The 70959-nt window shown below is 50.9% G+C and overlaps 2 long non-coding RNA genes across 5 annotated transcripts; both read right to left on the reverse strand.

Moving 5' to 3' along the window:
* Nucleotides 1–12881: 12881 nt before the first annotated feature.
* Nucleotides 12882–31912, reverse strand: LOC103679028. The gene is made up of 4 exons (XR_005838022.1): nucleotides 31305–31912; nucleotides 18409–18538; nucleotides 15111–15220; nucleotides 12882–13167 (listed from the first exon to the last, which is right to left on the reverse strand). It is a non-coding gene; the product is annotated as an uncharacterized LOC103679028 (long non-coding RNA).
* A 9712-nt stretch (nucleotides 31913–41624) lies between these two features.
* On the reverse strand, nucleotides 41625–56477 carry LOC103679030. Of its 4 annotated transcripts, XR_572807.2 has the most exons (5): nucleotides 55867–56477; nucleotides 55244–55535; nucleotides 50466–50659; nucleotides 47949–48089; nucleotides 41625–41926 (listed from the first exon to the last, which is right to left on the reverse strand). It is a non-coding gene; the product is annotated as an uncharacterized LOC103679030 (long non-coding RNA). The 4 variants fall into 4 exon arrangements; XR_005838132.1 differs by lacking the exon at nucleotides 50466–50659; XR_005838131.1 differs by lacking the exon at nucleotides 50466–50659 and having other exon boundaries at nucleotides 55172–55535.
* Between the last annotated feature and the right edge of the window lie 14482 nt (nucleotides 56478–70959).

A 70959-nucleotide genomic window follows, 5' to 3' on the forward strand; every position in this document is an offset into this window, starting at 1 on the left:
ACTGTGAGTTCATAGCTGAGCTGTTTGCCTTCCAGAGCAGCAAAACGAGGACCACCTCTCATTCACCCACTCTTGCTTTCCACCCTTTCCCTGAGAGCACTGTGCACCGAATAGGCACATCCCTCAAAAAGGTAAGACAGATTGGGACTTGGCATAGGACTAGAAGAAAGTAGTGGGGGTGTCCAGGCAATTTTCTATTAATATTTATTTAACACCTCCCATGTGCCAAACCATGCTAGGTCCTGGGAGTGGACCAGTGGACCAGCAGGACCCAACCTCAGGCTGTTGTGGAGATTAAATGAGAGAACGTGAACATTAATAGATACTATCGAAGCTGGGAAATTGAACCAGATCACAGAAGGTTTGACTGTCATGCTACGGACTGTGTACTTTCATGAGCAATGATTAGTCATGAAGTGGTTTGGGACAAAAGAGTGGGATGAACTGGTTTTGTTTTTGAAATTTTTCATCATAAAAATAAATCACATCCATTGTAAAACAATGAGGTGTGTGAGAGTTCCTGTTTCCTCATATCCCAGAAAACCCTGTGCATTATAAATCTTGTTAATATTCGTAAACCTAATGGGTGAGCAGTGACTCACGAGCAGGGGGAAGGGGCAGAGGGATCATGACCTGAGCCGAAGGCAGATGCTTAACCGACTGATCCACCCAGGTGCCCCAACCCACGGTTATTTTACGTGTTTTTAATTATAAGTAAGCTTGAACATCTTTTCACGTGTTAATTTGTGTTTCATTGGCTTGTTCTCATTTGCTTGTTCGTATCCATTACCCAGTGATCTATCGGGTTGACTTTTTTTTTTTAATTATTGATTTGTAAGAGATCTTTTTATTTAAGAAAAAAGTTCGCCTTTTTTGAGGTACACGTTCCATAAACTAAAACTCGCACATTGTATTTTAAATACAGACAAGTCAAGCTGTTGACTTGACAAACGTGTATACCCATGTAAACATTATCTTCACAACCAGAATATAAAACATTTCCATCATCCCCAAAGCTTCCTGTACCCCTTTAAGGTCAATGTCTCCCCGCTCCTTACTCCAGGCAATCACTGATGTGGTTTCCATCACAGAGATGAGTTTAGTTTGCTTTAAAACTTTGTATGGAAGGAATAATGAAGTCTGTATTCTTTTGTATATGACTTCTTTTGCTCAGCATAAGATTCATCCATATCATTGTGTTTATTCCTTTTTATTGCTGGGTTGTGTCCCACTGCACAGAAATAGCACAACTTGTTTAATTACTCACCTGTTAATGGACAGTTGGGTTGTTTCCACTTTGGGACTACTACATATAAAGCTGCTATAAACATGGACATATTTGCATTTCTTTCAGGTAAACACCTTGTGGCAGAATGGCTGGTGCTTAGTTTTATAAGAAATTTGCCGAAGTGCTCTCCGAAGTGCTTGCACCGTTTCACCCTTCCCCCAACATCGCATGAGAATTTTGCCCTGTCCTTGCCAACACTTGGTATTGTCGGTCTTATTTTATCTTAGGCAGAGTACCATCTCCTGTGGTTTTCATCTGCATTTGCCATTACGAATGAAGCTGGGCATTTTGTTCACAGGCTTAATGAGCTTTCATACATCTTTGGTGAAGAGTCTCTTTGAATGTTTTGATCATTTTAAATTCAGTTTTCTTGGGGCACCTGGGTGGCTCAGTCAGTTAAGCACCTGACTCTTGATTTCAGCTCAGGTCATGGTCTTGGGGTTATGAGATCAAACCTGGCTTAAGATTCTCACTCTGCCCCTTCCCCCGTCCCTCGCTCAGAAATAAATAAATAAATAAATAAATAAATAAATAAATAAATAAAAATTGGTTTTCTTTTATTATTGAGCCATAAATGTTCTTACATTCCAAATGCAAGTTCTTTGTCATATATGCATATTGTGAATATTTTCTCCCATTTGAGGTTGCCCCTTTTCATTTTTTTTTTTAATGATGATTTTCTGAAAGCAGAAGTTTTAAATTTTGGTAAAGTCTACTTAATCAATTTTTTCCTTTATGGTTTGTGTTTTTGTGTCTTATCTAGTAAAACTTTGCTCACTCATATATAAGAAATCTTTGCAAGGTTGCAAAGTTTTCTTGGATATTTTCTTCTAGAATTCTATAGTTTTCACTCATATGTTGAGGTCTCTGACCCTTCTGTGTTGATGTTAGGTTTTGGTGTGACTTTTTTTTGTCTTTATACACGAATACAAGTTTTGGTGGGTATAAAATTTGGCGATTACTTCCCCCATTCTCAAACCCTGTAGATATTTTTATAATGCTTTCTGGCATACAATGTCTCTGTGAAGTATTTTGAAATCATCCTGATTTGACTTCTTATAAGTGATTTATATTTTCAGCCAGAATAGCCTTAAGATTCTTGTGTTATTCTTAATGGTTTGGTAACTTCACCGAGATGCGTCATCATATAATTTGTTCTTCATTTTCCCCCTTCAGTTTAGACTCATAATTTTTAATTTCAGGAAGGTTTTTCTTCTGATATTTTGTAAAGTATTTTTTTGAAATTTTTTCTGTTTTAAATTCTTTTTTCACTCGATTAATAAGGTTTTCGAAGAGCTTTTGTGATTCCCATACCTACTCTGCCATATTCCTCGGGAGACTAAGAAAATAATTTAGGAAAATAGTAAATCTTTCCCTGGAAGAAGGAAGTTCCCGAAGGAATGTGAGTTGGAAACTAAAGTACATTTGTGCTCTGTGCTCACACAAGCAGACACACATGCCCGGAATATATGCCCCGAGATGCTAAGCCGTTAGCTCATCTCTATGTGTTTTGCTTGTATGCATTTTTGTTTTCTTTTTGGTGTATTTCCATAGTTCTGTTTTGTCTAAAATGAGCATGCATTGCTTTTGTAATAACTCCCAACACTCCAGAGCAGAGTTCTGGGAGCAGAAAGCATGAACCTCATTCCATAGCTCGTTTAACCACAGAGTTCCTGAACACTGATTTCCCCTCAATCAGGAACTGAATGTGTTTCCTCCCATTCAGGCTGCAATAGTAATTCTAAAGTGAAAAAATAAGGCATGGGCACTTGGCTGCTGATGTAAACAATCTCTCCCAAATGGGGGAGGCATCTCTTCTGTCTCTGTCCTAGAGGCCTGGGGCCTGGGCACGCCCCTTGATAGACTGGGCAGACTGGCTGTCAGTGGGCCTGATGTGGCCTGCAGACTGTTTTGACTGACCGACACAGTGGTGATTATTTTTTTAAATTTCTGAGCCTTTAAAAGAGGTGTGTGTCCCCCAGCTTACCACAGTCTTCGCAGCCCATCACTAGGGCACCCCAGGCCGGCTCTACTCATTTACGTTCCCTGCCTCGACCGTACAGATGTTTGAGTCCGTGACTTTCCAGTGTGGGAGATGATAGACGGGAGTCGAACAGGTACCCTAACGAGCTCCTACTTACTTTATTTTCCTTTGTCTGTGTTTATTACTCACACCCTGTATTTATGACTCACACATCTCCCAGGAAAGGGAGATGGAGGTCGGTACACACGGCAGACATCATAACCTCGCTGGATGGAAGCAGCAGGTTTGGCCCGAGCTTCCAAGGGGCTAAACCGAAGAAGGCAACCCCGTCAGTGTTATCATTTACATTGTCAATAAGTCTAGAATGAAAACAGTTGCTCAAGAGAAAGAAGGCTTCACTTTGAAATCAAGCTCAAAAGATGAAAACTGCCGCAGCAGAAGCGGTCCAAATGGATTCAATACAAACTGTGTACGTGGCAAGCTGGGTAGCCACACAAGCTAACTGGGAGGAGAAAGGATTTTAAGCGGAGCATATAAGAACTTCGAGTATCTTCATTCCCGCATTGCTCTTTTCGAAGTTCAAACTGAAATATTGCGTCTGTACAAGTCTATACAAGTTAGCCCAGACTCTGTGTCCAAGGTCTAAAATAAATGAGATCGTGAATATTATTTTTAAGTAATTCATTCTACCTGGTTTATGTTTTTCCTGCGTACTATACTTGCACCATATAAATAGGGGTGGAGAGGTTGGGGTCATATTTAGTGACTGGGAACTGAGGGGAGGGTCAGGGAGGCTCTTCTAGTATCATCATTCTGAGGGTTTCTCAATCCTGGCTGCTGATCGGAAATACCTGGAAATCTTTAACAAGCACAGTGTTTCTGTGTCACCTTAGCCCCATCGGATCTGAATCCCTGAGGTACGGCCTAGCGAGTTATTTTCGTTCAAAAGGTCTTCTGGTGGTGCAGCTGGGACCGTAAGCTCTCATCTCTCTGGGCCGATGGTCCTCCATGTTGAGTGCCTGAGACGCACCTAGCAAGCCTGTTAAATGCAGGTTCCTGGGCCTCCCTCCGTCCCTGAGATTCTAATCTAGTAAGCTCCCAGAGCGAGGCCCATGTTGAGAAAAACTGAACGAGTCTTTCGTCCCATCTAACATCACAACGTATATGACGTGTCTTAAATATGGAAAGAAATGAAGACTAGAACAATCAGTAAAAGAGGAAACGTCATCTCAAACTAGAAGAAAGAGTAGGAGGAGGCCAAGACGACGTTCCTTCTAACCGAACCCAAGTTCGACTTTGCTTTCCCCGCAACCAGGACCTCTGTCTCCACTACCCTTCAGACGTCATTCTCACTATTGCACTTGGCCGGCCTCAAGCTTCCTCACTTGTCAAATAGGGCTGGCATCACTGAATGGAAGCTGTGGGCAGGGGGAGGGGGGAGTGGACCTTTCTCAAAGAGCCTGGGGCGTGCGTGGGACCCCCTGGCTCTAGTGAGGGCCATGGCGTCACACATAAGCCGTCACACCTGCCAGGCCAGGAGCTGCGCTTTCAGGGGAGACCTGCAAGTGGCCGCTTGCCAGCGCTCGACGGTCCATTTCACGTGGGAGGTTAAGGGACATTCCGCCTCCAGCAGGCATTTCCATCAACCAAGAGATGGGGCTGGGAGATGTCTGCTGCTGGTGCCTCTGGGTGTCTCAACAACGGAGACAGCTGGGGCGGCGGCGGTCCGGCTGGGGGGTGGGGGGAGCAGACGCACCAGTCCCTCCGCCTGTCCCGCCCGCCCCAGCCGCCCAAGGCCGAGCTGGAGGATGAATTTTCATGTGACGTCTGTGTCTTCACTCGGAGGGACCCGATAGGAGCTGCTGCAATATTTCACCAGCTCTTGTGTTTGTCGGCTCCACTAATCATCAGCCTCAATCACTGGGGCGATATTTTATGAATTAATAAAAATGATCACGGGCAGTCCGGGGGGACCCGGGGAAGAAATGCGTGCAGTAGAATTTTAATGAGCACCGTGGGGAATTTCAACCTTTTCTCTGCTTTTTTTTTTTTTTATCTTCCCTTCTCCCTTCCACACCCCCCTCCCTGAAATTGTTCTTCTTGCCCACCCCCTTTCCTTTAGCCACACCATAGCCCAAGCCGCTCTGTATCACTGTCACGCAAATTAGCTGTTTTCCCTCAGCCTGTTGTTTGGCCCACAACAGCGCCGTCCTGGGCCGCACGCGTGCCCCGCGCACCTGCTCTCCGTCCTAATTGAGCAGATGAGCTGCCGATTTGTCATGCTTAGCCCGGACCCCCTTCCTGGCACCCCTCCCCCGGCCCGCCAGCCTTGGCTTGCCTGGAACAGCGGGCAGATGTAAAGCTGAGTGTGTGTGCGCGTGTGTGTGCGTGCGTGTGTTATGACAGATCTTGTACTCATTATTGAATAATTCATTGTTGCGTTAATGTCTTCAGATACCATCTCTCCTTCTCCGCTCTTCTCTCTCATCTGGCTCGCTTGGGAAAACTTGATTATGCCTGCCGCTCTGACGACAGAGTATACAGATAAAAGATAATTGCTTGGCTTGACTCTTCCATTGATATGAAAATAAGATTTAAATTATTCACTCCGGTTTAAAGGTTAGTTGAAGGTTATTACAGGGGATGAAGGAAAAAAAATCACTCTTCATAACGTTGGGGGTTGAGATAAGACAGGTCTGAAAGGGCCTAATTTGCACTGTAGGCAGAGCGCCTTGGTGTGGATAAACTGAGAGCCCCTCCAGAGATTTTAATCGAGGAGAAGTCAATTATTTATAAGCAAATTACGGCCGGCTTCTCATATAGGTACAAGGCGCTGTGTCGTAAGTAAGGACGAGATGGGGTCTGTTTCCTTCTCAGCAGTGGGTGTTTTCTTGATCTCAAAGCCCTGGCCTTGCTTGCAAGGCGATCTCATGAGGCGCCCCGATTTGGAAGGTGGGCTGCCTTGGTGGGGGGCTCTTTGTAATAGGCAATAATGATAATAACATAATGATAATTTGGCTCTGGGGGGGTCTGCCTCTACGCTGGCGGGCAGGCTCGGGGTGGGGGGGAGAGGGGCCCCTGGCTGCACTGTTGGCCTGCACGTGGCCCCTCACCGCACCGAGCGCTCCCTTCCCAATGGGTTATGTCAGCTTTACAGAGAAAAACATCGCAGAGCCGCTCTGCCCACAGACGCAAATCTCCCACCCGAGCATCAATAATTAATGGACTTTCGTGTTTCTGGAAGTTGGGTGCTATTTCAGAAAGTAGCCAGTGGCCTCCTCCCTAACAGTGCTCCATGCATTAATCATGGGTGGCCATTTCTATCAAAATAAAGAACCGGGGAAGAAAAACCTCTTATCTCCCGTGGGGCCAGCAGCCAGGCCTGGGAACGCTCTTGAAGAGCCCCCCCGGGTGAGGGACCGCTTCTGGGCCTCACTCTCCCAGAACTTTCTCTTGCTGCGCCATCATTGGGAACCTTCACCCCTCTTTATCCTGCACGAGGACACCATCCACACCCACCCTACAGCCCTCTAGGATTGGTTCGGGAACATATGTGCCCCCAGATTGCAAAGCCGTTGGGTCTCCGTGAAGGGTCCCGGCCTGGAAACCCCCAGACGCGGTGGCTTCCCATGGTGATGAGGGCAGAGGTGCGGAGGCCGCTGCCAAGGGACGGGCCTGGCCAGGAGACGTCACCCTCTGTCTGGTGGCAGGGAGCACTCCATGGGTTGCTCCCTCTTCAAAAGATGGCAAAGCCTCCAGGCTCTCAGCCTGGGGTCGTTCTCTGCAAGGGTCCTAGTTGGAAAGGAGAGTGGCCCCCGTGAGGGCCCTTGCCTGCCAGATGTCAGGGAAGGTGTGCACCAGCCGGGGCTTACCACGGCACCTGGCCTGGCATCCGAGTGGGCTGACCTACCGGGCTCAGGGGCCGCGGGGGGGCGGAGAAGGCAGCTGGCTGCAGGTGGACTAGATGCCACTTCTGAGTAGCTGGGATGCGGGATGCTTGCAGATGACATTCTTCTGCCGTTACTCGGCCTGGAGCCGATGACTCCACGAAAGTTCTGCGGGCAGAGCAAGTGAGCTCTGTGCGTGTGTGTCTGTGCATGTGTGCGCATATGCAGGAATACGTATATTTACAAATAGTAAAAAAATGCACACTTTAGGCTACATTTTGCCCAGCTTCCTCCCTGAGGCCCAGAGAGGTCCAATGACTTGCCCAAAGTCACTCGAGCAAATAAGTGGAAAAGCTTCCATCCCAACCCACCTCCCGATACCCAGCTGATGCTTTCTTGTTTTTATTTTTTGAGATCCAGAGAAAACCTGAATGTTGCTTTGCCTGTTGCATTCTAACCACCCCCCCATGGCAGTGGGGGAAGGACAGGGCTCAGCCCCTCGTCTGGACAGGGTGCTCCTGGGTCCCTTTGAGCTCTAAATTCTTTGACTACAGATGTAGCCGAATACTCCTTGAGGGCGTATCCTGAAGTCATTACACAAAAAGTAACATTAGCTATGTATTTGCCCTGAACGTAGGCCCTGCCAGGGTGATGGGTGACAAGATTCACAAAGATCTCGTCCGCCTACAGGAATGAAATGTTCAGACGAGGAAATTAAAGTAAGACCAGCAATGACCCCCCCCAGCAGGTAGGAGTTTGTAAGAAGCTTCCAGAGACAGGCAGTTAGCACTGTAGGAGCCCCCAGGTATTGGGAAGGAGCAGCAGAAGATGGAGGCAAGAGGGAAGATGCCGGGACAGGTGGGGGGGGGGTGTACAGAAGGCTGGGGAACAGTCGGGAGCCAGGAAGCAGGGCAGCCAGGTCAGACAGAGAGAGAGAGAAAGCGAGCACGCCTGGAGGTGAGCAGGCTGGTGGGGAAGGAGGGGTGGCCCCTGGGACTCAGGCGCAAGTCCAGAGGGACGCAAGGCCACTTTGGGGGATTATGGAGGGCAGCGTGCTCCCCAGAGCCCCTGCTGGTTTTAGACAGAAGGATGGTGTCTGAGCGTTGCATCCAAGGGCAGATTTACTGGAACGAAGAGGCTCGAGGTAGGACGTTTAAGAGGAGGAGGCTGATAGAATCCAGGCCCAGACCCAGGTGCAGGGATGGATGACCTATTTTCAAAGACCAGATGATGGGATTTGCTGAAGACTTGTAAAGGGAAAGAAAGTACCAAATTGAGGACAGAAAGAAAAATGATGGCTGGGGAGAAGAGGGTGAGTTTTGGGTGAGGGAAATGTGAGGAACTGACTCTGGGACCCAAGGCATTTGACGGTGGGCAGTCAAATGACAGAGGATCAGAAATGAGCTGGGCCAGGCGGGTGTTCTGGTCCCCGGGTGCAGGGTTTGGGAGGGGACGGGGACCTGGTAACAAGGTCTCTGGGCTCTGGTGCTCCTTCCCCTGGGCCACGTGGCCTCATGGTAGCACCTCGTCTCCAGGGAGAGAGAAGGAAGCGGAATTCCGCCCCAGCGGCTTTGCCCCTCCTCTGTTTCCCACGAGGGGCAGGAAGGTGAGAGCTGTTTGCTCGGGCAAGGGCTGATGGATTAGCTGGGCTTCACTTGAGGGAAGCCGGTTGCACCATGCCACCTCAGATTGTAATTATTTCGAATCTCTGGGTCCTGGGAGGCCCCGTGAGAGGTCCGGAATGGAGGCCACTCCAGCACGAGAGATCGATTGTCAGAACAGGGACCGCTGGGTTAATGAGTCTGAGGTCGCTGGAGGAGATAGGTGTCCATCCGACCGGTGGATATTAAAACCTTCCTAATCATTTTTGCAAGCTGGCTCCCTAATGTGATCCGGTGATGCGCCTGGATTTAAGTTCTCATTATCCATTTCCACTCACAGGTAACGGGTCCTGCTCATTCGCCACGGGCAATTTCCTGCCCCATTACCTGTGAAAACCAGAGGGCAGCCAGGCCCTTCAGGAGAGCCAAGGAGCCGATTTTTTCCTTTCCTTAACATCATGGCAAAGTAACCCTTCCTGGAAGACTCTGGGCTTCTGCAAATCTGAGCACCAGGCGAGGGGGCAGCGCGCCAATGCCTGACATCGGATTGCCCCCCTCGAATATGGGCCAGCATGCTTGCATGCTGTCCCCTCGGTGGCAGGGCCCGGGCTCAGGCTCTCAGGCCGGTGACAGGCATCCCCCCTTCTTTTTACAAAAGTGTAAAACAGTGTCCTGCCACATCTGATCATGCTGAATCTTTCCTAGGGCCTCAGAAATCAGGGAGCGCCCACCTGGCTTACTTAGAATTCCCATCAGCCCCAGCGCAGGTTTTCCTTCTCAGAGGAGCCAGCAGGCTCAGGAAAAGGCTTGCTCACAGAAGTTGCTGAGCTGGGGTTAGAACTCAAGGCTGTTTTTTCCCAAGTTCAGGCCCTTTCTGCTCTACCAAGCTGCCTCCCATGAGTTGAAGGTTGATACTTCCCTCACAAGAACTCTGTGATGTAGGAAGGGTGGGTGATATTATGCCCATTTTAGAGATGAGGAAGTTGAGGCCCCGGGAATTTAGTGACTTTGCGGCAGCTGGTAGCAGGGCTGGCACTAGAATTCAGCACTGCTGTCTTCAAGTCTAATCAGTGCTCTACCCGCCAAAAATACCTCTCGGTGAAGTGTTCAGAGGCCTGCGTCTGCCTGGGGCTCTCTGCTACCGACAGGGGTGAGGCCGTGGGTTAGAGAGAGCTCCCAGGGAGGAGAAGCCACGTCCTTCCCTTGGCAGGGAGGCGGGTGGGGAGACTCATGGTAGCCTGGCTCTGTGGCAAGATGTGTGGATGGGGTGAGGCCCTCCCTGCCCTGAGCCATGGCCCCGATCCACAGTGACAGTAGCTAATGCGCCCTTTGTCCCCTTCCTACTGGTCACCCCCCATCCTCTCTCACCTCTCAGACTTCACATCCCTTGAAGCTCTGGGGACTATAATTATTCCCCAATAAAAACCCAACGGGTAAGTAAGGTGGCTGGTCTTGTGCCCGTTATATAGAGGAGAAGATTGAGGTCCTTTCCTTCCAGCCCTGTGCACTAAACTGTGCCAGTACCTTCCCCAAACCTACCTCCTCCCCCGCTCTCCCCCTTTCCCTAGTTGGTTTTTCTTCGGCCTGCTATCACCCCTGACACTCTACTTTTCTTATTAAGGCGTCCCCCTGCCCGGTCTCAAATGTTGATTCGGGAGGGCAGGGATGTGTGTCTGTTCTGTTTGTTGGCTGCGGTGTCCGACGCTTAGAAGGTCCTCACTGCACACTCACTGACTCTTCCTAAACACCCCGGGGGAGACACACGCCTTAATGCCATTTGCCAGGTAAGGAGACTGAGCCTCAGAAAGACCAAGGGGGGCGCCCAGGGTGGCTCCGTCAGTTAAGCGTCCGACTCTTGATTTCAGCTCAGGTCGAGATCTCAGGGTCGTGAGATTGCGGCCTGTGTAGGGCTCCATGCTCCGCGAGGAGTCTGCTTCTCTCCTTCTCTCTCTCCCTCTGCCTCTCCCCCTGCTTGCTCTCTTTCTCTAAAATAAATAAATCTTAAAAAAATAAAAATAAGAATAAATGACAAATAAAAAAGAAAGACCATGGAACTACATGAGGTTGGACAGCGAGGGAAAGATCTGGAGGCACGTGCCGCCTCTCCACCAGGCTGCCTGTCTGGAGTCACTGTGTGTGATTAGGAAAAAGAGAAGCCTTTCTCCACCTCACTCAAGGTGGGGGTGGGGATGGGGGTCAAGTAGTGCCTGCTGGCCTTGGGGGACATGGCCACACCTCCCCAGAATCTCTCTGCTTCTTCCACCCCATCTCCAGTTGCCCAGAAGATGATGGTTTCCATCAGTCATGCCCTAGGGACCCCACAGTCCAATCCCAGAACATCAGAGCGGGGAGGTCACAGAGTCCGTTCTTCCATTTTACAGATGGATAAACTAAGGCCAGGGGGGAGAAGAGGCTAGTCAGCGTGCTTCCGAAAACGCAGCATTTCAGATGACTGGGCAATTCTGCACCCGTTTCCCAGTTTCCCTGCTCTTCCTTAACACACAGGCATTAATTAGCCCCTCTTCGGAGCCCCAGGCCCGTTTTCCCTCCCAGCATGCTTTGCTTCCCCACACCCATTGTCGTGGGAACAAAATTCCCCGCTAGACCCACATCTCTGGGCCCTGTGCAACCCCTCGCTCTAACCGGCTGGCTGACCTCGGAAACCTCCACTTCCTTAGTGTAAAGGAAGGAAAGGTTGCACCAGAGAATTTATGGGTCTGAGATGCTGGACCCCGTGCAGACTGGAGCCCCCTCCTCCAGCCCCAGGCCCCCCGCCCCGGACCTTCTTGTTGGTAGAAAGCAGTACACCTGACCGTACCATCACGACCAGTCCGGAAAGGAGTCGTCCAGGGGAGAAAGGCCTGGGGCTGAGGCTGCAAACTCTCAATCCCCTTGGGATTTGCCGGTTCCCCCTGATATGGCAAATCCTCTCTGAAAAGCTGGGAGGGAAATGGAGCGGCTCCCGAGGCCTGACCTGGAGCAGGGCAGGGCAGGAGATCTGGGCCTCAGGACCCAAGCTGAGGCCAGGACCTCGGGCTTAGTCACAACTAAGCCTTGCTTTGGTGGACACGTCTTCTGGCGGGCACGCTCCATACTTTCTGTGCTCTAACTCCCGTCGCAACCCTCTAGGGGCATGCGGACATCTCCAGGGTACAGATGAGGCAACCCTGGCCCAGGGACATCAGGTGACTTGCCCTTCCAGGTGCCTCCCAGGTGGATTAGTACCAGAGTTAGCGGCCTCCCTTCTCCTTCCTGGAGGGGAGGATGCTCTCAGCTTTTCCCTCTTGGGTCCCTCAGCCCAGGGTCGTGGACAGGACAAACTGATGTGTGCGGGATTGCTGCATCCTGGGAGTGATGGGAGCGCACGACACACCTGCATTCAGGTATTCAGATAGACACTCAGGTGCACATGCATATTTGCCAGCGTGCACACACACACATACACACGTGCGTGCCTAGCTGCACGCTCCACCTGACACATACATGCATATATGTAAATACATGCACACATGTAAATACATGCACATGGGTGTAGGTCCTTGTCCTTGCTTATGCCCATGCATGCCAATGTGCACGCACGTGCACACGCACGTTCTCACCCCACATGCTCAATTCCATAAGGGTTTGTGTCTTAAGGGAGCCTCTAGCTGTTCCCTGGGAAAGCCCATTCTGCGGTTGCTAGGAAATACAGAGGAGGAGAGAAGTCTAGACCCCCTTCCCTTTCCCTCTTGGATACAAATCCCAACGCAGCCCCGGTGCCCTTCCCGTCTTTCTGCGAGTTTTCCATTTCTCTTAGTCACCACTGGGCTGCTCCTGTTGGCTTTGCATGGGGAGGAGGGGGGGTCACAGGGGTCTGGGGGCCCGCTCGGCTCTGCGACCTGCACGGGGCCGGGCTCCCGCGCCGCCCAGCAGTGTTCTGGTTGGAAACAGCTCCGTTTGACTGTTGCTATTGATTATGGCAAGATTGTGTGTGGCTAAGAGCTCCTCGGAGCCAACTGGTATATTAAGCAATCATTTCTATAGCGGATGACATAACTCCCCCGGCATCGGTTTGTCCTAATGGGCTTGGTATTACTCATGTGCTAATTGATTGGGCACGGAGGGAAGAAAAACTAAATTCACTTGTGAGGCGATTTTATGGCAGAGCTCATAACAGAGGTAATTTGCTGAAAATGTTCAGTCCCGCTTCGGTTATGTAAGATCATCTGTGTTCCTGTGTTTTATCTCCTCTGAAGCTGGCCTGGCTGGCTGAGTGCGGGGAGGTAGGCTCCCCCAGGACCCAGGTGCTGACAGCCCCTCGCTTCCTGCCGCCTTCCGGGGGGAACACGGGGCTGCCCTCGGGGAGCGCCGACAATTAGGGCCTTATGCATAACCTCGGGGGCCGCTTTCAAAATATCTCAGCTTCTCCTGTTAAAAAAAACCACTCTGTCTCAGGGCAAAATAGTTATTTTCGGATCAGCTATCTAGTGTTACAAAGCTCTTGTTCAGAAAGGAGAAGGGTGAAGGGGGGATTGTTATTATTATTATTTTCTAGAGAAAGAATATTCTGCCTGGAAGAGGGAGGGATGGGGAGGCTTAAAGGGCCTCCCCCCTCCATATTCCCCCCTCTACCTCCTCCTTTCCTATCCCTCCTCCCTTCTTTACCCCCTTTGTCCCCTCCTCCCCCTTTCCTCCCCTCCCTTCTCTCCCCCTCCTTCCCCCTCTCTCCCCCTCCTTCCCCCTCTCTCCCCCTCCTTCCCTCCCTCCTTTATGTTCCTCTTTTCTTCCCTCCTTCCTCCCTCCCCCTCCTCTGCTCACTCTCCCTCCCTCCCCCTTCCTCCCTCCTTTACTTTCCTCCTTTCCTCCCTCCCCCTCCCCTCTCTTTTCCTCCCCATCTCCTTCCTGCCCCATCCCTCCTCCCTCCCTGAAGCAGCCTGCCTGACCAGTGACCTCTGGAGGAGTCTGGGCCTCTGCCTGGCTTCTGTGCTCTGCACACCGGCCTTGAGCCACACTGCCAGCCCAGAGCGGCAGGACCAGCTTTTCCAGTCCTCTCCGCAGTAACTCCGGGTTGCCACTGCCACGGCTGCCTGCCAGATGTGTGCAGCTGGGTGGGCTCTGCAGGCCGCAGCTGCCCACCACGGCCGGCCTGATTGTGTGATCAAGGGGTGATTTGGCTCCCCCAGGGTGGAGAGGCCTTCTGAAGCAAAGCTGGGGGGCCTCCTCACAGCTTTGGGGTGTGTTTCCAAAAGGGAAGCAGGACTGTCCCCCCAGGGTGTCACAGGACGGCCAGGGAGACTCTGTGCTGGTCTTTCCAAACGGAAGAGATGGCTGACTGTCACTTCAACCTGGGGCCACGGTCGCACCTCTTCCTTTGGGCTGTGACCTCGGTGTCTCTCCAGTGACGTTAAAGCTCTCATGGGAGGGGCCAGGCTTCAGGGATCCAAGGAGAAAAGCAAGGCGCTGCACCCCTCGGCCCCATTTGAGGCTGGCCGTTTGGATCCTAGCAGTGCCTGCTGGTCCCCAGTCTGCTCAGGAGGCTTCACAGGGTCACTGGGTCTGGGACTCCACCGAAGTCCTAATGCTGGTGCTTGACGCCTCCCAGGCAGACGGGCCTCCGGCTTCAGGGACTCCTCCCGGCCCAGCTGTTTCCAGCATCCGCATGGCAGTCCGTTTCAAGTTCCTGGACAGACCCTGAGACTTCCGAGCCTCATCTCTCTGTTGCCTTGATGTGGGCTAAGTGGCCCCAGATCAGTTCTGTGCCCACCGCATCCTAGAGACAAGAAACAAGAGTCCCCGGGGGCAGGGAGCTTGCCCAGCCTGTGGATGGGGCCGGAGCGGAGCTCGGCTCTCCTAAGCTCATCCCACGCCAAGCGAGGCCAGAGCTCGTCCTCCGGCGTCCCAGCCTCTCAGCAGGCATCTCTGTTCTCCAGGCCCGCCTCGACTTCACAACCCACCCCTGCCACACCATCTTCTGGGGACTGCTGGCCCAGTGGCATTCTCATCCTTCCGGCCCGGCCTCTGCTCCAGGGAGGGCTCCTGGCTGGGCCGTGCTAAGCGTGAGCCGGGACAAGTCAATCAGCCTCTCGGAGCTCGTTTCTTTCCTCAATGAGAATGAGAAACAGTAGTCAACAGGTACTGAGTCCTGACTACAGCCCAGGAATAAGGTTTAGCACTTCATATGGTGTAACTCTTTTCTTTTAATCCTGATGACAACTCTGTGTGGTAGAGATCATTGTGATTCCATTTTTCAGAGAGGGAAACTGAGGTGACATGACAAGTAGCAGCCCTGGGGGCCAGGGGGACAGACAGTTCTGCTATGGGGGGCTGGTGCCCCCAACCACTTAGTAACACCTTTGTCCAGACATTCTTACCCCTTTGGGGTCCCGGGGCTCTTCGAGGATCTTCCAGAAGCTGTAGCGTCTTCTCAGATAAATGCAGATACAAACACATGTGAAAAATGTTGCCCACAATCTCCCAGGTCCTGAAACGATATGGACCATCCTTAGGAGCATGGATGTCTGGTTAAGGACCCTTATCCTATCCGGTGGTTTCCGTCATCTCCGTGGGGAGGTGGGAAGGGGGAGAAGCCCTCTGAACTTTGGGGGTGAGGAGCCAGGTCGTGGCTCCTTAAGGTGCCCCAGACTGCCGGGGTGGGTGGAAGGAGGCTTTCTATGGGAATTCCAACATGACTCGAGCAGCCGGGGCAGGCCTGAGCAGGGCTCCGCTCTCCTCTGGGCACTTTGGCACTGGCCTGGCTCAGTCTGGTGGGAGCCGCAGGGAGGGGATGACGGGGAGTCACAGCATATCCCAGGATTTCAGGGAGACCAGGGGGAGTGCGAGGGTAGGTGGGGGGAGGCGCTGATTTTATCTGTGCCTGGATTTCCCCATCCCTAATTATCCTGTGATAATTAATAGGTCTAGAACATTTGCCCTGGAGCCAAGCTGGGTAAACAGCGAACGGGGGAACAGAGGTGTCTGATTGCTTAACTTGGCAGGGAGGGGCCGGATTTATGGGAGCAGAAGAGACATTCTGCTGGATGGGGTGGTGATGGGACCTCTGCGACAGCCTTATTCCCAAATGACAATTCCCGGCTTCACCCCATCCACTTGAAATCCCACCACTGATACATTTTCTAGGTCCAGAAAGGCATTCACGATATGAAATGGAGAAAGTCCGAAGGCACATGTAGTGGGACTCATTGGCCACCACTAGAAGATAAAAGGAGCTCCCCCAGAAAGAAGGTCAGGAGGGAACAGGGAGACAGAGCAGCACCATGAGCGTGGGGGTCAGGCAGAGACAGGCTTTGGCCTTGACCTTGCTACTCTTCTGTTCTGTGACCTTGGGAAGTCCCCCTAACAAAGCTACACGGAAGGTGCCTGCCCCCCCCGCCAGAGTTGTCTGGGTGTCGGGAGGCTTAAATGAGCTGAGGTGTACAAGGGCTGAGCCCTGAGCCTGGCCTAGACGAAGCTCTCACTAAACGGTGACTGTCACAAATCGGGGCACAGGAGGGCTTAGGGGATGTCCAGGGACACAGGAAACCCACTTGGCTGACTTCACAAGTGGGTCAGCCCTCGGAGCCCACCCAGTCAGCTGGGCTGCTATGGGCAGAGGTCCTCCCTGAGCCCCGAGGCCGGCTGGCTCCTGCCTCCCCGGTTGGTTCCCTGTGGGAGAGAAAGTTCTGGGCAGAGACCTTGAGGAGATGGGGGCGTGGCGTGCAGAGAGCAAGGCCGGGATGGAGCAAGGGGAGACAAGTGTTACAGGCAAAGCTAATTTGGGGGCGGGCAGGAGGAGAGAAGGCAGGATAGGACCTTTAGCAAGGGCCTTCTAGATTCCCAAGGGTCTTCAGTGGGTTGTGGGCAGAAAGAAGAAGGAGATAGGAAATCGGTGGCCTGTGGGACTGAATGTACATAGTGGACAGAGACATGACCAGATAGAGTCTCCTTTCTAATTGCCACCCCTTCTGCCGAGAATTTAAGTTCCACAAGGGTCACCTTCCCCCCCACCCCACTACTATATTCCCAACACCTAGAAGCAGCTCTGGTACTAAGTGCTCGGTGACTATTTGCCGAGTGACTGTGTGTGTGCGTGTGTGTGTGTGCGCGCGTGTGTGTGTGTGTGTATGCACACACGTGCTCGAGGAGGGAGTCCCACTGCCAGCAGGGGACGCCCTCAGTGCACTCCTGGGCCCTTCTCCAGCCGCTGCGGCTACGACAAGTGCCCTGGGGCAGCAGGAAGGGCCCAGAAGGCCAGGGCCTGGTGTTTGCCCCGCTGGTGGGCAGGCAGGTGCTGCCAGGCTCATTTGAGGGGAGCACTCTGCCCTTCCCTCTCTCCTGCCTCTCTCCCCATGATTGCCCCCTGGGGTTTGAGGAGTGCTCCCACAACGCACTGCACCTTGACTGCACCTGGCCAGTGGAAGGCTCAGGGACCTCACCCTGGGCAGCCACAAGCAGCACTGTTTTGCACGGGTTCCGGCCCGCGTGAGGACAGCGGGTGAGGCACTATTTCCATCACCGCGTTGACACCCTGCTACTGCTGGCCTTTCTGGATCTCCTGACTCAGGGAGCTGCTGATTCCCCCGCCATGCCCTCTGAATGCAGCCAGGGTCAGGCCCTCCCGGATGGATGCATGGGTGGATGGGCGGATGGATGGGGCTCTCCGCTCTGGGTGGCGACTCTGAAATTGGAATCTGCCCCCAGCCTTGATGCCTGCCGGGCCCTGCTCCAGACCTGCAGCTCTACCTTCGGCAGGGGCTGTCACCGGTCATCTGTAAGAGGGTGGCTCAAACAGGGCAGGTTTAGGGCATTGAGGGCAAGTGACAGCTGTCTTTTGGGATCCTTCCCCAGCAGTGATGGAGGAGGGAAGCCCTGGGTTAGGAACCCAGGGACTGAGGTCCTGCCCTGATTCGTCCACTGACGTGACACCGGGCAGCTCTTTCCTTCCTGACCCTGTGGTTTTGAGGTGGTGCCTGCCAGGGAGAGGCCCCTCCTGGCTCCCTGTGACCAGCGTCTCACGCAGCAGATAAGGTTCAAGGACACCAGCCTTTGGCCCATGTAGGCTGAGACTTTGAGCAAATCCTCAAACATGCTTTCCCTAAAAGGATGCAATTGTAAGGGGTCTGGTGGCCTTTGGGTGAATGACAGGCCGCTGAAGGAAAGATGCTGCCGTCCCTGAATAGCAGGAGACAGAGGCCTGGGGAGAGCCTCTCGGCCCCTGGTGACCATGCAAAGGGACAGAGCGATGCACAGGGATCAAGTGCCTGGAGCACGCCAGGACTTGAAGGCAGGTGGCGCCTGGGGGTTCTGGAATCCTGGCCGGGCAGGGTGCTGCTGTTTGGACAGATTCCTGCTCTAGTCCCCTGAGAACCTAGAGTTAGCTCTTTCTCGCTCTTCCTGCCAACTTGGGCTTCTTCTCCTGCAGTTTCTCCATGGGGAATACCCTCCCCCACATCTCTCTAGGCATAGACGCTGCCCTCTTTCTCCACTTCCAAGAACCTTTCCCAATCCGCCAGCTGGAAGGAACCTCTCCCTCTTTCTCTGCACTCTTCTAGAGCTCCGCTCTGTCCTGGACTTGCTCTGTGCGCCAGCCTGGGAGCCCCCGGAGCCAGGGTCTCTGTCTCAGCTCCTGTCCCCTGAGTCCCCGGCTCGGCCTCGTGCACAGCCGGCACTTACCTGCTCAGATGCCCCAGTGACCGGATGTAACTGATGTGACAGTCACACAAGCAGAAGGTGTCCAGAACGGCTTCCTCGCTGGAGTTCCCTGGACGCTGCAGTTTTACTTGCCATCTTGAAGGCTCCAGAACTGGCCCCATGGGAGGAATGCAAAACATGGACAGCTGAGTTCTCATCATGACCGGAATGCCACCATGACCTGAGACGTAGTGGGGCAGCGGCAGGAGTTCCATTTTACAGATGGGGAGGCTGAGGCTGAGGCTGGTTAAGGACTTCTCCAGGACACCCCCTCCCCCCACCGACCTGTGGCAGAACTGGGCTGGAATCCAGGCTTTGACCTTTTCATGGTAGGGAACAGTATCAGGCCAATCCGTGAGCCCCAGGGCTTGGATAGGGCAGTGCTTCTGGACTTGGGGGTAGTTCTACGACAACATCTTTTTAAGGGCCTTTGTTGTTATTTTAACAAGGAAAAATAAAGACAAAACCCCAAAAATGATCCATAATTCATTACCCAGTTATATTGTTTTTTTAAGTAAAACATTAATTTCAGAAAGGTATAAAATAAAATGGTAGAGTCTCCTGGCTGGTACTCCAGTTTCTCTCCTATATAATCTCTGTCAACAAATTTTTTTCTGGGAAACTGAAATATGCATAACAGCGCTGATGTCTCCGTATATCTGTAACATACTATATTTACTTACATTAAGAGGGTCACACAATACCCACTGTGTTTAGCAGTGCAGTTCTCATATGTCCGTGTGTTTCTGTATGTTTGCTTATCCCTATTGATTCATGACCTGACATTCAGAGCTACGTTCTCTTGTTAATGGCTGTGTCGTGGCCCATCGTACGACGCTCCGTATGTTGTTTGACTAGCGCGCTGATGAGCAATTGTTTCCAGCTTCTCCTCTGTCAAATAAGGCAGCGAAAATATCCTAATACCTTTGTGCACGTTTCTTGGCACCCCTTTTTTTCAAGATTTTATTTATTTATTTATTTGAGAGAGAGAGAGAGAACGGGGGAGAGGCAAAGGGAAAGGGAGAGAGAGAATCCCAAGCAGACCCCATGCTGAGTGTGGAGCCCGATGTGGGGCTTGATCTCACAACCCCGAGATCATGACCTGAGCCGAAACCACGAGTTGGAGGCTTAACCGACTGAGCCACCCAGGTGCCCCTCTTGCATACTTTTGGGAAACTAAAGGGGCAAGCGTTAAAGTTAAGTTTTAACGTTCGATTGACCTTTTCGGGCCTGGAAACCTTTATTGAATGGTCTCCTTGATATAGAATAAAAATAGTATTAATATTAATCATAGGAATGCACGTAACACCTACTATGTGCTAGTCACCGTTTGGCCCTCACAAGTATAGCTCATTTAATTTTCACAGCAACCCTAGGAAGTAGGTTCCAGTATCATCTTCCTTTGACAGATAAGGAAACTGAGGCACGGAGACAGGGACAGCCTCCCCCACGGTCATGTGGCTAGTGTATTAATTGGCTCGGGCCACCATCACAAAGTAGCATGGACTAGGTGGCTTAAATTCTTACAGCTTTGCAGGCTGGGGGTCTGAGCTGAAGGTGTCGGCAGGGCTGTTTCTTTGGAGGCCTGTCCACTCCCTGTGTCTTCCCATGGCCTTCCTTCTGTGTGTGTTCTAATCTCCTCTTCTTAAAAGGACACCAGTGCTATAGGATTAGGGCCCACCCTTAGGACCTCACCTTACCTTACCACCTCTTAAATATGCCACCTCCCTATACCGTCACATTCTGAGCTATTGGGGGTTAGGGCTTTAACATATGAATTTGGGGAGCACAATTAGGCCATAACAGCTGGCAAGTGGCAGAGTCAGGATTCAAACCCTGCCATCTGTCCCAGGGTCGCACTCTAGACTAGTACACCGTGACATTAGCATGGCCAGGAAGGGGAGAGCTGGCTGGTGTGAGCGGCCCTGGTCCCAAGCAGAGGAGATCTCCCAGTGTGGGCGGGTGGGGGGTGCTCTCAGCTCTCAGAGTCCCGGAACAACAGCACTCCCCGTCTGGCCCCAGCTGGAGGAGGCTCCAGCCCGGGTAGCCAAGGATACCAGCGATGTGAATCAGGGAAACAGCGCACACGGGGCGGGGAGTGCAGGCTGGGGTGGGCAGAAGCAGGTGCGCCTAGGAGAAGGTGGCTGATCGAAGAATGGGAAAGCAGGTGATGGGTCTGTGTATGTGGGGAAAGGCCAGGGGAAAAGGCTGCCGTCAGCAGGGGCAAGCAAAGTGTCAGAGGCCTGGGGGACCAAGCAACGTGAATTGTCTTGATTGTTTCAAACAGCCTCAGCGAGATATAATTCACACGTCATCCAATTGACCCATTTTAAGAGTACGATTCAAGGGCCCTAGCATCATCACAGAGTTGTGCAAAACCATTGCCAAAATCAATTGTGGAACATTTCCATTGCCCCCCAAAGAAGCCCCATCCCCATTAGCAGTCACTCCCCATTCCTCACCAACCCCAGCTCCCCAACGATAGGCCACCGGAAATCTGCCTTCTGCCTGTATGCCTTTGCCTATTCTGGAGCTGGTTAGACACAGAAACATACACTATGTGGTCTTTTGGGACTGGCTTCTATGACTTAGCACCATGTTTTCATGTTCATCCACGTACCAGCACTTCACCTCTCACTGCTGAGTAGAATTCCAGGGTTCGGATATACCATATTTTATTCCCTTTCATCAGTTGATGGAAATTTGGGGTATTTCTCCTCTTTGGCTCTTAGGAATTACGCTACTCTGAACATTTACGACAAGCGTTCTGTTGTTATTTCTCTTGAACGTATGCTTAGGAGTGGAATTGCTGGCTTATATGGGGACACTACGGCTAACATTCTATGGAAGTGTCAGACTATTTTCCCAAAATGGCCCGGTGGCCGCGATTAAGGCTGCTGACAGTCCCCTGGATGGGGGAGGTGGGTGCTGAGGGACAGGGAAGGAATTGAGTTTGGGCCAGAATTTTCCAAAACAAGCACTGTAAGTAAAATGTAAGATCATGCAAATAAAGAGACGTCCTCTTAATTAAAGGAGACAAAAGAAGCGAAGCGTCAAATACCAGGGAGGCAGACTTAAGACCCCCCCCCCCCAAATGTTTCCTATCCTTTGTCTCCAACACAGGATCCCATAGTCTTGTGTATTTATTAAAGGTACAGGCTCAGGGCTGGTGCTGAACAGACAGGAGAAGACAGTGCCCTACATGGTATGATATTAGGGGGACAGGGGAGACATCCGCACACCCTAAAATGCTTTTGGTCAGCCCCTGAAATCTCATCTCCAGGGTCCCAGCCTTTCAAGCCATGATTAGAATGAAGGTTTAAGGTGCAGACCCCCGGGGGAAGTGAGCCCGTGCACGCGAGGCAGTGAAGGAACACTAGGACCAGGCTTCCTGTGGGTGTGTATGGGAGAGGTGGGAGGGGCTGGGAGGGCTAGGGGGGGATCGGAGGTCGGGGGTAGGAGGTCTGGGGAAACCTGACCCGAAGCCACATTTGCTGGAGCCAGCCTCAAGCAGATAGGGCTCTGAGAAAAACCCAGAGATACAAGGGGGCTGCCCCCAGATCACTGGGGGCCAGCCAAGTCCACATCACCTCCAAGACCCACAGGGGTGTGTCTCCTTCCTTTCTTCTCAATTAATTTACATTCTCACTTTCAAAAAATCAATCCCCGTTCCACACCCCCCTAAAACACTTACCAATAAGTTATTGAATGAGACCATTCCTGAACACACCTTAGATTCAGGCAAATCTGATGTGAAAGTCAAGTCTTGTCCTCTGCAAGCTGTGTGTCTTTGGAGGAGTGATTCGCCGTCTCTGAGGCTCCTGTCCTCACCTTGGCCGTGGAGATGATACCCCTCACGGGTTATCGGAGGATTATTGGCACAATTCAACAGGGAGGATTATTGGCACAATTCCTGGCAGCCAGCAACATCTGGTGATGGTTCCTTTCTCCCTCCCTCCCACCCTCCTTATCTCCCTGTCTCAGGCTCCAGCTTTCTGCTCTCCCCCACCTGCTACCCCATCTTGGCTGCTGATAATTGCTGGACACCTGTTAACACGGCTGCTCACACCTGGGGAATTGTGGGTCTGTCTCCTGTCTTTCTTTCCTTGGAGAAGCTGGTGCCCTTGGCACCCCAGGCTCCCGGATGGGGCCAGCACCTCTCATGTCCCCTGGGCACGGGCCTCGCATCTGGGCCCTCCTCCACTGCCTACTCACAGGCTGTCCCACACACTGCTGAATCATGAAGAAACCCTCAGACCTGGGCCCCCTCCCTCCTGGCTCCCAGCCTCTGATATATTTGACCCCAGATGGTATAATTTTTCACCTAAATGTGAATGTATTTGCGAATTGATAGAAAATAGTCCTTGCTCGGGTGATAGAATACAGGGCTGCCCCATCTTGGCTGCTATTTTGATTGTGACTTAAATGGATGAGGCCATCAATAATTATTTTATTGAACAGGCACATAAAAAATGATTCCGGGCTAAAGTAATTTCCCTGATGAAGCCGGCAACTGCATTGTGGGCAGTCTACCTTTGCGGCGCTGAGCTTGCCGGAAGGCTGTGGGGGCTGTTTCCTTCACCATTTGTCCCCCTCTCTGGCCGGTGGCAAGAGCTCTGGGTGGTGGGAGGGGGAGGGAAAGGGGAAGGGGGAGGTCGGAGCCTCACTGTGCATCCTTGGACTTCCCTCGGCATCATCTCCTGCTTCCTGTCATTCCCAGCTCAGGGCAAAGTGACCATGGGACCCCCGTTTGGTGGAGGGGGAGTGTGAGCCTCTGAGGTCCCCCAGCTGATGATGGGGCCTCCCAGCTCCTAAGGAAGGAATCCTTCAGGGCGAGCGCATCTCGGACACCACTTTCCCCCTTGTGTTTTCTGGGGGGCAGGATGGTGGGGATGCCCCAGGAAAGCATGAAGGTTGCTGGAGGGAGGATGGGGATGAAAGCCTCAGAGCCAAGCCCCCTGTGCCGCTCCTCTCCCCCGGCTCAGTCTGGGCACATGGTCACCTCTCTGTGTGCACTGAATGCCAGCCCTTCCCATGTCTTGGGGGCTGGCCCATGTTGAATGCAGTACCCAGTGGGGTTAGAACCACCACAGTCCGGTTGGGGGACACACTCTTGTCGGGGTCACACAGAGTTTCCCAAACACCACAGCCTTTTGCATTCCACCACTGTACTCTTGTTTACCCCATATACTTCCTTAAATCAGCTCGCGTTCTTAACTTAGCCCCCTCCTAAGCAATAAATCCACGAAACCACCATTGGATGGATCCCTTCTCGTTTTCTAATGCACATCACAAATAAAAGCACAACTCAAACAGAAACATGTGCGTCCAGGTAACAGCGAGAACCATCTGGTAGGCACTAGGGAGCTGTGAGCCTGGCTGGTGCTCTAGTTTGGAGAAGCAGAGGTGAGCCGGGAAGGGACAAGAAACCGCCCATCTCATCCCTCTCGCGCCTCCGCTCACCAGCCAGGCCTGGATCAGCAGAGCGTGAGGCCCTCGGCAGGGTCACCCGACCCTGGGCTTTGAAGGGCCGTGGGAGCAAAGGCCTGGGCTGGGGTGGCCTGTGTCACCGGTGTCTGCAGGGATCCATCCATCCCAGGGCAGGGAAACCCTCTGCCTACTGCCCGCTGTGTCTCCCCTCCATCTCCGATGGCTTGCATACTGACCCCTTTATTCTTTCTGGGGCTGTAATCTGCTTTCTTTCTAAACTGAAGCCCCCTCCTCCCTGAGCTGTGCGATGAGGAGCCCAGGTTCCTTGCTTCAGCTCCGATCTGGGAAGATAAACACACAGGCCTTTGTGTTTTGAGGGCCTGTATCGCAGATCTCCATAGGGAAATGCCCAGAGGGAACGGAGAAACAAAGGAAAGAGGGAGGACCGTGGGGGGGGGGTGTGGAGGGGAAGATTCCAGAAATCTTAATGTCCTGGACTCCAGCCTGAAATTTCTGCTGGCATCCAGCCACTTTCATCTTTCATTCCCAGGGAAGAACTAATCAGGCCTCCCTGGCTTCTCCCTGCACCCGCACCCTGCCCCACCACACCCCACCCCTTCTTCTATTCTCTGAGAAGACCCCTTCTCCCCAGAGGCCTCACCACGGGGGACGGGGGTGGCCCAGGCTGGGACCACAATGCGAAGCAAGGAGTCGCCAGCCTGAGTGGACATTCGCCTGGGGTGACCCAATGGTGTTCCTCACAATTTTCCCAAAAGGCTAGCAGGCCCAACTGAGGCCATCCAATTCCTTCAGAACACAAGCCAGACTCCAGGGCCCGCAGGGCCAGGTGGACAGGACAGGTGGGAGAGGTGGGGACTGTCACCTAGCAGAGGGCACATTCCCATCTGAAGGCACTCAAATGAAATGAAACAGATCGAGCCTGGATGGGCTGAGGAAAACCCTTCTTTCCATCAGTCGGGTTCAGCCGGTGTGCCCTTGGGGTGGAGGAGGGGTATTTTGTAAAGCACTGTGGGGTGGGGGGCTTGGAGCGCTGGGACTGGGCTCTCTCCAGGACATCAGCACAGCATCACCTATGGTGGCTGTGGGTCCCACTGGAACCTAGGGTCCTGCCAGCCCACCAGGTGCCTTCAGCAAATTAGAGGAAGGGTTTCTTCCTCAGGGCGGATGCAGCGTGCTGCTGAGAGCTTGCTGGCAGTGCGTGTGCCAGCCGGGCCGGATTCCTCACACCCCCCACCCCCCTGGCCATATACCCCCCCACCTGCTGTTGCTCAAAGGAGCTTCACAAACTGCAGGCAAAACCAGACCTGCCCCTGACGTGTGACATTCCTGACCCTCTTGGAGCCACTGGTGGGGGCGCCAGGAACCCCACCTGCAGGCCCTCCAGCGCCCAGAGGGGCAGCCAGCTGGGCAGAGGGCGGGCCAGGCTCCTTCTCTGCTCCCAGCTGCTGGGAAGGCAGAGAGAAGACACTTAGTGCCCCCGGGGCTTGGGCAGGTGCCGACGGAATGCCGCTCAGAGGTCCGCTTTCTGCAGTCTGGCTGAGCCACGCTCCCGACCGGAGCGCGGCCTTGGCTCATGGCAGCCGGCACGGTTTCCTCGCCGGGGACCCACAGGCCTCAGCTCTACAGTGTGGCAGCAGGTCAGGCAGCCCTGAGGCTGATGTAGCTGCGGACTGCTTTCCAGAGCGGGGAGGAAGGAGTTCCCCTGCATCTTTCTCAGCACTCCGAGACGCCGGCCTTTGGCTCCCAGACAACAGCTTGGCCAGTGAACAGGCTGCAGAGGGACACGGGCACATCTTCCCTGGAGTGGTCTGCTCCTCACGTCCCGGCTCTGTCTCCTCTTCCCTCTCTCCCGTGTTTCTCTTCTTCCAGTCCTCCCCTGTTTCTTTGTCTCCATCTAGTTTCCTGTCTCTTCCCTCCTCCTGTCCCTTCTTTCTTTTCCATGGCTCTTGCTTTAGTCTCTGTGACTCTGGGGAGCTGAGAGATGGGAGCAGGCCAGCTTGTTGAGGGCCAGTAACTGCAGGCATCTGCTAGCCCATTCAGCCACAGGCGTGGTCATGGAGTCAAGTTACCATCCTCAAGCCTATGCCCCGGGTTTTCTGCTTCTCACAGGACAGGCGCACTGGGTGGAGGGGAGAGGGCGACAGGGATGCCGGCCATCTAAGAGGTAGGGAGCCCTGGGCCCAAGGAGAGTGAGTGGCTGAAGGTGGGGAGCCCTGGGCCCAAGGGGAGGGAGCGGCTGAGCGCTCGAGAGCGCCCCTAGTGGTCCCTGCTAGAGAGGCAGGGCCCTGTGCTGAGAGCTCCTTTGTGCATGAACTGATGGAATCCTCAGGACAACCCCAGCAGCCAGGTCTTATTATCATCCTCATTTTCAGAGCAGGGAACTAAAAAGTACAGAGAGATGAGATGACTTGCCCAGGGTTGCACCGTCATCAGAAGGCCAAGTTGGGACCTAAGTCCATGTTTCTGGTTCCAGAACACTTTTATGCTTTTCTGCCTCTCACATCCCAATTCTGTGAACCGGCAGAAAGATTTGGGGCAGAGAGTGCTTCTTCACCCCTGCCTTCCTCACAAAGTTCCCCCCCAACTTCTCCACTGACACATAAATCCCCAATGTTGGGGATTCCATATTACATCCTCTGTTCAAATGTAAACCCCTGTCCACATGGGATGAGAGTTCCGGTCGTAGTGCTATCTGCACTTGTCAGATACCGTTTGACAGAGAGCAAACATAATGTTTGAAAGCCCGGGGTGCTGCCGGCAGGGAGTGTGGAGAAGGGGTTCTCAGACTGGGGCTGGCTCACACAAGAGCTGGGCCCTGCCCATCGAGTTGGGGGATGGGCAACTAGGGGTGGAGCTCAAGAATTTGCATTTCTACAGTTTTCTCAGGTGGCGATGCTGTGGCTGGTTTGGGAACCCCACTTTGAGAACCATTGTCCAAAAGAAAAGGGAAGCTCGGTCACCAGAGGCAGACATCTCCGTCTTACTGGAGGCGAGGGCAGATAGGGGACGTGGGGGGTCCCTGCAGGAGTCCGGCCACGGTTCCACAGCCCCCTTATTTGTGCAGGGCGCTCCAGGCGTCTGGGCCCGGCCATGATGAATAGCGTTCATTTAAGCAGGGGCCGCGCAGTGTGGAAAGCACCTCCGTACAGATCTATCGGGTTTTTATTAACCGTTTTACTGTCACAGTTTCAAAATCAATCAAACAGTGTTGTCCTCCGGAGACTCACTGGGGTTTGGGGGCCGGGGCTCCTGATCTAAATATAGCACAGGCTGGGCCTGAACCCGCAGCGGGGGCCGAGGGGGCTATGCTGTCGGGATCCTCCTCTCTCTGTCAACAGCCAGCTTCGTCCTCTCTCTGAACCAAAGCCTCAACCCGAACCCAGAACGAACTGCCTATCTTTGTGAATTCTTGAACCCGGCACATACAGGAATTTCTCTTGTGAGCCACTTACCAAACCTATGCTCAAATCAGAACAGGGAGGGGAATGCAGGACCCTTCTCAAACCAGCTTGAAGCAGAAGGGAACCTGTAATTCCCCAAACCAACAAAAGCCTTCAAGACTGACATGAGTCAGTATTTCGTTTGGTCCGGCTCCCTGGCTTGACACAAGTAAGCCTCAGGTGCAGAGAAGTGGTGCTCTAAGCTCCAGGACGAATGAAGGTCTGTACTGAATGGAACGCTCCAGGGAACCACGTCCTGCAGTGAAGGAGGCTGCATTTCTACCCCCACCTCCTCGTCCAGTGTGAGAGGCCCATTTGGCCTGTCCTGGCTCCCAAACTCTGAGCGTGGGGCCACGGCCCTGGCCCGCGGCTAAGTGGCGGGGGCCCGGCCTCTCTGGGGTCCCTGTGGAAGGGGCTCACCCAGGCCAGCGGCTCCAGCAGCCAGGCCGTGCAGCACCGAGCCTCTCCCGGCAGAGGGAAGGAGGAAGGCCTCTCCGAAGTTGGGGGCAGAGTCAGAGGACCAGGGGGGTTTCCATTGTCTTCACAGGCCCCGTGTAGGAGAAGGGACATGTGTGAGGAAAGTGGGGGGACTGAGAAGCACAGGACAAAGTGTGTGACTTCTGAGTCCTGAGCGCAGCCTGCAACCCTGCTCCACTGTCCACCCCTTGCTCATCTTTGGGGGTCACCAAACCCCGCTCTCGCTGTCCTGGCTTGGGAGTTGCATCTGCTTGAGCCCTGATACGCAGAATTCTCCCTGTTCCAATGTGGCCGTCCTCCCTCCTCTGTCCTGCTCCCTCCTGCCTCCCTCCTCTTTCCTTTCTTCCTCTCTCTCTTCCCTCTTTGAATTCCTTTCGCACGTTTCTGCATCCACCTGCCAGGGAAAGCCCTGTTCAAAAGTGGAGTGAGGCCCTGCCTTCCATCTGGATGAAGACAGGCTGCTGGGGAGTATTAGTCACCCATGAAAAGGAACGATGTGCGTACACGCTAGAACATGGCTGAACCTGGGAAACATGCTAGGTGAGAGCAGCCAGTCACAAAAGGTCACGTATTGGCTGTTTCCGTTGAAATGAGAGGTCAGAAGAGGCCAATCCATGGGCAGAAAGCAGGTGAGTGGTTGCTGGGGGCCGAGGAGCGAGGGGATGAGGGTCGCTTCCTGATGGGGAGGGGGTGTCCTTCGGGGCTGACGACAATGTCCTGAAACTAGACGGAGGCGGTGGGCGCACAACGTCGTGAACGCACCAAATGCCCTGGAACGGTTACTTTTAGGTTATGTGAACCTCAGTTAAACAACAAAAACCTGCTGAGTTTGCATCCCCTGCCCTGCAATGCACTGTTCCGTGTGCATGTGTGTGTGTGGGTGTGAGTGTGCACAAAGTGTGCAAGGCTGTCAGGCACCGAGCCCAGAAGCCCCTGACTACAGGGTCTATACATCGGGGGGGGGGGCGTGTTTCTCTGGCCTCAGCTTCCAAACTGGAGCTTGAGTGAGTGAGAGGAAGGGCAGGGGAGAAAAGGGGGACGGGACGGTAGATTCCAGACGGCCAGGAGCCAGCCAGCTTCACAGCTGGGGTCTCGCAGGGGAGAGCCGTCAGGGGAGATGGCTACTACTGCTCTAGTTTGCAGAGGGGGAAGCAGGTTAGCCAAGGTCATGTGGCCTGCAAGGGGTCCAGCCGCCCCCCCCTGGAGTCTGTGCATTTAGCCCTGGCCACCCACACTGAGCCTGGAGAAAGGGACCCTCAGAAGTGACACTGCTTGGAGCGTGGTTAGCCCCACACGTGGTACTGCCCAATCTGGCCCTGAGCTCCGTTCGACCCTAGTTCTGTTCTCTGTCTGCCCCTTGTACCCCGATGATGGGGTCCTCGGGCTGAACCACCCTCCTGCACGGCTGGAAACCCGGCTTCCCGGGATGCCCCCTGCAGAGGAGGACACAGCAGCGCCTGTGTGCCCCTGCCCCCTGCCTCCTCGGATGCTGTCCCCCAGAGGGACGGCGGGGCCTGAGCCCTGGCCTGAACCTNCGGGCTGTCTCACTAGGCATTCTTTGCACAAATGTGGGTCACTGGATGCCTGCGGCGTGGCAGCCATGTGCTCGAGGTTCCACCTTCTGGTGTGGAGACCCCCATAAGGAGGAACAAATAGGTCATGCACATCCGTGTCAGGTGTTGCTAAGTGCTGGTGTGATGAGAAATAGAGCAGGGGCTGGCGAGGGCCGCCGGGGGAGAGGGACAGGAAATGCTGGATGCCCAGGGAGGAGGCCCGCAGGAAACTCAGGGGGAGAGCATCCCAGGCAGAACGGAGGGCAGGTGTGTGGGCTCTGAGTAGTCAATGACCCTGGTCACTCGAGGCCTTGAAAGGAGGCCCGTGTGGCTGGAGAGGCGTGAACAGGCGCTAAGAGAGACCGGCCAGGTCCTCATGTTGGACGGGAGGAAGCGCGCGCGGTTCTCATTCCCACGTGGGCCTCCTGGGGGCAGAGGAGTGGCGTTGACCCACTCATGGTTGACAAGGGCAGCGGTGGCACTGTGTGGAGGGTGACCTGCTGGGTGCAAGAGCAGAAGCAGGGGACAGTACGTATTCCCAGTCACTGCTCTGGCCCTTTGGGTCCTGGAAGGTGTGCAGCCTCGGCGGCTGTGAAGGAGGTGATGTGTATGTGTGCGTGTGTGTGTGTGTGCGTGTGTGTGTGTGCGTGTGTGTGCGTGTGCGTGTGTTGAATGGAGCACAGCCTCAAGGCCAGCCTGTGGGCTGCAAAGTCCCGCCCTGCCCCTTCTGGCTGTGGGACCTGGTGTACCTCACATAAAGTCTCTGTGTCTCTGTGTCCCCATCTGAAATTTGGAAAAGTGATTTTTCATCATTATCACAAACAACCAACCTCAGGAGATTGGGAGATGTCAGTGGCGGAACGTAGAGCGCCCGATGCGTGTTGGCTGTTATTATCATATTATCACCTTACAAAGGTGCAAAGTCTCCTGGCAGAAAGATGAGCTAACCAGTGGGCCCACCACTCACCCTGTCTCCTTTGCCCCTGCCTGGCACTCAGCATAAAAAAGAGGATGAATAAGCATACTTTAAAGACCCCTCTTTTTATGCTGCCTGGGACTCAGCACAAAAAGAGGGTTAATTAGCATATTTTAAAGACCCCGCCCCAGCTCAGAATGATTAGAACCAATATTCTGGGCATGCAAAAGAAGAGCGTGGGATTAAATGCCTGTGATGTGCTAGGAGAGACCAGACAGGTTGTTGGGTTCGATCTTTCCAGTGACCCCATGGGAGGATTTCCTCCTCCTCAAAGATGAGGACTAGCAGTTTTGTCTTCTTTACTCGTATTAGTACTATTCATTCACTTGTTAGATAAATATATTGGGGGGATGAATTTCCATTTAAAAAAAATTTTTATCGCTCCCAGGTCTGTGTCGCATGCGTCCTTGGAAGAAGGGTTTCCTGAGGTGCTCAGAATGGTCTTTGAAAGGGGGCTAGGATTTAGAAACCCAGGAAGTGGAAATGAAACCCAGTTCTAGGATAAGGCCAACAAGTTCAATGGTGTCTGTCTTTGTTCCGTGATCAAAGGGGGTTAATGTGGGGTTTTCCCCAAGGTGGGCCCATGGGAACCCCTGGGAACCACCCACATACCCCCAGGGGTTACCAGCCAAACACAGTCGCCGCAGAGCCATGGAGTCACATGGTTATCAGGAATTAAAAGAAGGCCAAGGGGTAGGAAACCGACCAGAGTCATAAGGTTGAAATCTAAGAAAAAGAAACACAGTCCTTGCTTAGACTTCAGGCTAGCAGCCGAACGAGGTGTTTTCCCACGGAGGAGCAAACAGAGAAGAAAAGGCAGAAGAAGAGTGTAGAGAAGACGGACCCAAATATAGGCCGGATTGTACATCAGTTTGTGGTTTCCTAGCTCATTGAACAAACCCGACCCCAGTGGGCTGATGAATGGTTCCATTTCCGCCTAGACGGAGTTCACTGGTGGTCTCTCCTTGGCCCCAAACTTACCAACATGCGTGTACCCGCAGCGGACTGGATGCAGACGCAGGAAGCCGGCCTGTCACACAGCCGGGAGGGAGAATGACATCCCACGTGCTTCCGAGACCCCCTCGTCTCTCTCCCCCTAAGGAAAAACAAGAGCTGATCAAAGCCACACGTGGGTTGGTGGCGAAGCCAGCCCAGGAGCCAAGTTTGCCACCTCCCCGTGCTTGTGTGGACCGTGTTGGGGTTCCCACGATCCTGGCAGGCACGGGCCACGGGTGATTCTCGATTCTAGCAGGAGAGAGCATAACAGATGAATGTCACGGCTCGTATTTCAGGTTCAGAAAAATCGATTGCCTAAGTACAGGATGTGGGAGGCTAGCTCGCAGCCGGTCTTGTGTAAAAGATCTGGAACGGCGGCGGTGTTGACCACGAGATCGATAGAAGCCTGCAGTGAGATGCTGCCGCTAAACAGGGGGGTTCCTGGCCTCTGACGCGGACCGCTGGTTAGAGGCAGCGCGCCCGGAGCCCGGGGAGGGACAGCCTCACTTTCGGCCACGCTCGCCGGCCACTCTCCAACATTTGCTTAGTTCTCGGTGTCACAGATGAAAAAGCATGTCAAGGTTCGAAGACTATTGAGGGGAGAATGGCCAAGCTGGTGGAGGGGCTGGGGAGCCTACCAAAGACCTCATTGAAAGAGGAAGATCTTTAACAGGAAAAGGGCGAGGATAAGGGACCTGAGAGAGGTCTTCCATTGGCAAGGGGGTTGTCAGGGGGTAGAGGAAAGACTTGTTCAGGGGGACTCCTGAGGGCAGAACTGGGACTCAGAGCGGCATGGGGGCGGGTTGTGGTTTACCAACCGTGTCCTACGGAATGCTAGGAGGTCAACAGGTGTTCCGGAAAAGAAAGTTCAGAGGGATATCCGAGTAGAGAATATATATATATATGTATATATATATATATACCCACACACTAGACTAGACTCGCACCCTCTTGCAGACTCAAAGTGCATATTAGCATTTATAGCATATGAGCATTATGATACATATATTATTCGGTACATCACATGGGACAAAGTCCTGAAGTACAGAAAGGACTTTTTTTTGCCCATACCCCCAGAAAAAAAGAGCCTGGGGCAGAGGGCTTCTGTAGCTAAGTAGGCTGTAGCTAAGTGCCGCTGATTGCTGCCTCCCAGGGGACGGTCCCCCGCGAAGCCATATCAAACTGTATGGCAGGGGACAAGGGGGCAGACATTATCCCTCAGGTGCTGTCTTCAAGTGATTGAAGATTTGCTCCACTGAAGTTACCTCTCCTCCACGTCTGGTTCGGACACTCATGGGCCCTAGGTGTGGTCCCGGGGTGGTAACATCAACAGGGATGCCCCCCAGGGGTGAGGGGCAGAAAGCAGCAGCAGGAACAGGGGGTCCCTGGGTGGCATGGGCTGGTGGCCGCGCAGAGCTGGGTGCTGCTTGGGGCTGGAACACAGGTGAGGCAGAAGGGATCGGATGGATCGGTTTCAGGGTGTAAGGTCCATGCAGTGGAATGTAAACCTGTTTCCCTCCCTTGCCTATGACGCAGGTCTCTCTGTCGGAGGCAAACGGTGCTTTCTTGTGAAGCCTTCAGGAGAGATTCTGTGCATGAACAAGCATTGGTGCGGAAGGGTATATGGTGTATGGATAAACTGCGTGCCCGTATTTTCACACTATGGGAGCACACGCTATCACTTGGCCCTTTTCTACATACCAGTATATCTTGGAAACCCTTCCTTACCAGTCCACTCATGCATTTGAAGAGCTGCAGCTCTTCCTCCTGTTGTTATTCCAGAATTTACCTAACTAGAATCCTATTCCTGGGCATTTAGGATGTTTCTAATCTCTTGCTACCAAGATCAGTCTGGCCGTGGAGATCCTTGCACACAAGTCAGATTCTGTAACCGTGGGAGTTCAGCTGGAAGGCTAACGACCCGGCAGTGGGATATAGTGGGGTAAAAGGGGATATTCATTTGTGGCTTTGATACATGTTGCCAAATTGCCTCCCAGGGAAACTGTGTGTTTCTCTCCCAAAGGCGATTCGGGAGGGCGTCCGTTTCCCTTCATCCCTGACCACACGGGGCATTACCACATCTGTGACCTTTGCCAGCGTGACGGGTGGGAAGTGGCATTGCAGTGGGGTTTTTAACTGTCACATTTTACGTGGTGAGATTGAGCTTCTTTTCATACATTTAAGAGTCGTTTACATCTCAGTTTCTGTGAAACAACTTAATCTTTTGTCCATTTTTCTTGATTTAAAATTGTTCACACGAAATGTTTCCAATATACAAAAAGATATATATATATATATATATTCAGTATATATATTTACATCTATTTATTTATGTGTATATATATATATTAGCGTAAGGCATAAAAATAAAAGAATACCATGTATCCACTACCCAGCTCAAGAAACAGACCACTATTGGGGCGCCTGGGTGGCACAGAGGTTAAGCGTCTGCCTTCGGCTCAGGGTGTGATCCCAGCGTTGTGGGATCGAGCCCCACATCAGGCTCCTCCGCTATGAGCCTGCTTCTTCCTCTCCCACTCCCCCTGCTTGTGTTCCCTCTCTCACTGGCTGTCTCTCTCTCTGTCGAATAAATAAATAAAATCTTAAAAAAAAAAAAAAGACCACTATCAATAACTTTGAATACAATACCCGTATTCCTTTTCCTTACCTAGAGTAACCATATTTGGAATTTCGTTTGTATATATGTATGTACATACGCGTGTGTGGACGTGTGTGTATACAAAAGAGAGAGAGAGAGAGTTTATCTCCTTAAATATTACATTGTTACGTATGTTTTGGGGCTTTATATGAATGGTATTAACTATATATACATTTCTGTAACTGACATTGTTTTACTCAACATTTTGGAAGTCCTAGTATTGTTTTTGAATAGCTGTAGTTTGTTAGTTTTCACTGCTATAAAACATCTCATTGTACGAATAGACCACAATCTATCCTTTCTCCTGTTGACGGCTTTGTAGGTCACCCCCCAATTTTTGTCATTACAGCGTTGCTGGGAACATTCTAGTACATATCTCCTGGTACATGGGGGCAAATTTTCCAGACTAGAGTGCATACCCAGGGTGGGAACTGCTGGGTCATAGGATATATGTGCTTTTAGGGTACAAAAAAAGTATAATTTTGCCCTTTTAAAAATGGTTTGCTGGTCTTATTATTGGTGGTAGGGGCTCTTTAAGTGTGGAAGAAATGAACACTGTGATGTGAGCATGTTATTAAGTGCTCGGAGAAGTCCTGCAGTTCAAGAAGCCTGTTTAAGCAAGTGTTTCCTACTAAGCTGGCATGCCCTAGTAAACGAGAGGCTGACATCGGGGCAAATTTCAGCAGGACAAGGGTCCCTTGTCCTCTGCCCAGGAGGCAAGCTTGTAGGGGGAGACCCTCATGAGAAGTCTTCCTGGGCTGCCCTTTACCTGACAGCTTAACAGACCCATCTTTGTGTGAGCGCATCCCATCCCTCATCTCCATTCCCATCACCCGGAAGGAAACAAGCCTCAGAGCCGAGAACTTTTTTAAAGGAAGACAAAGTGCCAGCTTCTTCCAAAGCCCGTCCTTGCTCCGTTACGTGATGTCCTGCTGGACTTGTTTAGAACCAATGCCTGAACCCCAGCTCCTCATGATGCTGGACACTGGTTTTGTCCCTCACCCCTCTGGCCACCACCATCGGTCCCTGTCAGACCTCTGCCGGTCTGGTTATTTGGACACTTGTGCCCTGGCTCTCTCAGGACCTGGGGTGGCAGGTCTGTGCCTCTCCCCTCTGGGCTCCTGGCACTCGGTCCACGGTGAATGACCAGGTCAGGGGTGGTGATAACCGTGATCAGGGGCTCACCACTGGCAGGCTCCGTGCTAAAGACTCAATGGGGGTCACCCCATGGAGGTGCTATTGCCATCGTTCCATTTTGCAAGTGAGGAAACTGAGGCTGGTGGGAGTTCGGTCACTGTTCTCAGGCCACGTGGCCACTGAATGGTGGAGGCAGGATTTGGATTCTAGAGCCAGGGTTCACAGCCGCCTCATGCTACGCACTGATCAGACAGATGAGCTGGGAGGCCCCTGTTTAGCAGATGCCACACGAAGAGGAACGGCTGCACGGTGACGATCACAGGAGCCCTGGAAGCTTTATTTGGGCACAGCAGGGGGGCCGTGGGAACAGGCAGCCGTGGGGTGGGGAGGACCCCAGGCCTGGTCTTTTGCCCCTTCCCTAGTCTCCTGCTGCGAGCTGGGGTCACAGTCCCAGCCCAAGGGCACCTGAGGCTCAGGTGAGGGACCTGGTTGATAGCATTGGCGGTCGCTCTGGGTAAGCTGCAAGCAAACAGCTGTGACTCCGGTCCCCGAGGCTCTCCCGCCCCTGCGTCACATTACCTGTGTCAACACTTTTATTTTTAAAGCGGCACAGCCAAGGTGGGGGCCGGGGTGGGCAATGGGGAGGGGGGGGAGCCAGGCCCTTATCAGTGCTGGGTCCTTGCATATGTAACACCGTCATATAATTAACAGTGAAGATCATTTACATTGTCGCTTAGCTAATTTTCATAATGTTTTCTTTATTATCAGAGGAAGAAATTAACCCAAGAATTTATTTACATAGCAGCCTCAAACAGTAACAGCTTGCTAATTGCCTGTTAGGTGATTAATAAGCTTACAGCAGATGCTAATGCGTCGTGGGCTCCCCGTTTCAAAGGTGCTCTTGCCGCACGCTTGTGTTTTTGGCAGCTTAATTAGTGCAATAATTATGTACTTGTTGCTCCTTCTTTCGAGCAAATACTGTCAAATGCTTAAAAGATTAAAGTGAATTATATCCTGAGAACTCACAGCGCTGAGGATGCCCGTTCTTGCTAACTTCTCCGCCAGTTCAAAAATAGAATACAGGAGAGAGGGCGTCTAATCCGTCAGCAGGGAGCCGTGATGAATCTGAGTGCTGGCTCTGCCCCTCACCCACAGAGACATCTTGAACCCTGCCTTGGTTTCCCGTCTATGAAAGGAGCAGGGACACGTCCCTGGCATGGGAAAGGGGGGAGGGGACATTTCAGCACCACAGGGACTCTGGTGACACGGCAACTAAATACCTGATTTGAACAAACCAATGGTAAGAAGACATCTTTGAGCTAATCAGAGACATGAGACCCTGCACTGGGTCGTAGGCGACCTCCGGAAGTCATCGTTGATTTTGTGAGGGGTGATAACAGAATGATGGTTATGCGAAAGAAAAATACTCTTGTCCCTTAGGTGCACCTGCTCACGTGTTGGGGGCAGACGTGATAGGATTCGGAGGATCTGCTTTCAAGTCCTTCAGCCCCCTCCTAAAAACAGGGGGTGTAGACGAAACACAATCGCAAAATGTGGATCAACACTGAAGCCGGGTGGCGGGCACCTTGAGGCTCAATACGACCATTTTCTCCACTTCTCTGTATGTTCGAAAACATGCGTAGCAGAAAAGCTAGAACATTGAAAGGAGGGGATGGAAATGCTATGTAGACATGGGCTTGAGAATCCGGCTCCCGTGTCCTTCCCGTTGCCCCACGCTGGCCCTGTGAACATGAGGCGGGCAGAGCCAGATTGGCACTGACCACCGAAGCAGAAGCAGGAAGACCTTGGCCATGTGGCCTCCAGCCTAGGGGACTTTAGGAACTTGGGAGGAGGCAGACCGAGCCAGACAATGAGGGGTTGCTGGGACAGGGGAACCTGGAAAAGTCCCAGGAAAATCAGAATGAGTTGGTCACTCTTCGAGTTTGGCTCTAGACGATGCCCCAGGACCTTTGCGTGGGTCCTCTCCTGCCTGCCCAGCTCTGGCTGAGGGAGCCACAAGTACAGAACCCCTAGCTCAGGGTCCCTACAGTTTCCTCCTCCATGGAATTTGACACTCCAGTGGAGGGCCTGGGAAAATCATCAATGATAGTCCCTTTGAAGGCAGAGCCTGGGACAAGGAGCCCACCAGCCCCAGTTGCTGAGGCCTTCAGGGCGGTCCTGGGTGTGACCTTCCCAAGGCCACAGGCCTCCTCCTGTCCTAGGTTCCTGTGTGTTCTTTAGCTATGCCAGACATTCCCAACAAGTGCAGTTTTTGCCTTTCTCATCTCCCTGTGTTGATTGAATTCTTCGATATACCCTGGTGTTATACAGGTGTCTCTTATCTTTGGCATTTCCCAGGATTGCCTGTTTTCATTCATTTGCCTTTTTGGTGATTGCTGATCTGTGGTTTCAGAGGGCAGAGACCAGGTCTGTTTTTGGTTACCACCCATAATCAGAACTCAGCACAGTGCCTGGCACATAAGGATCATAACTAACTTAGTTTATTTTTATTTTATTTATTTATTTATTTATTTATTTATTTATTTATTTATTTATTTTTAAAGATTTTATTTATTTGACAGAGGGACAGCCAGCGAGAGAGGGAACACAGCAGGGGAGTGGGAGAGGAAGAAGCAGTCTCCCAGCGGAGGAGCCTGATGTGGGACTCGATCCTGGGACGCCGGGATCACGCCCTGAGCCAAAGGCAGACGCTTAACGACTGCGCTACCCAGGCAGCCCCTATTTTTATTTTTATTTTTATTTTTAAAGCATTTCCCATGTGCCAGTAGCTCAGGGAAGGAAGGCCGAATGCATGCTTAAATTAGCCAGAAGAGGTTTCTGTTGCTGCTAACCAAATGGACCTGAGTAATGACTGCCTGTCTTCAGAGGAGCCTCTCACATTAGAGTTTATGAGCGAAAAGCAGAGAGGGCATTGCCTAACGCCCCTGGATCCAGCCACGCCTGAAACCAACAATCCTTGGGCTTCTCAGTTATATAGCCTAATAAATCTCCCTGTCTGCATAAATGATATTTTGGGGTGAGGTTTTCCGACACATAATGGAAAGCTTCCCATTTGATACAAAACGTTCCAGGAATTTTGAGGTGGGTCATCCTTTCTGGGTCAAGGGAGCCTCACAGACAGAAAAGTGAAAGAGGAGATCATTCTAAGCATCGAGTCAGAGAGTAGAGGATATAAGCAGCGGTGTGCTGGTGAGAAAGAGCAAGGTACAGACAGAGGCCATGGCAGAGACCAGCAAGCTTGGCCCTCAGTAGCCAGTGAGAAGCTTCCAGAAACTGAGCCTGCTAGGAAGGGGGGCATCCTGCCACCCCGCTGGGAAAGCACTTTGTCTTCCACAGTCCCCTTTCCCAGAAGAGGTCACCCCCGATGCCCGAGGTTCCCAGAGACTGCTGGCCCCTCGGATTCCGACTTCCTGCCCAGACAGGGCAGCTGGGATGAGGTCATGGCTGGGGAGAGTCTTTTCTTCTCTTGCTAAGCTTCTTCTCTCAGTAGCAATTGCTGTCTTGCTTAATCTCAGAGTTATCTGATTGTCACAGACGAGTTTTCCACATTAGGCAGCGAGCCAACAAGTTACTTAACCTATAATTGCCCTTTAATGAAGCCCATCTTCAAAACTGAATTGTCAAAGGGAAACTTGTAAACACACAGCGAGGTCCGAGACCGAGCTGGCCCCAGACGTCGCAGCCAGGCCCTTGACTCCTCTCTGGCGTCAGCCACATTTGTCTGAGTTACTGGGGCTTTATCGCCGGCTGCCACCCAGAGCAGAGGAGTCTTGTGCTCACAACAGTTGCCAGAAGCAGGCCAAGCCTTTCACAAGCCAGCTTGAGGGGGCTTGCTTTGGGTGCACACGTTCCCCTTTGCCAAGTGCCCCCCCCCCGCCACCCCCAGCGATGCTTTATAGATATGAGAGTAATGGCCAACGTCATGACCTGAACTTTGCAACCCTAAGCAGGTGAAACCGCCTGATGGTGGAAATGTGGCTGGTGAACGGTCCACGCTGTAGAAAGAGTCAGTGAGGAAGTCTGACATCAAAGAAGAGTTCTCACTATAGCAGCGTCTGGGCTGGGCCTACACTGTGTGTGGTCAGGTGTCTGACTTCTGGGAACTTCCAGTGGCATCTTCGAACGTCAAACACACTAAGCCACTTCGTAGCTCTCTCCTGTTCATCCAGGCCCAAACCAGGACAAGGGAAGGAGTAATTTACAGAACACCTACTATGTGTCAGGTGTTACGTCAGGCAGTTGACCTATTTTATCTCAGGCTAAGTCATATTTGTCTTATTCTGTAGATGAAGAATGGGAGGTCCAGAGAGGTTAAGTAGCTTGCCTGAGGTCACACAGCGTGTGGGTGTGGAAGGCAGGATTTGAAGTCGGGTTTGCTTCCTATCAAGGCTCCTTCGACTCCTTGGGGGCTCCCTTCTCACAGTAATGCTGGCCTAAAGCCAATGAGGGGTGCAGATAAGCAGGGCTGTGGATTCAAGGGTTAAACACGATGCTATCTGAGATTTGCTCGGAAATCGCACAAAAGTATGGTGGGGGAGTAGGTAGGAGGACAGAGGACAAGACTCACTGTAGGATGACAGCTGTTGAAGTTGGGCCATGAGTATTATCACAATACAGTTTCATCTAACTTGGTCATATTTGAAACTTTTCATTATGAGTAAACTTACAAGATACAGCACTTTCTCCAGAAGTTAGTTTCCCTTCCCGGCACCCTCATCACACCCCATGCGTGTGTCTGTCACTGCCCTGCACCCACCGTGTCCCATTCATTAGAGTTAACTTCTAAATTATCCGTGTTCCTCCAAGACCTTGAACTCCACTGGGATAAAGGTGGCGACTCTCCTGTTCGCCTGATAAAGTCACGCAGAACGAACCAGCGCAAGGGGAGTCTGGTGCAAGGTAGGCATTCAAGTCAATAGGTTTGTTGAGTGAATGTGAAATCCAAAGAGCCGGACCTGGAAGGCCAGCTGCGTTCAGATTAGCGGAAGGGTCACGGGCAGGGCACGCTAGGAGGGACACGGGCTTAAGTGCAGGCCCGGGCAGCAGGCAGAGGTGAGGGATGGGGTGCTCTGGCCGCAGCCCAGGATCACGCACCGTGCATGCGAGCTGGCGTGTCCATGTTAATGACTTACATCTCACAGACACAGCCCTGACAATGTATTTTTTTTCTTATCACCAAGGCAGGGTCATTCCCCCGCCATGGCTGTGAAAGTGTGTCTCTTGATTTCAGTCTCAGGTCATTAATTGAAGACACTTAGCCAGCACGCGCCTGGGGGAAGGCAGGTCCAAATGGAGGCTGGCACATTTTTGAGGCCTCGAAAGAGACAAAAGAAATCAATTCAGGGGACAGGGAAAGAATGCCTCCTTCCCCAGACCACCCTGAGACCTGGTGTTGCACGAAAATGGGACTGGAAAGGCAAAGACTGGGGCCTGGGTGCTTTGGGATCAGGTCACCCTAGCAGGGTCGGGGCTGCGTCCCGAGGCTCCGCCGGCTGCGTGGCGTCTGGTCTCGCGCCAGCCCTCCTGACAACAACCACACTGCGTGACGCTGGCTGGAGGCTGAGGCCTGAACGAGGCCTTCAAGAATTAGGATACCTGCAAAGGCCTTTCTCACACAGACGACAATGATGGCAACGGAAATGTATGCAGCTTTTATAGTTTACCAGAACTTTCCACATCCCGGAGTCCAGCTCGCCCTCCCACCATCTCCAGGACGGAGAGAGAAAGATGGAGAGTGGGTGGTCAGAACCTGTGCTCGGAGGAGGGATGCCAGGTGCCCAGCATGGCACAGCGGGGAGGCGCTGGCCCAGACGCTGCCCTCCAATTTGGCCAGAGACTCTGTCCTTGGACCAGGGGAGGGCACAGGTCTCGACCCCCTGCAGTTCCATGGCCTGCCTGGCACGGACCATCATGGACACTCAAAGGAAGTTAAGAGAATCTCCGTGTGGCCCCGTGGCCTCCTAGAAATATTGATGGCTCCCTTCATCTCCTGGAAATATCGATGATTTTTGCCTTCTGGGCCTATCTCTACCCCAATTCTTCAAGTTATTTTGTGTCTCTGGAATATTCATCACCCTGGGAGGACTGGACCACGAGATGGCTCTTCGGAGAGGCAAAATGAACATAAATGTGTCTGGTATAGTAATGCCTTTTGTCACGGTGCTTTGGGTTTCTCCAAGGGCTTCTGCTCACATTTGTTGTCTAATTTGAGAGAAGCAGCAACCCCGAGAGCTGCCAAGGACGGTGGCAATTACCATCTTCCTTAAAGCAGGGGGAGAGCAAGGTGCAAACCCTCCTGCGTCTTGTCCAGTGTCGGGCTTTCTGACCTTTCCACGTTCTAAAGTTTGAAGAGCATTACGGCAATCTTTACCCTTGGCTTTCAAACGATAGGCTTGGAGAGGCTGGCTGGGAGGAATTCCTACCCCTATTTTTAAGAAATAGATTTATTATAAGGTAGCAATTATTACAAACATTTAAGCACCTTATTCCTTCTTTTGTTCTTTATTCTGGCTTCTGAAAATGTACGCTTTGCATATTTTTCCCCTTTGAGGCCAAATGTCAAACTTGAGATCTCCTGACTTTGTGTGGGTGGGGTGGGGTCCCAGGAGCAATTGAGAAAGCCCCCCACCCCCGGTTCTTCCTTGGCGTCTCCTCGGAATTCCTGTTCAGGCAGAGGGTTGGGTGGTTCAAACAGGGAATTTGATGTGCTCCAAGTTCCCAGTTATTCACATCTCTCCTTTTATATCATAGCCAGATGTTACTCTGTTTTCACCACTGGGCTGTGAGGGCCCTGAGTGGAGAGGAAAGGAAAGGATCATATTTTGGGTTTTAGGAGAAAAAAACAAACAAGACTCAGGCAGTCGGGGAACTGAGGTGGGGGTGGGGGTGGGTGTAGGAGTCCAAATCTGGGACCTGGCAGGACGTCGCAGCAATCAACCAAGGTGAAGGGAAGAAAGCTTGAATAAAAACAGGGACCAGGGAGGTCAAAAGGAGGGACAGACTCCTGGGCTTTTCAGGATGTGGGGTGTGTGTCAATCTCTACAATGAAGCAAGAGGAGTCAAGGACTAGCTCTCATTCTAGGGTAGACAGCCGGGGTGGTGGATTGGTAAGGCCTTGATCAGAACTCAGGAACACGGGAGAAAATGCATCATGGGTGGAGAAAACCAGGATGGTTTAGTTCTGGAAGGACTGAGTCTCAGGTGAAAAGAGGGTCTGGACTACAGACATAAACTGGGCAGGTGGCAGCCTCTTTGTGGTACTCTCTGGTCCTCTCAGCCTGCCAGAGGGCTGGGCCTTTGCCTCTCTGACCTATCACTTAGCTTGCTGGGGATCCTGAAGGACCTGGACCATTTGACTTCATCATTTCCTTATTTCTTTGGCCTTCCACCTAGTGCCTGCAGCAAGGCTTCCCGAGGCTCCACAAAACTCATTCAGTAGCCCTTTGTGAAGCATCTGATGTCACATGGCCCCACGGTATAGCAAGTGGAGCCAGCAAATACAGTTTCGAGAGTTGGCTCAGCCAATAACGACCATGGGACATTGGCAGATCACTGTTCCTCTCCAGCCACCATGTTCTCCAGACTTTACTAGGAAAGGGGAGTAAGTGGTAATGTAGCTTCTGTTGGACTAACTCTCTTATCTACAACAGCTTTCATGAATGAACAATATAAAACAATAATTTGACAGCATTGGAGACCTGCCCAAACCAGGCAGAAACTGCAGTGGGAATGGCCCTTGAAAGAAGGTAACCTCACCGGGTGATTCATGTTTAGACGACTTTTCTCCTGAGTGCACCATACCCCTGTTCGCATAGCCTGGGCTTGCAGAACCCAAGTAGAAAATCATAGTATTTCTGATCTTGGGTGTCAGAGGTTGGTGTTCTTCTGCCAGAGGAGCTGAAACCAAGGAGAGAAATCCTGAAAAGGAGAAAACCTCTGAGGGGAGAGCCCCCAAGTTGCATGTAAACTACCTTCAAATCCTTGACCGATTCCTTGAATTGTGCATGCATGGGCGTGACATCTAGAAGACAGTGGAAGCATCAACTAGAAACCTATAAAAGCTGAGCAGAGATTTCAGTTGTGGCCCAGCTGTGGCCCAGTTGGACTTTGCATCCCACCAAGTGAGCAGAATAAAAATGTCCCAGACCTAAGGGATTCACCCTAAAACTAAGGTAAACCAAATATTACATGCCCCAAGAAAGTGCAAAGTCAAGTCTCTACAAGTTCAAAGTGATTATCCAAGAACTTAACTGCCAGGCAGAACAAAAATCAATATTCTTCAGAAGAAGATAACAGAATCCAGAGTCTCTGCAATGTGTTACCTGCAATGTCTGGTATAAATTAAAGAGACAATCAGAGTATGTTATGAACACCATTATACTATCAGATTTTACAACCTAGATGAAATGGACAAATTATTTGAAAAGCACAACTTACCAAAATGACACAAAAGAGACAGAAAATTGAATAGCTTTGTATCTATTAAAGAGATTGACTTTATTATAAACATCTTTCGACAGAAAAAACTCCACTCACATTATGAGATCGATCGTGTCACTCATTAATTTCTATTTTTTTTTAAAGATTTTATTTATTTATTTGACAGAGATAGAGACAGCCAGTGAGAGAGGGAACACAAGCAGGGGGAGTGGGAGAGGAAGAAGCAGGCTCATAGCGGAGGAGCCTGATGTGGGGCTCGATCCCATAACGCCGAGATCACGCCCAGAGCTGAAGGCAGATGCTTAACCGCTGTGCCACCCAGGCGCCCCTTCACTCATTAATTTCATTCAACCTTTTAGGAAAAAATAATTCAATCTTACACAATGGATGTCTGCACCTTCCACGTCATTCAACTTTGTATTGGAGATCTCAGTGCAACAAGATTGAATAAAAATAAATAAAATGTGTTAAAATGTGAACATAAGAAGTAAAGCTGTCTTTATAGACAGAAAGATTTTTTAGGTACAAAATCCTAAGGAATCTACAAAGCAACTCTCAGAAACAGTGAGTGAATTTACCACGTTCGTAGAATACAAGGTCTACATACAAAAATCAATTGTAGTTCTATATATTAGCAGCAAAATCATTGGGAAATGGAATCTTTAAGTTCCATTTATTAATACCCCCAAACAGAAAATACTTTGAAATAATTTTAACCAAAGATGAACAATATTTGCCATAAAAATGACAAAACATTGCTGAAAGACATTTAAAAGGATCTTATAAATGATGAGATAGTCCATGTTCATGGAACTCAATATTGTTAATATGTCACTTCTCCCCAAATTTATCTATACATCAAAACAACCCCAGTCGGAAATCTCAACAGAGGCTTCCGTAGAAAATGACAAGAAACATGTCATTAAAAATTTATATGGAAAAGCAAAGATGGAGAATTGTCCAAACATTATTGAACAAGAAAGACACATTTGCAGAACTTACACTACCTGATTGAAGATTTACCTTAAAGCTACATAATCAAGACAGAGCGGTATTGGCATAAGGAAAGAAGGATAAATGGAACAGACTAGAAAGACCGGAAGTCAACCCCCATGTATAGTGAACAGATTTTCAACCACGGTGCCAAAGCAATGGGGCAAAGCAAGTCTTTGCAACAAATATTAAACAACTGGATAAATATATGGAAAAAAATGAACTTAGACCCTTAAGCTCTCACACACAAACATTAACTTGAGTTATAGTCATAAAGGTAGACGTTAACACTCTACAGTTTTTAGAAAAAAATCTGGGAGAAAGTATTTGTGACGTTGAAATATAGGAATGGCCAATAAGCACAGGAAATTGTGCTCAACATCATCAGCCAGCAGAGACATGCAAATTAAGACCGCAATGAGCTACTATTTATTACTCACACACCAGAACGGCTAAAATTAAAAAGACCCACAACCTGAAACTTGGGTGAGGATAAGGAACAACTGGAACCTTCACACAGTGCTGGTGAGGGTGTAAAATGATACAACCAATTCAATTATAAATTTCTGATAAATTTCTTTCATGATCTGGCAATTCTGCTCCTAGGTATTTATCCAAGAGGAGTGAAAACATATGTCCACACGATGACTTGTACATGGGGCGCCTGGGTGGCTCAGTCGGGTAAGTGTCTGCCTTCAGTTCAGGTCAGGATCTCAGGGTCCTGGGATCGCGTCCTGCATCGGGCTCCCTGCTCAGTGGGGAGCCTGCTTCTCCCTCTACCTGCTGTTCCCCTTGCTTGTGCTCGCTCTTTGTCTCTCTCAAATAAAAAAATAAAATCTTAAAAAAAAAAAAAGAAAAGGAATGGCCTGTACATGAATGCTCATTATAGCTTTATCCACAGTAGCCAAAAGCTGGTACCAGAAATGTCTACATGCAGAGGCACAGGGTAAACACATGGTGCTATGTTCGCAGGCTGGCCCTGGACTCAGCCGAATTCGGAATCCACGACCAATGCACACAAGAGAGAGGGACTCCACAGACGTACTGAGTGAAAGAAACAATACACAAAATAGCAAATACAGTATGATTCTAGAACAGGCAACGTTTAAGTTGGTGATAGAAATGAGAAGAGTGGTACCTCTGGGGTGGGTGTAACTGGAAGGGACACAACAGAACTTTCTGGGGCAATGGAAATGTTCCCTATCTTGGATGACATAGTAATATGTTTATCAAAAATTATAGAACCGTGCATTAGAGATAGGCACATTTCACTGTATGTAAATTTTGCCTCAATGAGAAAAACAAAACAAAATAAAACAACGAAGAGAGTTAAAAAAAAATAATCATTAGGACCCTGACATTCCAGAAGCCTCAAGTGCACAGACCTAGGGCTTGGCCACACTGGGTCCTATGGCCAATGTTAGTGTTTTTTTTTTCCTCTGCATGAGCCAGAGCTGAGGAATGAAAGGCTCAGATGACTGGGGGCCCCGGGAGCTGGTGGGTCTGGCCTGTCCCCAGCTGCCCCAACGAGTCACTTCAGCTTAAGAAGCATCTATAAATTAATCCTGAAGTCTGTGTGAGCCCATCGGTGTTCCTGCAAGTCTTCTGCGTGTGTGTGTGTGTGTGTGTGTGTGTGTGTGTGTGTGTTTTATTTTAAGCCTCTTCCCTCTCCCTCTGCTGCCATGGCCTTGAGAGAAAAATCATGATCCCCTGGGGATGATGTGTGACCCCCCTAATCAAAGGATAAGTTGTCTGGTCAACTTGGGTAGACTGACGAAGAAAATTTCCTGGAGGGTTGAGCCACCAGTCGGATCTAAAGGGATTAAAGCTTTCTTACAGCCCTTGCGTCCAAGGGGTGGGAGGAGGCCAGATGCCCTGGAAAGATACACAAACGGAGTCCCCAAGTGAGTGCCGCCGCCTACACAAATTCAGTTCAGCCCTTGTGGGAAGCCCACCGTCCTCCCTGGACCAGCAGCACCTTAGGGCTCTCGGTTGCTCGGAAACCAGACGAACAAGGTGCCTGCGGGACAAGGGAGGAGGGACCCCAAGGAAGAAGGGACAGAGAAGATGGACCAAGACAGAGAAAAGGGAGAGGACTCTTTAAATAAAAAGAAGTGAAGGGGAGGGAGGAGCAGTCAGGGCATTCAAGAGATTAGCAACAATTTCGTCAATTGTAGAGGGTCCGGTGCTTTTCAAAATGCCCACAGCTTTTCAGTAGGTGAGCTGGCCAGGAATTGGGAGCCCCATTTTATCGATGGGAAAACTGACCCCAGAGAGCTGAGGGCCTTTGCTCCAGTTCAGCCCGCTAGGAAGAGGGCAGAGCAGACTGGGCAGATTTGGGGACCTATAGCCCTCCGGCAACTGGGGCTGCAGTTTCCTGTCCTGGGCACACTTTTACCCCTCTGGCCTCACACCAGCACCCCCTCGGCACAGCCTAGAAGCCAGTGGGAAGGGCTGGCTACTCTTGGCAGGACATCATTATGTGCAAGGTGAGGGAACTTAGCTCCCAGCCGCAGGCCTTTTTAGGAAATGTAGCTCTGCATGAAACACTTGGCTTTGATGGGAAGGAAAGAACTGGGTCTACTAATTAAAGGTCATTTAGAATTTTTTTTTAGCTTTAAAAACAGAGTAGATATGTTTAATTCGGGCTGACCACAGTCACTGGGCATTTCCGTGAAGCTCGGGGATGTGAGCTGAGCCTCCCTGACTCTGGGAGATCATTGGATTTTTTTTTCCCTCCCTCTCTGGTTTTGTTTTGATTTTGTTGTTGTTGTTGTTGTTTTAAAAATACACACCCTCTGGAGTTGAGTACTTTGACTTCTTTGATGCAAGGGAAGCCAGCCATGGATTTCTAAAGTTAGACAGAAAGGAGTTGGCATTGGCAGGAACTAAACCACGAGGCTCAGAAACCTCTGTCGCCGGCCCCGGTCCACGGCCTGTGCGGTCTGCACGGTGTTATTATGTTTTCCCGGGAAAACTAGAGACCCAGAGACCTCTGCTTTTACCGCCACTGGCTCGCTGCCCCCGGACCGGGCGGCCGGCGGGGGCTGGGTGCCAAGCAGGAGTTGTGATCATTCCTGCTCAGCCAGGGGGACGGGAGGGCTCGCTGTGCAAGAAAATCCCAGGAGAAGGCCAGGGCGACCCCAATGTGCACCCCCACTTGTGTTCCTAAAAGAGGAGCTGCCGCCCCTTCCGAAGCCACGCTGTCAAGACGCCCGGGGTTTTAGTCCACCCAGCTGCCCTCACTGGCCTCTCCCGATTGTAGAAGTCTTCCTTCCTTCCTAGAGGGAGCTCTTTCCATGAGGCTTGGCAGGGGCTGACCCTGCTTTTTCTCCTGACCTCAGGACCCCGGCGTGACCCATTGGAACACCCCATCTTACCTAATCGTGATCATGGCTCCATCACAGGCATAGGGCCCAAGTCAGGCCAATCAGAAGCCTTCCTTCCATCGGCTCTGGGTTTGCGAAACTGCCAGGGGCTTCCAGTATCCCATCTTTTCCTGTGAGGTGGAGAAAGCAGGTCTGAGAGATGAAGAGAGAGAGTGTGTGTGAGTTAAGCCCCAATACCATCATTGGAATTTCTGGATGCAGCCGTGCCTGAAGGGAGATTACTTCTAGGAGCCAAAAGACTCCCCCCACCTTTTTTTTTTTTTTTTGCTAGAACTACTTTGGATTTTATTCCTGTCACCTGCAATTGAAAGAGAACCAAGTACTATGTGTCTTTCTCGTCTTTGCATCCCTAGCAGGGGCAGGCTTGGTAAATGAATGTTGGAACCTCCTTAGACTGGAGGGGAATGGAGTTCGGGGTAGGGGAGGGAAGTACGTTGCCAAGCGCCTACTAGGCCTCATGTCCCAGGCACTTTACAGAGATTATTTCAGCAGACTGTTTCCTCACAACCTTGCTGTACTAGGACTGCTATCTCCACTTGGATGATGGGTAAAGTGGGGAAAAAAGGGCCTTGGCAAAAAGCCAGAGCTTTGGAAACAGGACAGAGTGTGAGCCTTCTAGCCGGGCGCTTCTCTGAGACATAGAAGTGGGACCATCTCCTTGCCTCCTCTGGGGGGAGAGAACGGACAAGTAAGATCCCCCAGGTAACCCCTGTTTCCAGGCCCCTGGCCCTCTCGGGGAGCCCATGCCAGAGTTGTGGGCTTCGTTTGCTCCAGGTCCTTGGCTATTGGGAGGATACGTATTGCCAGATGCCCAACACTGCAAAAATGGAAGTAGACTTCTCAGACCTCCAGATTTCCCTGACAGCCCCTCTCATGACCTCATGCCTCTCTCTGCACTTGACCCAATCCACATTACAGCCACCAAGTTAACCCCAAATTTCAGTTGCTCAGTGGATCTAGAGTAGGGTCCAAGTGAATTTGGGGGGGGGGTGGAGGCATGGATTCCTGAGTCGAGAGGTTTTGTGGTACCACGAAGGCTACACAGAGAGGTGACAGAACATGACAGTGGATATCCTGAACATGGACATGGGCTCTGTATTTGCATTTTCACCAGGACAGAAATGACCTAGAGTGACAGAATAGGAAGGGACCTCAAAAATCATCTAGTTCAGGAAGGGCAAGTATCTGTTTTGCCTGCTGACATGTCCTAACCCTTGTTCCTGACCTCGAGAGAGCCAGGGCTAATAGGTCATAGCCTTCTCTCCTACCAAACCCAGATACCCCTTCGGATCCTTCCCACACAGCATCGCAGGCAACCCCACCAATCAATAGAAGACGTCTCACAAAGAAAACTTACTTGCCCTCAGACCGAGGTTAAGACCTTCATTTTTGCCGTGGTGAAATGGAGTTGTGACATGAAAGGACTTGTCCAAGGTCACATAGCCCAGCTGGAAGTGGAAACCAAATCTTTTGATTGGGTAAAACCCATCATTCTTTGTTCTCCTTGCTGACTCAGTACCATTAACAGATGGTAAGATGCCAGCCCAATTCAAACTATACATATACTTAACTGGAAAATAAATCAACCAAATTGATGGGGCTTGGTGTTGTGGAAAGAACATTCAGCAGGAATTTTATTTCTGGTCTGGCCATAAACTAGCTGTGTGACCTTGGGCAAGTCATCGACTCTCTGGGCCTCAGTTTCTTCAATTGTAAATTGTGGGCACAGGGTGATCTTAAGTATATTAAGGAGTTTACCTTAATATACTTTCAAGTACTAATAATCTTTTAATTCACGGGCCCAGCACTGTACCAGGAAGTTTTTAGGCTATGAAGAAACAAAAGAGAAGAAACAAGCACACAATACAAGAAGCAGTACAACATTGTGCAAAGTTTTTGATTTGTGTCATTAAGGGCCAAAAGGTGTGGAACCTCCTGTGGCCCTTGGATCAGAGAAAGGGGTGTCCCCCTCAAGGGGAGAATTCAAACTGCTCTGGAAGGATGGACAGATAGATGGGGGAAACGGCACTGCAGGAAATAAGAGGAGAGTAAAAGAAAGCAGGGAGGAGAGAAAAGCAGGGCATGTTAAGGAAGAAACCAGCCTGGCTGGAGTGGAAGATGGAGGGAAGTCCAAGGAAAGCACTAGCGAATCAGAGAAGAGAGGGGAACCCAAGGCCAGTGTTGCAGAAAACGTTGGTGTGGGGTCCTGGTCCCACAGAGTGGCATGGGGTCATCTCTTGCCCCATTGAGTAAGACCCTTTTGTGCAAGTGTCAGAAATTCAACTCAACCTGACTTAACCGAGACAGTGCATGTTATCAACTCACATAACCAAAAAGCCCAGGTGTAGACTTCAACCATAGCTGGATCCAGGGGCTCGGAAAATCTCATGGGGAATTTGCCCTTCTGCATTTTTACCTCCTTCTGTGTGGGCCTAATTCCCAGGCAGCCTTTTCCCAACTGGGGGCAAACGGTGCCCGGCAGCTCCCGGTTTCCACGTTGCCACTTACCAAGACCAGTGGAAAGAGAGAATTCCTGTTTCCTCTTAAGTACCGGGGCTGGTGTTCATTGGCCTGGGTTTGATGACGTTCCCCATCGCTGAGCCAATCACCAGCTGGGAGCTGGATGAAATGCTCTGATTGGCCAGGCCTGGGTCAAGTGCCCATCTCTAGGGCGCTGGAGTGGGTTCTGCCCCAAAGGGGCCCTGGAAGCAGGGAATGAGACAGAAAATCTCAGTGCTGGTATCAACAGAAGGGATGCATGGATCCTGGACAGGCAAACCCAACAGACGTCCAGTACCAAGAGTATTTCCTACCTATTTGTGGACAGATAGGGGACGTCTTGAAGACAAAGAGAGACCTAGCAGTGGTTCCCTGCTCTGCGTGGGGAGTTCTCGTGCCCAGATGTGAACCTGGAGAGTTCTGAGAGGCAGAGGTGGGGTGGATGGTGATGGCGAGCTTCTGGGCAGGTCCCATCTTTCTTAAATTAATACTCCTTGGATAGACTCAGCAGCGGGGCAGGAATTTGTTAAATTACATAAACATTATTGTGACCCGTAAAATTCAATGAATCTCGGCCTGTTTACCCGCGGCTGGCTTTAATGTTTGCACAGTGTAATTTAATGTGTCAATTTGCTCTCAAATAAAAAACATCTGGCCCTCTGACATGGCAAAGAAACTGAAGAGCTGATGTTCACCACCAGCTAAAAGCCCCAATCAGAGATGATGTTTAGGGGAAAGGAGAGGCCAGGGACTCAGCAAAGGAAGCCAGCATTGTTCGGACCCATTCCTGGCCTGGTGACAAGCCTCTGTTTGTGCGTCTGTAAGATCAGTAAATTTTATCCTAATTAGAATTAAGAAAAGCCGAGAAGAGCTCATACCATCTTTAACTGGCACCCATTGTGCAATTAAATTTCCTGTGGCTGTCCCTGCCAATATTGACATTCATACTATTGGATTTTTAGCAATCTTATTATTTTGTAATAGAGAAGAGCAGAAAGAAAATTACACTTCTCTCTGCAGAAGATTTCAGCTAATGTACTGCTTCCTATAGTAGACAGCCTGGCCAAGCCCTCTCCCTCTGATTCCCTAGGAGTCGGTGGAGCTTGGGAGAGGGGGAGGTGCGATTCTCCGAGTGTGTGCTTTTCCAGTGAGATCATGCATCTTGCTTTGGTCTCCACTAAATAACGATAGGGCTCATTCCTGCAGACAGAGGCAGGACTTGGCAGACAGGTTCTGAGCCAGAGGGGCTGACCTACATAGAACAGGACAGGGGAAGCTGAGTTCTCCTGTGAGACAGGTGGGGGCTTAAAAGCCTTTCAGGGGCCGCCTCGTGCCTCGCGGGGCCCCTGGGGGGCTGTTCATCGATTCTGACTTCAGGAGAAGGGGGGTGTCCCAGCTGCAACTGGGCGGGCAGAGGTTGCCCCGAGGGGCCGCTGTGCTGGGATGCACCGTTCATTTCATTTTGCAGTGCCCTCTTCCTCTCCTCGCACCCAAGCCTGGGCAGGCTGAAGGCAACCGGAGAGGGATGGTTTCCACTCCATGTTTCTCACCCCAGTAAATGCTCGAGACGTCCTGATGAAAAAGAGGCCGGCCCGAAGCCCGGGCAACCACCCCGCTGGAAGGAGCCGAGCCTGCTTTCCTGGCCGAGCAATGACGGGGTCAGAGCAAGTTCAGGCTTTGCTTTAATTGAGTAGAAGATAGTTCTTCCTTAAGGGAGCCCTGAAATAATGCTTCGGCCGAGTAGAATGACTTCCCATATTGTCAGAAGGGATTAGGCGGGCTGGTTTGTAAATAAAGAGTGATCCTTCTTCCCCCTCTAAGACAAACAGATCATATTTTCTTCAGGTCACCAGGGACTGGGCTTGCTCTAATCACATCTTTGACATTTCACTAGGACTCCAGGAATTCCATGTTTTCCGTGATTGAGCCCTTGGTAATTACCCATTTTCCTAAATGATTGCTATTTTCCAAATCCAGAATATTTGAGGGAAGTGGGAAAAAGAGATATCTGTCCAACAGTGTGGGGAGGAGGGAGACGAGATGGGTGTGGGGAGATGGCGTGGGGGTCCAGAGACGAGGAGGGTCTCTCGAGGTTGAAACAATATTTCTTAATAAGCAGCCGCGGCGACAGGTCTCAGGACCACCAGACAGTTTTTCTAATTTCTTCACTCTTCCATTCATTTGGGCAACGACAATTTTTTGAGGCCCTTGCCAGGTGCCTGAGACTGTACTAGTCAGCAAGTATAGAGTTGGAGACAGTCTGCCCCTGCCTATTCCAAAGAGCCCCCCGTCTCATGGAAGAGACCAGTACGTGGGCCGATAATTACAACAAAAATATCCTGAGAAGTAAATATGTAAATGTCACGGAACCCCAAAGTAAACAGCAAAAAACAAAAACCGAAAACCAACGAAAATCAAAACTTGGTCTGTGTAGGACAAGGAAGGCTTCACAGACCAGGTGACCCGGGGTCTTGCAGGAAGAGTAGGAGTTGGCCACCATAATAAAATAAGAACAGAAACATCTCTCCTGAAACACCAGGTGCTCTTCTAAGGGCTCTACCTTATTCACTCATTGAATCCGCACAACCTTATGACACAGATATTTTCCCCCCTATTTGCAGATGGAAGTTAAAGCACAGAGAAGTGTAGAATATTCCAGGCCAAGGGAAAGGGCATACTTGTGAGAAAGTAGGGCATGTTTATAGACAGCAGGGAGGGGCTCCGTTGAGAACTACGGAAAAGTGACCAGCTCGGATCTGTGTTTGTAGGAGGATGACAACATGGCCGGAGAGCCAGAGTGTGAGGAAAAGAGACAATGATAAAAAGGATGCTGGGATCCTCACCAGAACTAAGACTCCCTCCCAACGTTCAACCACCGCATGATCTCATCATCGCCCCACCCCCACCCTGTCCCAGCTCCTAGGGAAGCAGCTGAAACTCAGTGGCACCAAGCTAGAAACATCAAAGCCCGACTCACACCATAACCCTCCCCGCCCTCCTCTGTCTCCCCATCTCCACCAAACAGGTGATGGGCCAAACCCCAGGAGTGTTGTCTCACTGCACAGAGTAGGGTAACCCCTCCAGCTCCCACCAGGAAGCCCTCGCACTGGGACGAAAGACCCCAAGGCTGAACCTACACCAGGAGGGACAGGGTGGGAGCCTGTCTGCTGACCCGACATACGACCGCAGTCACAGAGACGTGTTCTTGCCTTTCAGGTTTGCTTCCGCATTCTTGAATGATCTCCATTTGCATCCCTTCCTATTGAACAATTCTCCCCTTGGCGGGGAAAAAAAAAAAATCCTGCAGCTTGTGTCCACTCCAAACACAGATGACAAGAAGTCTTGGAAACACAGCCTAAAGAAACACCAAGCAAACTGTTCCCCAAACAAACCTTTCGTCCTGACCTTTGTAAGCCAAGAGCTCCACTTTATAACTTGGGAATGCACAAATATTTACAGTTGTAGGGAAGAGAGCCAATGTCTGCTGGAGGGTCCCAGGGTTGGGAGACAGCTGAGTGCTCATCTAGCCCAGCATCCCATGCGCTGTGGGGATGCTCTTTGCAGAATCCCCTGGCAGATGGTCACCCAGGCTCTCCTTGCAGGCCGCCGGCAATGGGAAGGAAGGCCATCACCCTCTGAGAAAGCTCCTTCCATTGATCCGCTCGTGGTGAAGTTCTGACAGCCAGCCAGAATTGCCTCCCAGTAACTTTGCCCCCGTTCTGGATGGCCCTTGAGGCTTGAGTATCTTACTTCCCACGACAGCCTTTTGAAGGCTGGGAGTCAGCCTCCCTGTCTGCCTTCCGCTGTCTCTTCTTCCTTGGTTCCTTCATTCATTGCTTGGGGGACCTCCGTTGCGGGCCCCTCACTGCTCAGGTCACCTCCCTTCATCACAATCACACATGCTCGTTGATGGATGCCCATCTTCCCCCCCCCCCCCCCCCAACAAATCTATCACAGCGGAACAGCGGAGTTTCTTACTATGATCGGAGCCCCACACCACTCATTTCTCATCCCTAAAACTCAGCGTAGCTCACCAGGCAGTGGAATCAAGGTAAAAGGGAAGGAATGCAGTTTTCTTTGTAAACACTCGAGGCCCAGAACAACCCTAGGAAGTAGGAACTCCTCTCCTTGTTTCATGTATTCAGGAACTCGGTTTTCTGACACAGAACTGAAAACAAGGAAATAAGCAAAGCAAGTCTTCCAAGAGTCTGAAGCAGAGGGGAGAGAACTGGCCAGAGCCTATGAACTCTTCCTTTGCATTCATTTCTGCCAAGATGTATTTAGTATCAGGGAAACTAGATTTTAAATCTTTGCAGAAAAAAAAAAAAAAAGAATCTTCGCACAGCCACTCTCTAGCTGTGGGATTTGGGGCAAGGTAGTTAACTTCTTTAAGCCTCCAGTGACCAACCTGTCCCTATTCGTCCGAGACTGGGCAGGTTTTCCATGCCACTTTCCATGTCCCGGGAGACCCTTTAGTTCCAGGCAAAATGATACGGCTGGTCACCTTATGAAGCCAACTTCCTCGTTGTAAGATGAGGAGAATCAGAATCTCCCTTGTACGGTCGCGAAGTTTAGCCTGGCACGTACCAGACCCTCAGCTTATGTCTCGTTTAATGGGAAAGCCTGGTGAATTGTGGCAGATGGGAAAGAAGTAGAGGCCTGAGGCGTGGCCACAAGCCGTGGCCCTGGAAAACAAGAAGCACGAACATAGACACCTGGTATAGGGTCTCCTGTTCTCCGCAGTGTAAATATTCCGCGTGGTTCAATTAGACATGGTCGTTGCTAACCTCGAGTGGGACGCCGGGGACAAAGAGAAACTAAATCTTGCGCATTGGACCGTCTGATAGGCAGAGCAGGGTGGTGCACCTCGTGGGGTAAGTCCACACAAACTTTGACACGGGCTCTGGTTCCTTAAGGGTAAGCCTTCAGCCGCCCGGCCGGGTTGGCAGCCGCCCAGCTCGGTGGAGGGGTGGAGGAAGAGAGTCCTGAAGAGAGGCTCCCAGGAGGGGTGAGTCTGCAGTTCACGCACCGGGTGACTGTGGACAAATCGCGCTCACGCTTCCGGTCCTGTCTCCTCATCTGTAAAATAGGGAAGAGAAAGTAGACAAGGTGTTGTCTACCAGAGACGCGGCGGAGTGCAGCGGTCAAGGGCATGAACCCACCACCCACTGGCTGAGTGAACTCGGGCAGGCTGGTCCGCCCCTCTGCGCCCCGAGTCCTCAGTATCGTATTCGCTCTTGTCACTGCCCGCTCTCTGACACAGCCATTCAGCACCCCCACCCCCCGCACCCCTGCGCCCCCATCACCAAGGGTTAACGCAGCAGAAGCATTAGGACGTCGCCGCACGTTCCCTTTCCCTCCCCACTCGGCTGGCTCATGTTGAACTTGAGGCAGACTGAAACCTCCTGACCTTTTTATGTGAGTTGCAGTCAGGCCAGGTCTCCCTCATCCTGTTCTTGTGCAATTGATTTTTGGAACCGGCATTCAAGACATTAGATTTATTGATGTTAAATTTCATCTGGTTGCTTTTGACCCAGCATTCTCGACTGTCGAGCTCATCTTGAACCTTAATTCTCCCATCCCCTCCAGCGTTGAGTCATCGGCAGATTTGATACACATGCTTCCCATGTCTTCGTATGAACTGTTGGCTTAAAAAGGCTATTTGTATCGATAAAAATAGAGACAGAGATACAGGCGGTCATACAGAGCAAGAGGGGGCCTCGGGTACAAGGCTGAGCAGCAGGGATGTTCTCTTGTGGGAAGCAGGGGCTCGTGGCCCCCCAGCAGCATGGAAGCCTTTGCTCTGTGTACCCACTTGCACGCACTCCTTTCTTGCCCCTGGATCCCGGAGTGTTCTCAGTGATGACAAGGGGAGGTCATCCTTCAGCCACCCTAACTGTGGCCCCTCCTAAACTACCAAATCCACAGGGATGGTCTGAGTCCTTGTCTGTCTGCACCTGACACAGCCCCAAAGCCAAGCCCTGTCCTTCCCCCTTCCCCCTCCCCCTCATTGCTTCTCAAACTGAGGCCACACCCACATTGGAACCTTGCCAAATACCTGCTGTTCATCCAAGAAATCAATTCTCACCCTAAGGTCATGGACCACAGTGTCTTACTGTGTTTCCTGCTCAGATGTTTGTTTCCATTTTAACAGGAGCCCTCACTGTTGGCACAAGGGCAGAGCGGGGGTCGGTCTGTTATTGGCCCCCTGCGGTTGTGCCGGGCTCTGTGCTCAGTCCAGGGCCCCCCAGGGCATCCTGGATCACGACACGGGGCACACAGCACGGCTCACAGGTGTGACTGCAAGTCGCCGTGGAAAGGCTCAGGGCACTCTGTTCAAGGTAGCAGAGAAAAGTGAAAGCAAAATTCTAGACGTACACTCTATCGCGAGTGGTTTAAAGAAAACCCCAACAATTTCTGTTTCTCCAGATAGTTTGGCACCTCTCTGGTATTGTGCTAACCGGGTGGCCACTGGTTGTAGGGCTGTCTGAAACCCCATGCCCACTCCACACCCAGACCTGGCCGTGGGCACCTGGCTGAGCGTCCCAGGCCCGGGACAGCCTGCCGGCTCAATGAGATCAAGCTAATGTCTCTTTGATATCCTTGGTACCAGAACCGTTTTATTTTTACCCACAGGGTTCCCTTATAGGGAAAAGTTTGTTGTGGTCCCTGATGATGATAAAGAGAAATTCCCCTTATTGGGTGCCTACGAGGTGCCAGACGTTGTGCCCGAGCCTCTGAACAAACCGTAGGTTATCTTTTCAACAAAGTTAGGAAGCCGGGTTTTATTAGTCCCATCTTACAGAAGAGTAAACTGAGGCCCACAGAGATCAAATAAATTGCCTGGGGCCACAAGAAATAGCGGAATTAGAATTTGAACCCTGATCCCTCGATTCTAAGGTCCACTGTAACCATGGCTTCATTTCTGTAGCTTTTAGAGAATTCACACTGTTATTCTCTTTTGACCCAAGAAGTTCTGTGAAAAAGAGAGGAAGCTAAGACAAGACAGCATCCTGCCCATCACTCACCTGAGTGCTGTGACCAGGATCAAGGCCACGGGGGATCTTGCAGAGCGTGGGACCCACCTCTCTGGCTTGTCATAGGGTGAATTCAGTGGGATCCCTACCCCTTGGAGGAGGCCCAGTGATGCCCAGGAGAGGAAAGGCTTCTTTGCCTTTGGGAAAGCAAGGGTAGGGGGTGGTCCTAGATCGGGGGAAAGCTTCAGTGAATGCATAATGCTTAAGCACATATGGGTTCCAGTGTGTTCCAGCCTTTACTGCCTGTATAAACTTGGGTCTACTATTTATTTTACCTTCCTAGGCCATCATGTTCCCATTTGTACATGGGGGTAATAATAGTGCTTGGGTGAAATTGGAGAGATGAGTAGTTTCTATAATCCATCAGCACAGTCCAGGAACATCTTAAGTGCTAATACACATGTACCATTTTTGGTACCTCCATCACTATAATGACCTACATTTCCATGAGTAGCTCGTCTCCTATGGAGGCATCCTTGTCCCCATTGTACAGACTGGGAAACTGGGTGCCAAAATGACCCAGCCAAGGTGATCTAGAAGGTCCCGGGCAGAGCCAGGCCTGGAGCCCCGACTGCACAGCATCTCCCTGTCCTCATCTGGCTCAGCTTTGTCTTACCTTGGAGTCCAGATTCACAACTGCAGGGCTTCTCAACTTTACCGTGCATCCCAATTGCTGGGGGTCTTGTTCGCCTGCAGGTTCTGAGCCGGGAGGACTGGCCGGGCCTGAGACTCTGCATTTCTAGCAATCCCCCAGGTGACTGCACTTTGCATAGGAGGCGCTCTTCGCTCCAGCGGATGGGGGCCCTGGAGCAGCCTTAGAGAAACAAACAGCCAGTCCTGGGGGGCCTTGAAGCAGGCTTCTAGTGTCACCCCCCCAGGAAGGGCCTGCAGCCTCACTGTGTCTCCAAAACAGAGCCCTGACGGATGGATGATGCTGGGGAGGTGGGGTGTGTGAGCCGCCTCCCGGCAGGGTCTCTGCACCAGGACTGCCCTCCTGCTTACGCTCTCCTTTTGCTTCCTTCTGGCTGCTTCTGTCAGAGCCTGACAGTTACAGCAAAACAGTCTTGCTCTCCCGCACCAAGCCCGCGCTACACGGCTAGGCTCGAGCACCGGCAGCCTGCGGAGAGGGAGCTGACATTTGTCTTAATTGGAGTTACCCGTGTAAATCCCGCCCGTCCCCTCCCTGCGCCCTCGGCCTTTGATGAGCGAGGGGGCTCTGAACACAGAGAGGCTCCTAATCTCCCCGGGGATACACGGTGTTATTAATGCAGGCGCTGGAAGGAAATGTTCCGTCTAGTCAGCAGGGAAAGTGAACTGGAGGTGAGAGGAAAAAAAAAAAACCAACACAGTAAAAGAGAACACAGGCCGCAGGGGTGGGAAGGGGAGTGACGCTCCTGGACGTCTGTATCCCCCTCCAGGGCTGGCAGCGGTGGGCCCCTCCCGTTCCTCCAGTCTTCCAAAACCAGCCTCTAATCCAGAGGTTTTCAAACTCAGCTGCACGAGTCACCTGGGAGCTGTAAAAATTGCTCATGTCTGGCTCCCACCCCCAGAGATCTTTATTTAATTGGCCTGGGTGTGGCCTGTAGACATTGGGTCTTTAAAGCCCCCAAGCGATTCTCAAGTGCGGCCTGCAGAAGGACTGCTGGTCTCCTCTCAGCTTCTCTGGGAAGCCTCCCCTGATGAATGCAGACCCATTTATGGGCCCAATGGAAACAGCTCATCCTCTGAGTAATCGACACGGTTTACAATCCGGCCAGCCCTGCTGTATGTGCACAATTACACGGGAGCAGGGTGCATATCCCCGCCACCCCCCCCCCCCAGTGTCATTTGGTTGGAGAATGCACAAAAGGATCTAAGAAGCATCTTCTCATTTCTTTAAGGTTGACTCACAAATGACCAAGGATTTACACGTGCTACAGAGCCACTGAATCAATCCCATCATTTAGCCAGCGTTTCTGGCACACCGATCATGGGCACAGAGCTACGGGAGATTTGAAAGCATATGGGAGGCACACTCTGCTCTTCCGTAGTGCCTGATAAGGATAGATTGGACAGGACCATAAATAACAATAATAAAAATGAAACCTGGAGGTGATGGGTTGTGGGTGAGGGAAATAAACAGGCAATGAGAATGTATCCAGCACTTAGGATTCATGCAATGTCCCAGTTGACGTCCCTTTGCTACGTCATCGAGGCCAATGACAGCCCTAAAAAGGAGAAGCTATTATTCCCATTTTATAGATGAAGAAGCTGAGACTCAGAGAAGTCAGTGGCTTGCCCGTGGTCACACAGCTAGTGCATGTTGATGCTTAAGTTCCAAAGGGAAGTGAGAACATGGTTCTATGAGAAGATGAGGTCTGGTTCTGGCTAGGGGCATCTGAGAAAATCTTTAGGAGGACCCAGGAGCTCACTATACAAACACACCACCACTGAGGTGCCTTGCATAGGAGGGCCATGTGAGAGGAGGTAGCCTCAGTGGACAGCCATGTCCCAGATGAAGCTGGAGGGGAGTTGCAGACTATGCAGCAGGATATCTGGAAGACCAGGCCAGAGCTGGTGGGAAGCTGAGAAAGGAGGGTTTCTTTGGGAGATGCAAGTGCAGAGCACTGAGGGGGTAAAAGTATGGTAAAGGACAGATAGCAGAGTGGGAGACTTCTGTTCTGGTTAAAACAGGCAGGGGAAGCACCATAGTCTCACCACTCTGAGAAGGTGGGCCCTGGCCCAGTCTATGTGACTGAGTTGATGGCAGATTTCAGTCTCTGCAGAGACAGGGCTTGGCTGAGTGTAGATGCACAAACCACTCAAATGACACCCTGGGCAGGCTGGATGAGGCGGGCAAGGAGCCAATGACTCTGCTTTTCTGACACTAATATCCACTTGTCACTAGTTGACTATAATATTCATAGTTTTTGAACAACTGCCACGGGCAGGCACGAGCCCCAGTGATTCCTGTCCTAGAAGAGATAATAATTTCTTGGAAGGTGGGGTAATGGAACTAATCTTCAGAGATCAGGATGGTGGTAGGGGCAGTGGTGATGGTGGTGGGGGTGACAGTAATCGTGGTGGGGGTGATGGTGATGGTGGTGATGATGTAGTGGTGATGGTGACAATGGTGGTGGAGTTGATGGTCATGATGGTGGTCATGATAATAATGGTGATGGTGGCGGTGGTGATGATGATGGTGGAGTTGATGGTCATGAAGAGGGTGGTGTTGATAATGATTGTGATCGTGGTGATGGTGATGATGGTGGAGTTGATGGTCATGACGAGGGTGGTGGTGATAATGATATGATCGTGATGATGGTAGTGACGGTGGTGGTGATGGTGATGGTTATGTTTGAATGATTGATACCCAGGTGGCTGCTATCTCTAGCCTTTCTCCTGACTCAAACTTGCAGCTCCCTCATTGTCATCCCTTCTTGTGTTATGAAGACCTGTGACACTCCAAATGTCAACACTAAAACTTGTTCTTCCTCCTTTACCCCTGTAGTTTGGAGAACAGCCCCACTGGCCAGCCAGTCATCAGAGTTGGATGCCCATGTCAGTTGACACTCCTTAATGTTTTTCATGCCCTATATTTCTCAGTTGATTACCAAGTCCTGATGATTTGGCCTCTTAAATATCTCTTGAAGCCCACAGTCCCCTGTCCATCTCCCCAGCTCCTGCCCCCCTTGAGGTCACATTACTGTCCTGCTGGACTATGGGAACAGTATCCTGATAGACCTCTGAGCTCAACTGGCCTTTCTCTAAGACACCCTTCATCTCACAGCCAGAAGTGACCTTCCCTCAAGCAGATTCAACCATGCCACTGCCGGGGGTCAACTCCATCTCTGGATCACAGCCACATAGCTCCAGTCCATGACCTTGCAGCTCTCTGCTCTTGCTTCCTTTTCTTTGCTCATACTAGTCCTGCTGGCTTGGACACCTTCTTTTTCTCCTCTGACTGGTGCAATTCTTCCTAGTTCCTAATGAAGTTCTCCTCTGGCCTCCAACTCAGTGAGCAGTGTTGGTCTCCCTCTGCTGTGCATTCATCTACTACCTGGAGCCTTGCTTATCCCACTATGATGCAACCCTTTTCTTCATTCATCTGCCTCCTCTGCTGTGCCATGAGTTTCTCAAGGGAAAAGGACCTGCTTTCTCATCTCTGAGTCCTGAGGACCTATCACAGGTACATACTAGGTGCTTCCTGAATTAGAGAGCAGGAATATTAATCTCAGCTATCTGTGTGGTGCCCAAAACTATGCAGAGAGCTGTATCTCCCATCACCTCCTTTGATTCTCATTATCTTCATGCAGGGTTGCAGGTGACATTTGAATTGTTTTACTGATGGGAACACAGATTCAGCAAAAATGGTGAGATGACTTGCTTGAGGTTGCCCAGGAAGATTATGAGCGAGTCAGTCTAGGTTTCAGGTGTCTTGACTCCGGTGTGGGAAATGTGTTGATTTCACACCGAGAAGCTCATTTCCTTTCTCTCCGAGAAACTTTTGAGACTGAGAAGTGACTCATGTATACAATACCTGCCCACTCTGAACACTAGATATTTGTCTATAGGGAGGGAGAAATGGCCTTGGATTCCCAGGTAAAACTAGAAGCTGAATGCAATCATCTTAAAAGGTACAAACCCATAAGAATGAGGAAAACAAGACAAGAGACAAGAGTCACAAAGTTTTGGAAGCTGGGAAGCAGGTAGAGAAGGGGTAGTAACCAACTTAGCAGGAGAAATATCAAGTACTCCTAAGCTGGTATTAGGAAACACTAAGAACCAAATTGATTTACACAGTACAACCCTCAAAAGCCACAGGAACTAGCAGCATCAGGTACTTCTGGAAGCAAGTGAAGAGAGGAGGTAAAAATAAAGATTATTGAGTGAAGGCAATTTACCCAGAGGCAGTTAGAACTCCAGATCCTTCCCTCTGTTCCTTACAGCTAGGCAACTATCTATTTCTTCCCATGACCAAAGCCTGGAGATAAGAGGGAATCTCTGCACTAGGACGAGGTGTATGAGACACAGCTGAGCTGAAAACAGGAATAGGAGAACATTTGTATGCTTAATCTTGAGGTACCTTAGTCAACTTCTCCCAGTTGTTCCCAGTAAGCTGCATCTGGATTTATACCACCCAGGCAAGACCCTGGAAGTCTCTTCTTTGAAAGAAAAGAGTAGCCCAAGAAGAAAGATCCACAGAGTTTAAAATTTTACTCCTGCACACTTTGATCAGAAAAGGACTGAAAAATGGAGATATCAACCAAAATGGAGGGGGGGGTGAACTAAGAAAGAAGAAAACATGAAAGAGATATAGATGCAAAAGGAATCCCCCAAATGATGATTATGGAAGAGCCCAGGATGACAGTCATGACCCAGGCAGAGATGGCAGCCAGTCTCAACTGGAGAAAATAAGAAAGCCCCATGAAACACTGTTCATGAAAATTGAACAAACAGAAAAATAGATGTGCATTAATATGTCTAACTCTCTTCAGAAAACTGATGGCCATTTTGAATGTTGAATGAATAAATTAATAGGAAACTGTGCAAGCAGCAGGAAAAACAAAAGCAACTATCAACTCCAAAAAACCACAAAAGGTGTCAAGAAAGAGAAAGGAATCTTAGTTTACTACATGAATCAGCTCTAAGTAGTAGTAGTTAGTTCATCATAATAATGATAGCACTGACTATCGATCTAAGTAAATTAACTATACGACTATACAGGGAGGATGGAGACTAGGAGATATGCATGTGTGTATCAGGTGTATGTGTGTTAGGGGAAGAGCTAAAACCCACTGTTCCATAATGGACAGTCAATCAACAATGCCTAAAATAGAAATATCAAGAAATAGTAATGCAAACATGTAATATAGAGTTATGAAGGTAAGTATTCGGTGAAATAATTTAAAAAGTTGCAAGGGCTTGTCCATGAAAGAGAGATGCTGGTGAATGCTCTTTTCCTTAATAAACTTTGTAGAACTAGTTAACTTTTTAAACTGCATGATTGTAAACTTTAACTTTAAAAAAAAAGTAACATAAATACTTGATAAAACAACGAAAAAGCATGGCCATCAGAATCAAACTCTGTCAACACTCTTAACTGGGTGACCACAGACAAGTTGAGTAATCTTTCTGAGTCTGTTTCCTCATCTGTGAAATGGGGATAAAAACACCCTGCACATGATGGCAGTGGAGATAAAATGTGGTAAGTATCTAAAGTGCTAACCACTAGTGTGTTCTCAATAAATGTTCGCTGAGTGTCAACCAAGACAGACATTTGCCTGTATTTTGTTCCTTTGCCTGACAAATGTCCCTTCTCCACTCTACAGCAGTCAGAGGTTGTTTTCATCTATTTACTTGTTGTTGTTTATCTCAGTGTTGTCATTAGTGGTCCCGCTGCTCCTGGCCCCCACTTTCTCAGATTAAGGCAGGAAGTACAAACTCAGAGTCACAGTGAGGAGTGGGGTGGTGGGTAATTCAGTCTCTCCTTTCCAAACCACATAAACGCTTCAAGTTCACTTCTTGTTTTGGCCTTTCCTCCTGTACCTCCCCAACCCCCTCCCCTGTAGCTACTTTTACTTGCCGCCTCCCAGTTCCCTCTCCTTTGGCTCTCTCCTTTCCCCTTGCTTAACCAAGCAGAACCCCTCCTTCCTTCCTTCTCTGCCCTTGCAGATTATTATGCTCTCGGTCTTGACTCTCAAGCCTAGAGGCAGGAGGCCTGGCCCGCAAGCACTCCCTGGTGGGGGGCAGAGGGCTGGGAGGGGGGACTCCTGGGAAAGGGCCTGGGGTTTCCAGCTGGGTCTGTGGCTCTGCCCCTGGCTCAACAGGAACATCATCAAATCCTGTCTCCTTCCCTAATCCTTCTCCCCACCTCCAGCCACACATTGACAGCAGCTCCCAGGCATCTCTGCCTCAGTTTCCCCTGCTGAATAAGTAGACACTGAACTTACGACTCAGCTTTCCAACATTGCTTTTCCTGTGTTTTCTCATCCTGTTCTTGACAGTTGGAAGATGGTAGTGCTGTTTTGTGGAAAATGGAGTCTGGGGAGGAGGAGGTAGTCTGGGCAGCGTTGGGGGGGCCTTGACTCCACTCACATTGAGTTCAAGGTGTAAATAGATATTCAATAGACAGTTGGATCCCATGGTCTGGAGTTCAGGAGAGAGGCCTGAGGGTGGGAGAATAGAGAACTGAGACCCCCCGCCCAACTGAAGAAGCTACCAGAAGGCACAGATGGGGCTCAGGGACAGACCAGGAAGGGGCGCAATCATGTTGAGTGAGAAGGACAGAGAGCTGAGGGATGAACCCTGGAGATACCTCTCCCTAGAAGTGGGTACAGAACCTACTGAGGTGTTCAGAAGAGGCTCCCACAAGGACCCCAGGAAAAGTCCTGCATGGGCACCACTTCTGAAAGCCTCCGCAGAATGTCTCAAGAAGGAGGAAGTGGTCATCCTTCTCGAATGCTGCAGGGAAATCGGGTGAGAGAGAGTGAATCATGTTGGTGTCACAGAGGCCACGATGACCTTGACCAGGGAAGTCCCTGGGGTGGGGGCAGGGAGCCAGACCACACTGAGTGAAGGGGCGGGAGGGGAGGAAGTAAGGGCAGTGACAGTAAACAACCCCCCCAGGAAAGGTGGCTCAGAGAGAAAGGCCTGGTGATCGCCTGGTGGCCCAGGGGGGCTTAAGCACTGCTGGAAAGGAACCCAAAGCATGTCTGAATCCATGGAGACGGTCCTGGTCCCTGGGAGATGCAAGGGCGTGGTCCCACGCCCAGGGACATGGGCCTGAGGTAGACAGGAGGACCAACCACAGGAGGGACGGGCCCAAGGGAGGGACCCTCGGGAAGGGGCAGGGCCTTGGCGCCGTTCCCTCCCGCAAGCCTGTCTTCAAACTTCCTTTGTTTTTCCAAAGGAATTTTCCAAGCCTAGTGTTTACGAAGCATCTAATTCTATCTCCCTGGCACTGTTCTGGATATGTTACGTATATTACTTCTAATCCTGCTGGGGTCTGGGAGGTAGGCACTTACGAAACTCATTTTGCCTGTAAGAAAGCGGAGCCTGAGGAAAGTTAGTATTTAGTGCACGGTGACATGACCAGGGAGTACCTTCCAAGATGCCAATCCAACTCCAGAGAATTCCCCCCAAAGCGTCCCACAGTGCTCTCTGGCCTCCTAGCCCCGCCACCATGAACTCTGAGTCACTCAGCCACAACAGCAGGAGCTCGCTGGCTTCTGCTCAGAAGACCCAGGGTCCGTTGCCTGCCACTCAGGAGGACACTCGTCCTTTCGACTTTCCCACCTTCCCTGGCCAATCTTCCTCACCCCTGTGTGACCTCACACCGCACCCATGCCTTTTTATGCCATTGGCTATGCTGTGTTGAAATGATCTGGTTTTTTTCCTCTACTCTGCACCTCGCTGGCCTGTGAGCACCTCATGAGCAAGGACCCTACCTTATCTATTTTATCTGCAACTCCCAGACAAGCGCCCAGCTGATGGTAGGGCCTAGAAAACAGTTTGTCAGATGAGTTCGTGATAACTTGCTTTCAAAAATCAACAAGGACAATTTGGGCATGAAAACAGATAACGAGGGAGAAATACTTGCAAACCACGTATCTGACAAAGGACTTCTATCTAGAATGTATAAAGAACTCCCAAAACTCAACAGCAAGAAAGAAAACAATCCAATCAGAAAGTGGGCAAAGGCATGACGAGACATTTCACTAACGACAGACGGACGGCAAATAAACACCTGAAGAGACAGTCAATATCATTAGCCATTAAGGAAATGCAAATTAAAGCTGCAATGAGATATCCCGGCCTACTCACCAGAATGTTAATTCAAGATTTAAAAATAGCGACAATACAAATGTTGGTGAGGACACAGGGAGACGGATCCCTCTCCCGGTGCTGCTGGGAATGTGAAATGGCCCAGTCGCTCTGGAGAAATCTGGCGACCTCTTGAAAGGGTCTAACACGTACACCCACCATATCGCCTGGCACCTGTACTCCTGGGCACTTAGCCCCGAGGAATGAAAACGTGTCCACACAAAGCCTGGGCATGACTGCTCGGGGCAGCTTTTTGTGTAATAGCCACAAACCAGAAGCGGCCAACGTGTCTTCAACAGGCAAATGGCCAAACAAACTTGATACATCCACACCGTGAGTACTGCTCGGCCGTGAACATGAATGAAATGTCGCTACACCCAATACGGATGGATCTCAAGGACAGTATGCAGAGTGAAGAAACCCAGTCCATTCATAGAACATTCCATTTAGAGAACATTCTGGAAATGACAAAAGTACAGAGACGGAGAACAAGTCAGTGGTCATTAAGGGATTAAGGATGGTGGCGGAAGGTGAGAGGGAACTATGAGAGAATAACACAGGGGAGACCTTTATGGTAATAGATCCGTTCTGTATTTTGACTGCAGTGATTACAAGAATTTGCTATTCACAGACATCGCCCCAGTGTCAGTTTCTGGTTTTGACATTGCACTATAGTGATGTAAAGACACAACCATCCAGAGACTGGGTGCAGGGCCCATGGGACTTGCTATCTTTGCAACTTCCTGGGAATCTGTAATTATTTCAAAATAAAATGGTATAATTAATTATAGTAACAGATTATGACCCACAGTAAAGAAAGAATCCTTGAGTCTAAACTGATACAAATAAATGAATTAGTAAATGAGGAGAAGGGAAAGCTCTTACTTCCAGAAGGATTCCAACCAATAAACATAGAAGGAATGTTGGAATTGGAAAATCACCTATGGCAACCCCACAGCAATACCTGCTTCGGGCAAGTAGGGTCCTCGGATGCTAAAATTGGTGAGCAAGTGTGTGATGAAAAACGAAATATTTATGCAGTCTTGGGAACCTTCTCACAAGATACTTAGCACCTTATAAAGGGAATGACTTTACGGTGAAGAAATCTGGCAGACCCCAACCTGAGCCAAGTGATCAAGGCTAAACTCACTAGCGAGGGGACCAATCATCATCCCACCCTTCCTGATACAACGCACTGAGAAGGACCGCATCATCTCTGCGTCAGCCTGCCAACATTGCGTAACCTGAGCCTTATCAGGAGGAAACACCATCAGACAAACTCATACCGAAGGGCAGCTGCAAAATAACTGGCAAAACATGTTAAGGTCGTGAAAAACAAAGGAAGGCCGAGAAACTGTTCCCAGTTAAAGAAAGGGTCCTGTAGTAAAGAGACACGGCAACTGAAAGCAAGTGGGATCCTGGGTCAGAGGAAGGATATTGGTGGGCCAGTTGGCGCAATCTGAAAGAGGTCCATAGATTAGATACTGTTGTGGAAATGTGAATTTCCTAATTTTGACAACTACACTGCGGTTATGTAAGAGAATGTCTTGTTAAGTGAACACATGCTGAAGTATTTAGAGGCAAAAATACCTAAATTTACTCTCGAATTTTATATTATATATATATTTGCACACATATACACACACGTATGTAGATATATGTATATACACATGTGTACACCTATGCATGTATCCTGTACCTGGAGAGAATTAGAAAAGAAATTATAAAACAAATAAACAAATGTAAAATGTTAACGTTTGGGAATGCCTTCGTATCATTTTTGCAACATTTTTTTAACCCAAAAATATTTTTATGAAGTTTAAAAAATTTAAAAATTAACAGGAAAAAAAGTTAGGAGGACTTTTCACATATCAGAGATTGCTGTTACTCATCAAATGGCCAGTTCGGGTTCCTGTCCTCAAGAATGTCACATTCAGGCTGCCCTCCCGCAGGATGGCCAGGTGACCTGACGTTGCCAACTCAGGTCTCGGGGTTAGAGGAGGAAGGCTCAGTGCTGTCCCCTGCCTGCCTCCGCGGTGCCGCCCTGGACTTACAAAGCCAGTCCTGGTCCTGCAGGGGTGGGCAAAGGAGATTTTCTGGCTTTCTAGATCTTTCCAATCTCTCCCACTTTTTCTCTCAAAGCCACTTCCTTCCTGGAGGAACGAGCCTCTGGTCAGGCATGGCTTGTTTAGGAAGGCAGGGTTCACCCTGTCTCTGGGGGAGCAGGGAGGGCCTCGGCCAGAGCATCAGCAGATCTGTGGGACCAACTTCAGTCCTGCTCCTTACAGGGAGCCAGCTGAGGCCTGACGTGGCTCGCAGCCTGTACTAGCTACGTCTCGCACAGCTCAGAGCCAGAAAGCAAGAAGTGAGAGGTCTGATTTCCATTCTGTTTTATTTATTTATTCTTTAAGATTTTATTTATTTATTTGACAGAGAGAGAGACAGCCAGCGAGAGAGGGAACACAAGCAGGGGAAGTGGGAGAGGAAGAAGCAGGCTCCCAGTGAGCAGGGAGGCCGACACAGGGCTCGATCCCAGGACTCTGGGATCACGCCCTGAGCCGAAGGCAGATGCTTAACGACTGAGCCACCCAGGCGCCCTTCCATTCTGCTTTAAACTAGTTGGGCATCCATGAACAAAACCCTTCACAGCTCCGGATCTCACTTCCTCATCCATTAAGTGGAGCCAATAACTCTTGCTTTGCTCTCCCAGAGCTGGTTTAGGAGGACCTAAAGAATAGAAGGATCTTCTGGAAACATAATGGTGAAGCTGTACCTTAAACCTTCAGTGCGCAAGGCTCTCTCTGTGCTGGGGAATAGAAGTTCCACAGATGAAAACAGGTAGCTTTGGCTGCCCTGTCAAATGGATGAACTATCCATTCATCCACCCATCTATCCTTCCTTCCTTCCTTCCTTCCTTCCTTCCTTCCTTCCTTCCTTCCATCCAACCATCCATTCAACCTTCCTTCCTTCTTTCCTTCCTTCCAGCCATCATCCATCTAACCATCCAGCCATCATCCATCTAACCATCCATCCATCCTTCCATCCATCAATCCTCCATCCACACATCCATCCATCCATCCATCCATCCATCCATCCTTCCATCCATCCATCCTCCATCCACCCATCCATCCATCCATCCATCCATCCTTCCATCCATCCATCCTCCATCCACCCATCCATCTATTCATCATAGACCCATTTATCCTTTCATTCTGTCATCCTTGTATCCATCTGACCATCCAGCCAACACTCATCCATCCATCCCTCTGTCCATCCTTTTTCTCATTTGCCAAACAATGCCAGACACTGGGCTAGATTCTGGGGATTAAATGATGAGTGAAACCAAATCACAGTGACAGCTCACCGTCGAAACAATGCCCTATGAGCTGCTACGTGGAATACACAAGGTGCTATTGGAACTTGACAGTGGGGGTAGAAGGGGGCTGAGGGGCAGGGCTACAAAATGCAGTGACCTGAAGAAGAAAGCTGGAGGGACAGCAATAGAATATATAACAGACCAAGGGAGCAGTAGCTGCAAGTTTAAAGCCACAGTGTGGCCCGGGGGAGGAGCTAGGTCCAGTTGGAGAAGAGACTGGGAAGGCGCCGTACTGCTGGTGAGGCAGGCAGGCCATAGGGCAGGCGGGGCCCTGGGGACCATCCCCAGCAATGCCATCCCAGGTCAGCCCTCTGCCGCTGGGGGAGTGCAGCTTGGCTCCAAACCCTCCACGTCAAACCAGAGTAGAACTCCTCGGCTCTTGTTGTGTCTGGAGTGATCGGAGGCCCAGGCTGCTCAGCTCCAACTGGGAAAGTGGGGTTGGCAGCAAAGCTGCCAAGGCCACCAGGTCACGGCAGAGGTGGGGCTGGCCAGGGAGGGCGGCACCGAGGAATCCGGGTGGCCTGCTTAGAATTCTTGGTGGTTCCCTGAGTTGGGAAAGCCACCCCTGCTCATTTGCAGGCTGTGGCGGGGCAGGGCCCACGCCCCAGTAAATTGGGGGTTGGCTCCATTCCTCAGCGGCCGCCCGTGTGAGGGAAAGCAAGTCCTTTCGCTCCCTCAGCCACGGTTCCCCCCTGTGGGTGGATCAGACTCTTCCTGGCTCCGAAACCTCTCTCCGGGGGCCCCATTCGCCATGTGCCAGCAAGCCTGCTGTTCCGAGTCTTTTCCTGCACAGGCAGCCCAGGTGCTGGACATGGTACCATGAAGTGATCTGACACCTTTCTCCTGGCTCGCTTCCTGCCTGCGCCCTCCGATCTCCTTGGGAATGGTAACCCCTTATGCCGTGAGCCGTGACCGGCCAGTTCTGTCCTACAGCTGGCCCTCCCACGGCTCCCTCTCCTCCAGCACTGTGGAGGGTGGGCCAAGGGGGCCCAAAGCCAGCATCTGGGAGCAGGGCCCCGGGGGGCTGGAGTTCGCTGGAACAGAGGCTCCCTGGGGAGTCTACGCAAGGCCAAAGTTCTCAGGGGAGAGAGTTCAGAGGGAGGGGAGAAGAGCATTTCAGGTGAGGCTCAGAACACAGTCCTTTGATCACACAGCCATGCCAGAGGTCTGCCTGGGGCCTGGGGACCTAGTGTGGAGATTTGAGCTTGATCTCCTGGCATTTATTCTAAAACCTAGCTCCCGGCTAAGGCGGCAAATGAAAGTTACACAAATCCTCAGCCAGTAG

The sequence above is a fragment of the Ursus maritimus genome, unplaced genomic scaffold (genome assembly GCF_017311325.1).
Source record: "Ursus maritimus isolate PB19 unplaced genomic scaffold, ASM1731132v1 scaffold_27, whole genome shotgun sequence".
NCBI classification, from domain to species: domain Eukaryota; kingdom Metazoa; phylum Chordata; class Mammalia; order Carnivora; family Ursidae; genus Ursus; species Ursus maritimus.